Consider the following 69,491-nt stretch of genomic DNA (forward strand, 5'->3'; position numbering starts at 1 on the left):
ACTATCATCTCTGATCGTGGTAGCCAATTCACTGCTCGCTTTTGGGAACAATTGCATACCTGCTTAGGAACCCGGGTGATTCGCAGCTCTGCTTACCACCCTCAAACAGATGGCCAAACAGAGAGAATAAATCAAGTTTTGGAGGATATGCTCCGTGCTTGCGTCTTGACCTATCCACAGAAATGGGATCAATGTTTGCCATTAGCTGAATTTTCTTATAACAATAGTTATCAAGAGAGCATCAAAATGGCACCGTTTGAAGCACTATACGGTCGTCGATGCCGTACACCTCTCAATTGGTCTGAAACCGGAGAAAGAACTATCTTTGGACCCGACATGGTTCAAGAGGCCGAAGAACAAGTTCGTCTTATCCAAGCCAACTTGAAGATTGCACAGTCTCGGCAGAAGAGCTATGCGGATAAAAGAAGAGATCCACTCGTCTTTAAGGTCGATGACCACGTCTATTTAAAAGTATCACCTTGGAAAGGCGTGCAAAGATTTGGAATAAAAGGAAAGCTAGCTCCCCGTTACATCGGTCCATATCCAATTGTGGAACGATGCGGTCCTGTGGCTTATCGGTTGGATCTTCCGGCAAATCTTTCTGCAGTTCATAACATCTTCCATGTGTCACAACTCAGATTGTGCCTTAGAGTTCCGACGGAAGCTGTAGAAAGTGACTCGATTCAATTAGAGTCTGATCTCACCTATCCTGAGCATCCTATCAAGATTATTGATCGCAAGGATCGAGTTACTCGTCGCACAACCAACCGATTCTACAAAGTTCAATGGAGTAATCACTCCGAAGATGACGCTACTTGGGAGAAGGAGGAATTTCTGAAATCCAAGTATCCGCACTTTTTAAATACTCATCCAGGTACTACATCTTCGAACCTTTTCCGCTTGCTTATTTTTCTTCGTGCCTGAATCTCGGGACGAGATTCCTTTAAGGGGGGAAGGCTGTAACACCCCGGTGTTAATCGTCCTGCTAATCATGAGTTAATTCGCTAATCGCGGACTCGAGTTCGTCGTTAGCGTTAATCGGGTTCGCATAGAAACCTTTGTTTTAGCGATGTTCGATCTCGTTTTTGTCCTTGATCTGAGCTTCAAATCAACTTCCGCCCAAAACGAAAGTTGTAGATCTTTTAATCCTCTACAACTTTTATTTTGGCCAAATTTCAAGTTCCTATATCAAAATTTGAGTTCTAGAGGGTCAAACTTGAGTCAAATTTGTTTCAAATGAGTTCACTGTAGCGACAGCATTTCCACTGTGAAGCTCGCCGGCCATACCGGCGACTGTGCTCGTCGGCGGCGCCTTCACGCGTCGGCAATCGCGCCCGACCTCGGCGTCGGCGCCCTTATCCTCGCGAACGCCTCGAAGGTTCCTGTCCCGTCCCTTCTCCTTCCTCAGAGCAGCGAGCGGAAGCGAGCAGAGCTCGCCGTCGACGTTCCACTGGCCGAGCTTCGCCGCCCCCGATCGATTTCCTCGCGCTCTGAGTTGTGCGACCTCGCCCCGAAGCTCCTCCATCTCTCCACGATCGCTGCCGTGCCCTATCCCGGCCGAAGTCAAGCTCAGACCGCCGCCGCCATTACTGTCCGCCCCGAACTCCACCCCGCGCCGTCGAGCTCCCTCTCCGAGGTCTCCTCCGCCCCCAAATCAACCCACGGTGAGCTCAATCGCGGCCTCCTCCTACTCCCCGACCTATTCCCCACCCGAATCGGCGCCGCCGCCGTCGAATCGAAGCCGCGCCGCTGCGGAATGCGCCGCACGCCGCCCGCGTGCGCCGCCGGGCCTCCCTGTGCCCGCCCGCGGGCCAACACCGCGCGCCCCGCCGCCGCCTGACCTCCCTGGTGCTCGCCCCGCCCCGCCTTGCCGCCGGTTGGCCTTGCCGCCACCGGAATGCAGCCGTCGCCACCGCCTGTGGCCATGTGCCGCCGTGAGCTGCCGCGCAAGCCCACCCTGCGCCGCCGGCCGCCCTGCCCCCTGGCCGCCTGGGGCCTCGGCTCGGCCGCCGCAGCGCGGCCGGTCAGCCCGGCCGGCGGGGAGCGCCGCCGCGGGCTGCCAGCCAGCGCGCGCCGCCCTGCGACCGAAGCAGGGGAGCGGGAGCAGCTGGGCCGGCGCCCACTGTTTAGTGGGGCCCGGCTGTCAGCCCCCCTTTTATTGTTTTCCTTTCATTTAAATGGCTGAAACCTTCCAAAAAGTGTAGAAATTTGGAGAAAAATCCAAAAATTGCAAACCCAATTTTGTTAGGTTTCTAAAATCAGGATCTTCAGAGCAAAAATAGCTGTGCAGGTCTTTTGTCACTTTTGCTCTGCTGAAAATCCGGTTTGTGTTTAACCTAGTTTATTTTGTACCACTTGTTCTATAACTCTAAAAATTTTGGAAAATTCGCAGTGGCTTACTCATTTCATGTGTAGCCCACTGTAAAAGTTTCATGACCTGTTGCTATGCACTTTTGTGTAGATCTAATTGTGTTCCTTTTACCTTGCTAGGGTTATTTAAATGCTTCGTTAGTAGCAGTAAATATTGGAAAATTTGGGTGTCATGCCGTACTGCTTCCGCGTTGATCTGGTTAAATTTTGTTGCTAGGTCATGTATGCAAGTTAGGGTTTTGCTTATAGTTTGCCCTAACCATGCACTTTTCTTTATAGAAAGGTTGTTAGTTGTTGTTTTTGGAAGGAAACACTTCAGGCTAATTTGAGTTAATCTTTTTATCACATTAGGTTCTCATGCATTGCACTGTGTTCTAATCGGGCATGGCATATTTTTATTCGTGTAGACGCCGCGAACGAAGTCGCCCACGAGTTGATCGCTGAGCCGGTCCAGGAGCCACGAGCAGGAGAGTAGCAGGAGGTCGCCGTTGAGCACGCTCCAGCAGACTTAGTTAACCCCGCTGACCTGCAAGGCAAGCCCCGGAGCATAACCATAATTTAAATTATTCAATGTTTATTTAAGTATTGTGCATTTATGTTCTAGGAGTTGAATGGAACCATAGTATGCATGTTTTCCCTAGGTACCGTGGGCCTATACTAGTATGCAGGTGTCGATAGAAATGTTTTTCTAAATAGGATTTCGGTAGAAGTCGAGTGATTGCTGTCACTCGCGAGTTTAGGATCTTGATCCCTTAGCTTTGGCTTTGAAATGAATTGTTGAGTAAAGAGAAATGGAGACCGGGCGGAAATGAGTTGGAATAGATGAGAAAATGAACTTCCGCCTGTGTCGATTGAGGACCGTACCGTTGTTGGCCCTGATGACCGAGTTTGAACAGTACTAACCACATACCGGAAGTAGGAGGTAGTCGAAACCGGTGAGCTGTGTACCACTTTACAGCGGTGATTTGAATTCCGTCATGCTACACTGGGCGTGGGAGTTGGCGGGTGTTGGATAGGATGCCGCCTCCGGGTTCTCCAGGAGTTCACCGCGAGGGGCCCATCACCTGGGTTTTAGCAGGCGTAGTTCAGATGACGTGGTAATGATGGAAACAGTTGACGCGCGTGACCCGACGGGGTTTACATGCGTCATGTGAGTTAGGTCCACCTTGCAAGGTTAAATCGGATCGATTCGCCGTCTCTCTCGGTTAAGAGAACCTTGGTCACTGCGTCACATCGTAGTAAGAAGTGGAATAAACTTTGAAAAGTAACGACAGAATGTTGTATCTGTTGTTCTGAAGTTTAATCTGATCTACCATGTGTGCTCTAGATGATTAGGCGAATTTAGTTAATACTTGGTATACTAAATGAAGCTAAAATATTGAAAGTAAGGATTCACTTCTAGCAGCCTTTCAGCAAAAGAACTCCAGAGCCAAAAAGCCTTGCATGTCTAGGTAATGGGCTAAGTATACCCAGAGTCGGATAAGCCTTGCTGAGTATTAGTATACTCAGGGCTGTTGTTGTACCCCTTTTTAAACAGGTTGTGTCCCCGCTGACTTCGAGGAGATCTGCGCGTCCTGGATTGGACAGCCGCTTCCTCCGGGTTGGACCGTCGAGTGGGCCCCGTCTTCCCCGTGAAGGTTGGGCAGGTTGGCATCACATCGGTGGGCAGGATGTGGAGCTCACCTTTTATCGTCGTCGTAGTTATCGTAATGTATTTCGAACTCAGTTTTAAATTTCCGCTGTGTTTTAAACTCTGTCATTTGTATTCGAACCTTTTATGTAAAACCTGTGTTGTAAATTAATTTAAAGATTTTTGTATGCTGGTAACACCTGTGCTCGTCTTCGTATGGGTCTAAGTGCAATTGTGATCCTGGAGAACAGTAGTTTAATCGGGATTTTACCCGACAGCCTGTCAGGTTACACCGTTTTAAGTGCACAGTAACTTGATTAAGTATTAATATGATGGTTAGTGCATTTAAGCCGGTTTAATTTGGACAGTGCTGCTACACTCCCGACTTTGAGTTGGGTCTTCGGTTGCTTCCGCGGGTTCTTCACTCTTCAGGACGCGTCCACCCAACACCGTCTTGTGGTTCAACGTGCTCCACGTCCACACGTGGTACATCTAGCGTACCTAAATGAGATACACCAAGGTAGAGGTTTGAAAGCATGGAAGTGCAGTAGATGATACCGTAAAAAGGACAAGTAGGGCAGATACAAAGCCACGCTTGGATGGGTACGAACATGATGCACTGCAATGCGATACGATTAGGAATAAAGATATGACTGGGCAATCATTTATCGAGTAAGCACCGCATACACACTCAAAAGGCAACTGGGTTGGTGCTACAATACGAGAGTTCATTCAAGTATTTTAGCCTGAAGTGTTTCCTCCAACAACAGCTACTAAACTTGCTTCGGAGGATTAAACACAACCCTAGAGCAACATGGATTAAATCATGGACCTAACAGCAATTACTATCAAGCAAACCCAGACAAGGTACTTAAAACAACATCAACCTACTTAAAACAAACATCAACCTGGTCCTACAAGTTAGAAGGACTAAAACAGGAGCTTGTTTTGCGGAGAGTACACATGCAGGAAATAATTAACTAACAACAAATATAAGAGAAAGAGTAGCTAGGAGTCAAATAAAAGTAAGAACTTCACTTGCAGGTATGACCTAGCAACAAGAATTTATCACAAAAACATGATTTTGATAAAGCATGCCACATAAATTTTCCAACATTTATTGACGATCGAAAGTATTTATTTTAACCCTAGAAAAGGAATTAAACACTACAGATCCACACACATGCACATAGGATAAGCACCTAAAACTTTTTCAGTGGACTACACATGCAAGGAGTAAGCTACCATAAAATTTTCAGGATTTTTAGACAAACCAAACAACCGATACAAAATAATCTAGCTTAAACACAAACCATAAATTTAGCAGGGGTAAAAGTGAAATTTACCATGCACAAATATTTTTCTACTGAAGATCCTGATTTTATAAACCTAACAAAATTTAGTTTGCATTTTTAGGATTTTTCCTTCATTTAATATGCAATTACAAAGTTTCTGCTGAAATAAAATAAAAGGAAACTAAATCTACCCTAACCTCCCCCTTCTCCCTGACCGTGGGTCCCACCCGGTAGTGGAACAGAGAGGGAAAGGGGAAGCTCCCCTGCTCTGCCCGCGTGCCCGGCTGCTCACGCCGGCGGCTCGCCTGCGCGGCTGCGCGCGCGCACGACCGTTGGCCAGCCGGCCAGAGGGGTAGCGCGAGCGGTTTGCCACAGGGACCAGCGCACCCGCGGCCGCGCAGGAGTGCGTGTGGGGCAGGGCGGCGGCGCACGGGTGCGCGCGGGGCAGGGCGGCAGCACGCGGCGGCGGCGGCGTTCCGACCGTGGAGGGGCAAGGCGGCCGCAGGAGGGAGCGGCGCTGCATCCATGCGGCGTGCACGCGGCGACAGCGGGCGGGCATGGCGGCGCGGCGGCTTACCGGCGGCGGTGGTGGCGGATTCTGGTGGGAAAGAGGTCGAGGAGCACGAGTGACTCACCATGAACCCATTCTTGGGGTCGATTCGAGCGGAGTGTGGTCGGAGAAGCGGATCGACGCGAGGGAGGCGGAGCTCGGTTTGGCTCTAATGGCGGCCGGCGATAGGGTTAGGGATTGCAACCTACTCAGCCGGGGAGGAGCTCGGGTGAGGGGCGGGGATGGTGGAGGAGGTAGTGAGGGAGCTCGGGACGCAAGGAATCGAGAGAGGATCGAGCAGGGGCGGCGGATTTCGGCCGGCGAGAGCGAGTGGCGCGAGCTCGGTCGAGCTCTGCTCGAGGAGGAAGAAAGGGCCAAGTGAGGAAGCGAAGATGGACTTGGACGCCGGGGCAAGGATAAGATTGCGGTGCACGACGAGACGGCGGTGGCACGGACGCCTAGGATGGCCGGCACGTGGGCACAGCGTCGATCACGGCGTGCCACGCAGCGAACAGGGGAGGAGGTGGAGTGAGGGCGATTCTGTAAATAAAACGAAGTTTCAAAACTCCCGTTTATAAACTCAAATTTTCTCCCTATACTAAAGGTCAAATGAAAAACTTTTGAATACGAAAGTTGTTCAAAATTTTGAGATCTTCAAATTTTGTTTTAGGCACTTTTTCATTTGAACAAAGGTTTGAAAGATAAAATTTAAAACTTGAGTGCATTTGAAAATGTCCTATTCGAAGCAAAATTAAAGATTTTCTTTAAATTTCGTGCTGAAACTTGAATTTTGGTCAAAATGAAAGTTGCAGAGGAAGAAAAGTTCTACAATATTGATGTTGGGCAAAAGTTGATTTAGAGCTCGGATTAGGGAGAAAAACAAGATCGAACGTAGCTTAATCGAAAGTTACTATGCGAACTCAATTAGCGCTAATGACTATGATTAACCCTGATTAGAGATTAAACATGATATTAACGCCATAACTAACACTGGGGTGTTACAGTTTATTTGAGGGGCTATGGTACTTGTTGATGCCCCGTCTGTTTAGTGAAAATGTTAAGGCCGCAGTGTGTGGTAGTGGTGGTTATGCGTTTGAACGTACTAACCACATGCCGAGAAATATGATAATCGGTAAGCTTAAGTACCTGATCGGACCGGAGAGTGGACTTTTCCCTCACCCTCTTTGAACTTGTTCTCATGCATGCACGGGTACAGAGTCTGCGTACTCTGTAGTCGAGGATGGTGACCCTGATCCACGAGCCGAAAAGAAAGAGGAAATGTTGCATGGGTGACTCGGTTCCCATGTGTGTGTTTAGGTCTGCCTGGCCAGGTTAACAAATTCGGTTCCCATGGGTGACCCTGATCGTCCGTTTCTTGCGGTTATTGAGACTGCTTAATCCTTTTGCCACATAGAGTAAGAAGTGGAACAATGATGATGATGAATATGGTTGAATGATGAAAAATAATTATTTTCCACCATGTATGCTATTGGATAGATGCTCACTTAGAAGGGTTAATTGAACTAGAATTTTTGAAGCTAAAATTGAAAATTAAGGGTTTACTCTTAGTTGCTTTTCGGCGACCTCCAGCCAAAAGCCTTGCATGTCTAGGTAGTGGGCTAAGTATACCCATAGTCGGGTAAGCCTTGCTGAGTATTAGTATACTCAGCCTTGCTTGCGGCTCAACTTTGATTTCAGGTGATACATTTGAAGATCAGATAGCTAGCTTGACTTGGCCGTGTACTTTACCTCCTGGTTGGTCGGTGGAGTGGGATCCGACTCCAGCCAACGATGACAATGCCGAGTGATGTCATGTACGGGCTTCATCATGACATCTTGTACCGTCGTTTAGAACTCGCTTTATTTCCACTGCAGTTGAACTTTGAACTACTTTAAATTTGAATTTCAAGTACCTCCCTGAGATTTCAAACTTGGTTTGTAATATTTAAGTTAAGACTCTGTGATGTAAGAATTTGTGAAATGTTGTACTCTCTGGACTCACTTTCGTGTGAGTTGCATGTAAAGCTTTGGGTTTCGATCGCAGCTCAGGTGGTTTCATCGGGACTTTACCCGACTGGACTGTCGGATTACTCCGTTTGAAGTGCGTGTTAGCCGGAATTACCTTTAGGGTGATGGTTAGCGCACTTGAGCCGGATTAATTCGGGCGGTTCTGCCACAACTGACTTGAGGGATATCATCCATCCTATTATTGAGGCTGAAGTGGTTGTCCTCTGGTGGTCCAAACAGATCTTTATAGAACTTGGTGATATACTCTTTGAGGTTTTGTTGACCCTCTATTCCCCCCCTCATGTTCCAGGGAGAAGATGCGCTTCTTTCGATGTTTGCCATTAGCAATCATCTGGAAGTACCTAGTATTGTTATCCCCCAGAAGAACATCAGTTGCTTTGGCTCGTTGATAAAACATAAGTTTTTCTTCCCGTAGAAGTTTTATTAGGTCATCACGAGCAGTCTCCAACTGGTCTCTCTCTCTCCTTGAGATAGATTTCTTATCTCAGCTTGAGTGTCTAGGTTAGTCACAACCTTTTGTAGGTTTTCCTTTTGGGCTTTATACACCCCATGATGATGCGTGCCCATCCCCGCATGTGTTTTTTTAGTGCCCCCATTTTTCTATTCCAACGTTGAACCGAATTTTGCCCCACAACCGGTTGAATCTAGATTGCTTTGATTTTTTCTTTAAAGTCCTCATGAGACAACCAACTTAGTTCCATCTAGAACTATTTAGGATGTCCCGAAAAAGCTGGATCATCAGTCTCTAAAAGGAGCGGAGTATGATCTGATACCCCTCTGTCTAAAGCGTGTACCGTTACCAACGGATATTTAAGTTCCCATTCAGTTGTCATCAAAACTCTGTCGAGTTTTTCATAGGTAGGATCTGTTAGAGAGTTTGCCCAGGTGAATTGCCGACCCGTCAACTCCATCTCCCGAAGATCAAAACTATCTATGGCAGCATTGAATAGAAATGACCATCGGGGATTAAAGTTATCTTTATTTTTTTCCTTTGATGTGTCTCATGATATTAAAATCTCCCCCGATTAAGGTTGGCAATGTATTCTGTTGACAGGTGCGAACAAGCTCGGACAAAAAGGCTGATTTAAAATTCTCCTGTGCCAGGCCGTAGACTGCAATTAGAATCCATTTGAAATCATCTTGTTTATTGCGGAGATGGAATTTTATAAAAAATTCCCCTTCCACTATTAAAGATAAGTCAAGGATTAAGGAATTCACCCCAGAAGAATGCCACCCGAACGCCCTCTCGGCGGTAGACAATTCCAAACGAAATCCGCACCTCCCGAAAGTCGGTTAAGGTTGGCTCTAGACCTGTCTTGTTTCCCAGTCTCCATGACGGCGACAAAGTCAAGGTTTTGATCTCTGGTAGCTTCTGATATATACCGGTATTTAGCCAAGTCTGATAGACCTCTGCTATTCCAATAGAAGCCTTTTATGGAGAAGTTCCTTTTTTAGTTTTTTGGACTCAGTTTCTAGTCTTCTTCTTTTCCGATGATGATTTAGATTTGCGACCAGATGCTTTAAAGTCATATATTTTTGTGCAGCCTGCCGAAATGGCGCAGTTAGACCAGAAGTTCCGTCCAGTAGCCCAGTACATCCACCCCACCCCGCAGGCGCAGCACTTGCAAACAAAAGAGAGTCGAGGAACAAAACAACGAGGCTCCATTGATGGTGTTTTGGACGCGTGTGGCGGGAGGCTCGGCGGCACGCGCCGCTTCAACGGCTCGCGAGTCACATGATCGGCCGGATCGGGATTAGTGATCCCGATAATAAATGTCACTAGTAAATCCAAAGCACCCTCCATCCCGCGCTACCGCACGTAGCCCCGCCCCCTCGCCGGCGCGGCGGGGCTACTACCCCTAATGACCCGCCGGCGCGCGTGCGCCGCCCGCCGCCCGCGCTCGCTTTGGGCCCTCGGCGGTTAGGCCATTTGGAGCGGGCGGCCGGCAGAGGTCGCCGTCCCGTGAGACCCTTTTAAGACGGTGCCTGCATTAATGGACGTGCCGCCTCGCCCCGCCTCGGCTTGCCTTGCCTTGCCTCGCCGCGCGGGCGCGCGAGTCGCGGCACCGCGCGCGCGCGCGCGCCATGCATGGCATCCCTGTCTCCCTGAAGTCCTGAACGATCCGGACAAAATAATGCCCGGAGCGGAGTGGCCGTCGGGGATCCGGCCATCCGGCGCGGGGCCGGCGCCATGCGGATGCAGCTCTGCCGTGGCAGGCTGGTGGCGCCGGCGGCCGCCGATTCGCAGGCTAGCTAGCGCCCAAAAGCTTCACTGACCGTGTCAGGGTCACGAACTCCCGAGAGCGAGCCCCCACCCCGCGGCCTCCTGCGTCCTGCCGAAAGCCGGCCGCGCTTAGCTTCGCTAGTGGCTACTGCGGACAGCTCGGCGCTCATTCATTCGCGGCGGCCGCAGCGCGGGGCCGCGCCGCGCTGGTCGCCGCCCCTGCTCGCCTCGGGGTACAGACGCGCGAGGACGCCGACGAGGGTCGCTGGTCCCTCCCGTCCACCATTTTCACCCGCCCACCGCGCGCGGGTTTTACCGTGTGCCAACCGGAAATCCGCGGAGGGGACGAAGACGACGCTGCCTGTCCCCAGGTCGACGGGGCTTCCGAAATTCCCGGCGGTTGTTCCGTTCCGCCATGGCGGATCTCGGCTTCAGTAGCTCATCAGCGCCATGCTTGAACAAGAACCTTAACCTGCCCACGCCCACCAGTACAGCACTACTAAAGCGAGCGAAGCAATGCCGCTCGTACAGCACCAGGAGCAGTAAATCCGGTGCTCGTGCTGCCGCCGCCGCCGCCGCTGCAAAGGTTTTCCGAGCTCCACTGTTCCACCAACCGATCAATCGATCGCCCCCCTGCTCGCTTGAATTTGAAGCATGCGCTCGGCTGGCGGCCCCGATCTGTGAACGCGAGGCCGCGGCCATGAATACGAGCTGAGCAGATGCGCGGGCATGCTTGTCAGTGCAACTTCAAGTTCTACTGTCCCGCCATAAATCGGCGGCCGGGCCGAATAACCATCAATGGCTCCGTGCTGCTCATGCAAATGATGCAAGTGAGCGAACCTGTCCTCCTCCCCCTAACGAATGTCCTCCTCCCCCTAACGAATGAAGACGCAACAGAAACCAGCACCGTACTGATCGAATGGTGACCGCACCTCCTCATCGCAATAGCTAGTACGTGGAAACGTTTAAGATTGGACCAGCAAAAATTTAAGCCAATTACTAGCAGGCGAGACTGGGTGACTTTGTGGGCGGGCCTTGAGGCCAAGGCAATCAAGCCCACACAGTGCCGGCGCTGTGCCCAGATGGAGCCGTTGAATGCCATGGCCAGCGTTGAATCGCACGGACCAGAGCCCGGCTCAACCCGCCGGAGCAGTGCCAGTACAGCTGGCGCCTCAGCTCGCCGCGCCCCACCGGCCGGACGGCCGGCCGGCGGGAGCATCGAGCCATCAAGCAACGCTGCAGTAGCCCCACGGTGGAACAGTGCGGCGCAGAACGTCGCAGCTGGCAGCTGCTTTCGCACGCCAGGCCACACGGCCCACGTCATCACGGCCACACGGAAACGAAACGGGGAGATGGGGTACGTGGTAGGTGCCGTGGAATTGGAAAGGCTCCGGATGGAGCAACAGCGCCCGCGCGAACGAACGTACGTGAAAGGGGGAGGACAGGATCGCAGGACGGTGCTGGCAGTGGCCACACGAATCGCAACAAAAGCAGCAGCGTACTAAAGCTCCATCCGGTGTCAGTACGCAGAGTACACGGCACAGTAGGATCACACTCGAGGAGCACCAGAGTATCATGGCGCCACCCCAGACCCCCAGCCTCGGCGCCACACGCGCACATCATTACGTGGGTACACGGCATTGCAAACGAAATGGAATTACTGCGTTACACTGGTGAAAATTACAGCAGGCATCAACAGTTAATCGTGCAGAGCCTTCGTTCTCTCCTGCTCGTCAGCCTGATAAGCTCAGGTCCTTTGGCGCTCATGGCACCTATGCAAGATGCAGCTCGCCGGCCGGGACCTCGGTTAATAGTGTCCCCGTCACGCGCGAGCTGCGGCTGCGAGCTCCGTTAATGGCGGAACGATTTCTGAGCGGAGGTAGCTAGTAGTAGTGGTGGTAAGACGAAGACTAGAAGTAAGCTAGCTAGTGGTTAATACAGTGTGCAAGCGTAGTACGTGCATGGCGTGGCGTGGCGCGGCGCGGCGCGTTGGGCGGCGAGGTGGTTGGCTTGCTAGAAGCCTAGAACTGGCAGGGCGACGGCGGGCAGAAGAGGCCGTTGCGGGTCCAGAGGTCGGCGAAGGCGTGGAGGATGAGCGGGTGGTGGCGCGGCGAGTTGAGGGAGAGGAACTGGTGGAGGAGGTCGTTGAGGTCGTCCCACGCGTAGATCTCCTTCTCCACCACCATCTGCACCATGGACTCGCGGAAGTCCTCGTACGGCTCCGCCGAGTCCACCGCCACCGCCACGCTCTCGCGCGCCACCCGCCGCCCGTCGTCTTCCGCGCCGTGGCGCGCGGGGGCGGGGGCGGGGGCGGCCGCCGCGTGCCTGCGGCGCCGGCGGTGCTGCTGCTGCTGCCTCCGCCGCCGCCTTGCCTCCTGCTGCTCCCGCTCCTGCGGCGGCGGCGCCACGACCGCCGGCACCGGGTCGTCGTACAGCGAGTTGGTGGCGACGAACGACGCGGGGCCCCAGGAGGAGTCGGTGGAGGTGGCCGTGGTGCCGCTGCGCCCGCCCGCGGTGGTGGCCGTGAACGCCGTGGTGGTGGACGTGGAGGAGGCGTTCGGCGACTTGGGCTTGCCCCCGCCGCGGAACAGGGACGACGACGACAAGGAGAAGACGGAGAACAGCTTCGGGCACCGGCAGTTGCAGCCGACGTCCACCACCGGCGGCTGCCGCAGTGTGAAGCCGCCGCCGCTCCTCCCCCTCCTGGACGACCTGCCCGACATGCCGGCCGGAAGTGGAAGCGTACGCGCTCGCGCTTGCACACACGCGCACGCACACAGAGAGCGCACTGGCTAGCCGATGCTACGAGCTCGGGCACAGTGTACAGCGAGCTGTTGCGTTCTTGGAGCTCGGAGCTGGAGGAGCCGGCCTGGTGGTGTGGTGCTATATATTAATGGAGCGCCATGTGACAGCGTGGGGAAACGATTGAATGGCCGGAGTAAAGAGAACAACGTGAGCAGCCGGGTGAGAAGTGAGAAGCTAGAGCGGCATGTGAAGGGGATAATTGAAGCGGCAAGTGTGCACGCTGGTGAAATGAGCTGATCATGCACAGATAGAGACGAGACAGCAGCATACGAGAGCGAGAGGTCTTGGGCACAGCAGCACATACGTGTGGCCGTATGTGATGATGTGTGCAACATGTCCAGATTGGGCCCGGGAGGATCGTGTCAGAGGAGGCCTCTGCAGATGTAGGAGTAAGCATGCATGTATGGGTGGTGTGACTAGACACTAGACAGGGGGTTAAACCTTCGTGCAGTAAATTCCGGGCAGGGGCGTATGGGGAAGAGGATGGTTGGGGGAGTAAAGTTTTTTTCTTCTTTTTCTGGACGCAGCAAGAGTTGACTATCTGTTCATGTGAGGACAAGCTGGCCCAGCTCCCATATCTTCTCTGTTGAAGTGACTTGCTACTTGCTACCGCTCGCTCTGTTTAGATTAAACGCAAAAAAACTGTAAACGCATTAAAGTGAAATGAAATCTTGCTAATTTGAAGCACTAAATGAAGTCTATTTACAAAACTTTTTGCATGGATGGACTGTAAATCGCGAGACGAATCTAATGAGCCTACTTAAGCCATAATTTGCAATAGTGATGCTACAGTAACCATCCGCTAATTATTGATTAAATATAGATTAATTAGCATCATTAGATTCGTCTCGCGATTTACAACCCATCTATGCAAAAAGTTTTGCAAATAGACTTCATTTAATACTTCAAATGCCTTGTTTACATCTTTACAAGTTTTTGCAAAATGAACTAAACACACCCTAATTGCATGTTGCATGGTCCAGTGTGATAAGTTTATTACAGTTTTTTTTTCGTTTTACTATTCTAGAGCAATGGGCCTTAAATCAGATTCGTGATGATGATGATAGTAATTGTACTAACTAGGTGTATAGCCCGCGCATTTGCGCGGCTAGTATTGAAAATTCAAAAATTTGTATGTCGTTGTATTCTTATTTAAAAATTATATTATTTTTTACCATACATCATCCTGTTATCGTAAATTATGTCTTATTGTTAATTAAAATAATTCAACTATGATCTACCTATAATAACAATTTAATTTATTGAGCTTTAATAATATTATGCAGATAATTATTCTTATTTTCATTTTATTTTGATTGTTGTTGTTAGCTTTAGTTTTTATTACTGGTATTTCATATTAAATTTTTCATAATGGCATTGGTGGGTGATTTTTAATTAGACACCGGGGTATTTTAGGTTAATTTTTATCGTAATGGCTGTGGTGAGTAATTTTTATTTTTTTCTGATTAACGTGGAAATTTCTAGATCTTAAGAGCGAATGTGGAGGTTCTGTTTGTTGGCGAAATAATAAGATAATAGATTAACACGGATTGTCATAGCTACACTAATTTCAGTCTGATGTTGCGCCGTTGGTTTTCTTTATGATCACACTAGTACGGTAGTGCCCGACGGAACCAAACTAGGAGTACCTGTACCTCTGCTAGATTCTCACAGATGCGCAGTACGATCAGTAAATACTATCCCCGAGCGAAAACCCAGAGATCGTGCATGAACGTCGACGAAGGAAACGAGGAAGCAAAGTGCGCCCAAGATCCTCCGACCTCCCGACGGATACTCCTAGACCCCTTACTTGTACGCGCGGTGGTTAATTTCCGGCCAGATGATCCACGCGTTTGATGATCTGCAGGCAGGCTGCGGCAAACGCCACCACGGGCTGCTCTTCTGCTGCTGCACTCATGGCCCCTCATGAAGCCACCGCTTCAGTACTTGCCCTGTTCGTGGCTCTGTAGCTTTCAGCACCTCCCCCGCTCTCGCTTTCCCTCTCCTGTTTGGGAGCGTATCTTCAGAGAAAGCTGGAACAGTGCTCCAACGCCATCATCCATGGGGATCGACAAGGAAACCTGTTTCTTTTGCATCCATGCTTGTATGAAGCATCCGCCGACGCCGGCAGGTTACGGTCGAGCACGGCGTGTAAATGAGAGAAAGGAGACGAGATCCCCAGCACGATCTGCGTGTGACATCGATGGGGAGTGCACATCTCACGCGCGTGTGCACTTCGAGGGAAACAATAATGCGCCTTCGAACCGCACGCTCTTCTAGCTTGTATAGGCTTTCTCTGCGGGAGTGCGCGCGAGCTGCCTCTCTAGCCCGACTAGGCTTCGCGCTGCCTTGCCTGAAAAACGTATGCGCCGCGTGCTGCGTCTGCTGCTGCTAACGTTGAGGTCACCTTTTTTTTGCTCCTTTCCATGGGCGGCTCCGGCTCTGCTCCCCCTGAAAGAAACCATGAAAGCCTGGACGGGATCTTGGATACGGCTCGTAAGTCTCACCGACGCAGCAGGCAGCAGCAGATCCATCTCGGGCTGTTCGTACTCATGCGCTTTATTTCACTGTGCTGTTCGTGTTCCTTTTCCTCTTTCTTTTTCTTGTGAGGTTTGGTTTGGTACTCTGGTCACTGCAAAAATGTGTTGCACTCAGGCACACAGCACACACACACACGCGTATCAATAAGCTAATCATGATCACATGCGCTGAGATTCGGCCGCAACCGCAGCCGCTGTTGAAGTCTGAAGAGAATCGCTAATCATTCCCAGATCCAGAAGAATTTGCCAGCTACAAGTCCCGGTTATTTTTTAACCCCAAGTATCAGTACCACTGGTACAAGCAGTATCATAGCCGAGTCAGGACAGCAGCTACACAGCTAGTTAGGCTTGGATTAGCACTGATAGTTTAACCAGTTGCGCCATTTCAGAGAAGTCAAAGAGGATCCTCCCAATGCTTTGGTCAGACTGACAGAGGGCTGCGCGCGCGCATTGCTTGGGAAGGTTCACAGAAGGGAAGGGATTCGGGGGATAGAATAGAAGCCTCCATCTGCCAGTGCATCGTAATCGTAGTGGTAGTACGGTGCCTCGGCCACGCACACGGCACACCACCAGATCCATCCGCAACAGGTCGCTTAATCTCGAGCAAGTGGTTGGTTTATGGCGGTGTCGGTTGCGGAGCTCGATGCGCGGCTGCGTCGTCGTCGTCGCTCTTCGATCGGCTTCAAGGCCGGCCGCGCGGTCGGGGAGCACGGCGGATCTCGCCCATGCGTCCGTGAGAATCCGGCCCTGCGCTCCTCAGGTTTTAAGGCCGGTCTAATCGATCCCAATGCGGTCTGCCAGGGCCAGCGCAGAGGGTTCAATTACTCGCTGCTGCCACCCGCGATTTTAAAAACCGATCCTGATAGGCGATTTGATTTGAAAAATCGTGGATTAGTTAATCCATGCCGTATGGGAGTAGTACTAGTATATCCGACTGACTAATCTTTTCAAGCTGAATGCAAGCTGTAGTTTTTGAAGTGACAAGTGTGTGCCTGGCTTGTCTGCAGACTACAGAGGGAGCTCTCGATCAGCTCTCCTTCTGAGTGTCAGCTCGGCCGTGCACACGCACATGCACACTACAACGTGGATCAATTCAAGTAGCAGCATAGCATAGCAGGCCTGTTTCCGATCCGTGGGCAAGTCAAAACAGTGGTAAATCACAATTAAGGCAGCAATAATTACTAGCCTCCTCTCTTGCCGCGCTAGGCCTGAAACTCGTCAGTTGGTAGACGATCTATCAAGCACAAACGACGTCACGAAAGCACAAGTGTACTAGACTACTCCTTTTATCTTAACTAGTAGAGTGCACGTGCGTGACACGCACGTATTTAAATAAAAATATTAGGAGAAAAAAATCACCCTAAATTTTAGTTGCAACAGGAATTTTTAGAAACTATATATGATGAAAATAAACAACAAGGTCTCAAGTGAAAAACTATATATGTTTAACAAGACTGTCTGCACGGACGGCACAACATGGTCACGAGTTTAACGTGCAAAGAAAGAAATTATAAATCTTAGAAGAAGTGTAAATTATAAAAGAAACATATGTATTCAATATTGGTTTGAGTTAATAAATGAAAGCATGTATAGCCACGAGATAATAGATTGATTGATGGAAAGGCAAACCTCATACACATTTTTTTTAATTTTCTTAAAAAATACACATTTTTTATAGATAAGGAACTTTAACATATTGACTTATCGAATCAACAAGAGATCCTTGGCTAACTAACAATCCTGTCACCATAAACCAAGCGTGGCGCACAGCCTAAGAGCATCTTCGGCAATGACCCTCAAATCATAGCCTCCAAATAATATATATTTCAACCCCCATCCATCCAGCAGAGGCTGTTGAGTGGGGCCCATAAATGGAGGGCTCTCTAGAGACTTTCCCATATTCTGTTGCCTGAACAATTATAATAAACAAAAAAATGATTGAACCACATTAGGTGACTCAAATTAACCTTGATGTGTAGAGGAGTCAGTATGAACTCGCCAAGTGTGAAGCCATTGACACCACTCCCAGTGTTGCATGGACACGGATGGGGTGCAGGTGTTCCATTTGGCACGCCAAATACCACATTGAGTCCGATATGCATGAGGACTAAGGTGACACCAAATACCATTTGAAACCCGACATGTTCTTGTTTCCCAAAACCATCGTTACCACATTGTTGGAGGCATAAAGCATGCGAGCAGCTTCAGGTGGTAGCTGCAGATTTGCAACCCTTCTCCAAGAAATGTAGAGGGGCCTCCACGCGCCGCCACCCAACCCACGCCGTAGGCCGCCTCTAGTGGCCGCCGCCGTCGCCGGCGACCGTCCGGGCGGCGGCGGCGGCCCACGGCCGAGCTGAAGCTGGCTCGGTTCGCCCCTCCCTCTCCACTCCTCTCCCTTCCTTCACTTCTCCTCCCGCCGGCCTTCTTGCCTCGACATGCCGCCCCGCCGCCGGTCGCCGGATCCGGCCTCTCCCTCGCCGGATCCGGCGGTCCCGGGGCCGGATCTGGGCGCTGGGCCGGTGCCGCCGGCCCTCCGGTGCGCCGGGGTCTGTGGCCGCGACGGGGGTTCGGGGCCCATGGCTGCGCCACCGGGGGTTCGGGGCCCATGGCTGCGTCGCCGCCGCCGGGGGGCCGTCGCCGCGCCGTGCTCCGGTGGTTGGGGGGCCCCTGGCCACACCGCCGCTCGCTCGGGGCGGTCCTCCTCTCACGTCGCCGCCTCGTGGTGGCTGGGGGGGCGCGGCTGCGCCGCCGCTCGCCTTGGTGACCTCGTCTCGTGCCGTGGGGATGGGATGCCGGCGGCCGGCCTCCGTTTGGGGCGGTGGCCTCCTATCCCTCGTCCAATCGGTTTTAGGTTGGGATTGGGGTGTAGGCGAAAGCCTTGATTCGCTTTGCGGGCCGGTGACAGCGCCACCCGAGGGCGTCGCTTACCTTGTTGAAGACGTCACTCTATCCCCCATGCCCTCCTCCTTGGTCGGACGTCGGCGGCGCCTTTTGCGTCGCTCCCTCCCTCCCTGGTCGTGTGTCGGTCGTCGGCTCTGGGTTGGAAAGGGGTGGTGGCGAAAGCCTTGAATCCTCTTGCGGATCGATGACGACGACGCCCTCGGGCGCCATTTACCTTCTTGAAGGTGTCATCTTCCCGCCCTTTTCCTCCCTCTCCGGCTTGCCTTCCGGGTGAAAACCTTGACCATATGTTGGTCGGACGACGACGGCGTCTGTGGCGTCGTTTCTTCCTGGAGGCGTTGTCTTGGAAGCCTTGCTGGTGGCGGTCATCTCCTCTCCTCGGAGAGTTTCTACTTCTGCGCCTGCCTTCGCTTCATTCCATCTGCATCAACTGGGTTGCACTTGGTCGTCGGTTGCTCTTCGCTGGCGGATGCTTTGCCGCCAGTCGCTCTTCGCTGGCGGATGCTTTGCCGCCGTTCCAGACTGGTGGATGCTTTGCCGCAGTCGTCGCGTTGGTTCAAATTGCTTCGGACAGATGCTTTGCCGCCATAGTTGTTTGTTCGGATGGATGCTTTGCCACCTTTTTTAGGTCGTCAACCTTTGTGTCCTGGTCGTCGTTGTTTCTACTAGCAGGTTCAGTTGTAGGGTCTGGTTTGAAGAGTGGGTCGTATCCTGTGTCCTCCCCGTTTTGCTTTGCTGTTGTTCGTGTTGTCGTTCTGCTGTTGTTCGTATTGTCGTTGTGTTTTCTTGTTTGTGTGTACATTTTTTCAGCGTTTCTCTATTTTTAGTCCTTTGTGTTCTTGTGTTGGTCAAGCTCTGATTGGCCGCATCAAATTTGTGTCTATAATTGCTTCCTTCTTAATGAAAAACATGCTCAGGCACGGTCGCGAAAAAAAATAAAGGCATAAACAACATATAAGCATAGGCATGCAAACTCATCAAAAGGAAAGAAAAAGAAAAAGAAAAAAAACAAGGCATGTGCATATCATATTATCAATCTATCAACAGGACAGTTCCAAACTATACCTTTCTAAGAACAGGCACAGCTGCAGGTATAAAATGACTTTTCAAAATAGATAAAGCCCTACCAAGGTCACCGTGTGTAAAGCACTAAGAACCACCTCTTAGAAAAGTACCAGATAGCATAAAAGTAGTTTGAACTTGAACTGCACACTACCAAAAAAAACGTGGAAGCCAGCTTGGCAGCTTCATGCCCTATATCCCAAATTTTATCAGGTGCAACCTCCTCACGCTCCCTTAAGCTGCACAATTGCCCAACAGACTTTTAGATAACATGCAAAGGTGTATTTCAGTAAGGTTTCTTAGTGCTTAAGAGAAGGCTAGCAGAAAATGATATATGCCAGTCAAATTACTTCAGCCACGGCCCATGCTAATAATTCAGCCATCATTATGTGATATGAATCTATGAATCTACTGAAGAACGTAACCTCAAGAAAAGAAATGTTTCTGTAGCAAAGCTAGAGCACATGATCTGCTGTCATTGTTCCCTTCACTGTTCAGTATGTCTGCATCAAGCAAATGAAAAAATAAAGACATGGAAATATTAGACTGATCCTTGTACTGCCATTTGGTTTATGCTAAGGAAAACACATTAACTGTGGTTGATATATATATTACTATGTAGTTAAATGATTTAGATGAAAGAGACAAGTGCTTGGTGATATCTACAAACAAAAACAAAAACATGTTTTGTGAAAACATGTCGATCTGTCTCCAATCCCTCCCTTGCAGCCTTAGGTGCAAAAGATAGGGTCTGTTTGGATGCAGCCCTGGCTAAAGTTGCCTGGACTGGACCTTGCCTGTAGGTTGCCTGGATGTTGTTTGGTTGGAACCCTGGGATGTACTTGCCTGGCGCGGTTGCCGGGTGCCAGGCGTGGGAAATCGAACGCCTGGGAGGCCAGCTGACTTGCCTGGTATTAATGACTCTCGTAAACACCGATGGCTTATCCTCTCTCTCCTGACTTTTCCCCTTTCCTCTCCCCTCCCTCTCTCTCTCTCTGTGTTTCTTCAAAATCCCTGTGGGGAAATCAAAGATTGGACTCCATGGAGATGAAGGACCCTGCAGGGTGATCTTCTAGGTTGTAGATCCGGTGATTTGCTCTATTATTTTCCCTCTTCATTGACTTCAAGAAGTATTGATCTGAGATCTGGTTTAGAAAGGTGAGAAAAATCAACTCCTATTTTCTTCATCTGCTTGGTCTATCGTTATTGTTTATGTCCAAATGATGGCTGCAGTAACTTTGTATTTTAGAAAGGTGGAAGATTAGAAAGTGAGTGGCAAAATGTATTTCTATTAAAGTAGTAACTTTGTACAGGTTGCTTTACAAAATGACGATATGCAAGTACATCTAATCTGAACTACAAACTTGCTTGTTTCTTACTTTTCTCATGTGATGCTTAGATGGATAAAGACCACGTTTCTGAATATGTTGTCCAGCAAAGAGGTCGCATGTTAAGTGCCCTATCTGTTGTCCTTGCCGTTGTCAAATGGCGGCGACGTCGGCGTCTTCGCTCTAGAAGATTGCCAATAAAATATGGGCCCTTGGTGACTAGAGATTTGGTGAGGCAAGCAAGGCTAGATGAACTATATAATGCAACAAATAGAAACTGCATTCATCAACTTCGGATGAGGAAAGATGTGTTCTGGAAGCTTGCCTCTCATTTGCGTGATTCTGGTCTACTAAGGGATACTATACACGTCTCGGTTGAAGAACAATTGGCTATGTTTCTGCATACAGTTGGCCACAATTTGAGAAATTGTGTGGTTGCCTTCTATTTCAAGAGATCCGGCGAGACCGTAAGCCGGTATTTCAGTGAGGTCTTGATGGCTTTATGTTCCCTTGCCAAAGATATGATAAAACTTAGGTCTGTAGAGACCCATTCAAAGATAACCAGTAGCCTTGGGCGATTCTACCCTTATTTTAAGGTATACTACAAAATATATTTTCTTAATATTTTATTTTCAATAGCTAGTTTATCACAGTAATAAAAATTTTGTGCAATATAGGACTGTATTGGGGCACTTGATGGCACTCATATCCCTGCATTTGTCCCTGAAAATATAGTTAACAGGTTTAGAGGTCATAAAAATTACACAACTCAAAATGTGCTAGCAGCCGTGGACTTTGATTTGCGGTTTACATATGTGCTTGCTGGATGGGAGGGCTCAGCACATGACTCCGTAGTTCTTAAGGCTGCCCTTAAAAGATCAAATGGAATTCCATTGCCTGAAGGTTAGCATATTTCTCCAAATGATTTAAGGCATAGACTAAATTTTAATGAACCAATAAAGCAACTATCTATTTTTTATGTAGGAAAATATTACTTAGCTGATGCGGGGTATGCAGCGAGACCGGGTATATTACCACCTTATAGAGGTGTTCGCTATCACTTGAAGGAGTACGGGGGTGGGAAATATCCAGAAACACCACAAGAGTTGTTTAATTTTCGACATTCCTCTCTTCGTACAACGGTCGAGCGAGGCTTTGGGAGCTTAAAGAGCCGCTTTAAAGTTCTTGCAAACAAGCCATATTTTACCTTTCGCTTACAAGTGAAGATTGTAATAGCATGCTGTGTGTTACACAATTGGATCCTTGATAACGGTCCTGATGCCATCATATATGATGAAGAAATCTGGTATAATACTTTGCCCAAGTCAGCTGTGAGAGGGTGGGGGTAAAATTTTTAGTGAGAGTGACTTTCAATTTCTTTGGATCCTTATAGTATAGATAGAAATATAAGGTATTTTGTTTTGTTCTAAATCTAAGTAGTATAGATTTGATCAAATTTATAGAGAAGAATATTAACATCTAACACATCAAATAAGTAAATTATAAATTATATTTCATAACCAATGTAATCTAATTATTAACATTTGATATTTAAAATATTATTATACTCCCTCCGTATCGTAAAGGAAGTTGTTTCTGATATCAACGCGGTCTTCAAAAATAACTTTGACCACTAACTTTTTACTATAAAAATTTACAAAATATAGTCAACACATACTTTTATGAAACTATATTTCAAGATAAATCTGCTTATATCGCTTTTATATTTTCAAACTCAACCCAAAAAAATTAATTTATAGTTAAAGTTTAAAATGTTTGACTTAAGACAATCTCAAAACGACTTTATTTATAATATGAAGGGAGTATTTTTCTACCATTTGATCAAAATTAGAATAGTTTGACTTAAAACAAACTAAAATATCTTACATTTCAAAATGGAGTACAACACAAATTCACATGCCATTATGAAGATTACTTAAAATATCTCTCTAAACTTGCATCTAAATTGTCTATTATTTGAAAATAATATAAATTAAAATCTAAATTACCAGCATGTGTTATTATAAAAAACAAATCTCCCATACTAGTTAAGGAGTCAGGACCGACCTGTTTGAATCAACCTGAGCTAATCACGCAGGAAACTCGCTAGCGTGCCTGCGTCGCTGCTCTCAGCGTGGCCGTGGCGGTCGCGCGCGCTGGGATTTGCCGATTTAGAGCCTTCTACGGGCCATTATTTAATGGGCCGAAAGAACCCGTCCACGGGCTTTACTTATGAATCATGCAGACAATGTCTGTTTCTGTCCTTGCCAAATGCCAATCTTCTTCCTGAATCCTGACTTCCTTCCTGCTTTGACCTTTACTCAATCAGACTCCCCTGATTAGTCATGGAGTCTTCTCCAAACACATCCTACTCCTGAGTTAGGGCCTTGCATCACTTTATTATTTCATCCTCATTGCAACCTGCGAGGGTAATTGCAGGCCTGCCAAAAGTATAAGTTGTCCAGCTCCCGGCTTCCTTCATCAAAAGAACACGTGTAGGCCTACCTGGATTTTGATCTCTTGAGACACGAAGATCAGGATTAGTAGGCTCTCTGATCGCAGGACATCGTGGAAGCCAACTACCCCTCATTCAGTAACACGAAACTGCAGAACGACTGGCAGACCATTTGTCCATTTCTTAACCTCTGTCTCAAATGAATCTCTGATAGTCCGAGTGTGCTGGCTGCAATGAAACTCTTCTTGTTGCTGCCTAGGGGGCCAGTCATCACTCATCACAGCCCCGTTTGGTTCATGCTAGACTTCCTAGCGCACACAAGTCGAGAAAAAAATCTCGCATGTATGGAGTACTAAATAAAGTCTGTTTACAAAACCTTTTTAAGGATAAATGTAATTTTTCGCGACGAATCTAATGACGATAATTAATCGATGATTGGCTACAGCGATGCTACAGTAATTATCATCTAATCGCGCGGTCAATAGCCTCATTAGATTCTTCAGGGTTCCTAGCACAGGGATTGTGGAGTTAGTTTTGTAAACTATCTTCATTTAATATCTCTAATTAGCGGTTAAAGTTCCCTAGCACAACTTGTGCTACGAACCAAACAGGGCCAATGTCTGCTTCTTTAAACACGTGCAGACACTCAAATTTTTTGACCTCCCCTGTCTTCTTCCGTACTGCAATCCTGCCTTACATTATGCAGTAGACCCATAATAGTATAGTAAATGAAAGTGGCTAATTTTTTAATAAAAATCCCTTTTAACTCAATGGTAGAGTAATGTCATGGTAAGGCATAAGTCGTCCGATTTCAACCATAAAGGGCTTTTCACTTAGTGGTAGAGTATTGCTTTGGTAAGACAGAAGTCATTGGTTCGAATTCGAGAAGTAGTTTTCTATAAAATCCATTCATTTTTTTGAAAATGTTTTCGTGAATTTTATGACTTAGTTTAGTGCGAGATGCAGGCATTTTTTGTCTGAACACTAAACAAAGCACATAGTTTAAATTGCAAAAAAGAAATAAAATTGGACTGTTTTTCCTGTTAGAACAATCAAATAAATACATGCACTGAACTAATCTAGACTCCTTTTCATTAATCTATTCTTATTTAATACCCTTTAAACGAATTTCCTTAAAAAGTAGGGAATGATCTGCGAATTTACCTAACCCTCGACTAAAAGAAATCCTATGAAAGCATAACAGGAAACTAGTAAAGACTCTTTCCTTTTGATCTTTGCATCCCTTTTTATCATTTCCCCATGGTTGCAATCTGTGAGGGTGATTGTTGCAGGCATGTCAAGTGTTTCAGTAGTCCAGCTCGCAGCTCCCTTTTGATCAGAAGAATACGTGTATGCATACCTCGATTTTCATCTCACGAAACAAAAAGATAGTTATTCAGAGGATCAGTAGACTAGGCACTGGAGATGTACGTGGCGCTTGGCGGTGACGACTATAGATGAGCAAACGGACCGCCCGGCCCGGCCCGGGCCGGGCCCGGCTCGATCGTGCTGGGCCAAGTTTGGCCCGTCGTGCCACCTTGCTGGGCTGACCCGGGCTTTGTGTTTGGCCGACGGCCCAGGCCCGGCCCATGGGCCTATTTTCGTGCCGGGCCGGCCCAAATGGCCCGACCAAAATGGCGTGCTGGGCCGGCCCAAATAGCCCATAAACATATGAAGATATCAATTTCACAAATGTTTAAAGAATCGTAGAAGCTAAATATTATTTCTCAAATATTATTAAGTTCATAAATATTAAAAAAACACATAAGTTACACCTATAAGTTAATTTATTGACAAATGACAAGTTATAAGTTTATATATAAATATATAATTATAGTTATATATAAGCTAACGGGCTTCTACCGTGCCTTCCACTAATTGCGGGCCGTGCCGTGCCACCCGACGGGCCTGCCTAACGGCCCAAGCCCGGCCCGGGACCCGGGCCGTGTCTAGCCCGGGCCCAGTGTCTTCGGGCCGTGCCGTGCTTGGGCCGGGCTACCGGGCCTCGGGCCTTCTGCTCATCTATAGTGACGACTGACGAAGACCGACGTGGGAAATGGGATGGAGCGGCCGCCCCTCCAATCTCCATTCCTCGCCTTCACTTGCTGATAAAGCCTGCCTCCAATCGCCGCTTCACGCGGTGGCTCCCCGGGCATTCCCTTGAGCCCCTCCCACTCCTACTGGCTACTGGGTCTTGGCAGCCTCGCATCCACGCCGCCATGCTTGCATCGGCTAGAGGTGGTCTGCGTTCACGCGACCTCTCTCCATCAGGCCGAGGCTCGCAGGAGCGGCGTTCAGCGCCCGGCGCCCGCACGCAGGCCATTCCTTGACGCCCGTCGCCCGGCGCCCTCTCTTCCGTCGAGCAAGATCTCTCTTCCCTCACCGTCTGCTTGGTAGCTGTCGCTGCTGTGGAAGTTGCTCAGAAATTGTACTCGAATCCACAAATTGTAGGTTTGACTTGTACTAGACCAATCCGAGCTCGCCTCTCCCGGAACCTGCCGCAAACCAGCAAGAAGAAACGTTTCGCGGTCGACAATATTCCCGAGCAGAGATGTCCAGTACCCGACAAACGGCGTACGAATCAAAAGCGGCCGGGGGACTATCGCCGGCCGGTCAGGTCTCCGGAGATGCAAATAACCTGCCGTGTTCGCGGTCGCTGCCATCCTTTTGAAGTGGAACGACCGGCGAAGACTTGTCGACGCTGGTTGGAGTCTTGGAGAATACATGGCTCGCATAGGCGCACGCCGTGGGGGGCCTCCGCTTACTTGGAACAGTCGCGGGCAGGCTAAGATGAGGGAGGCGCTCGGCATCGCGTTCGCGGCCGCCCTGGCGTCCCTGTTCGTCGTCCTGCTCGGCCTCATCCTGTTCCGGCACTGGTGGCTGCGCCGCGGCGCCGTCCCCGCGTCCAACCGCGGCGGCTTCGTCCTGTTCGACGTCTGCCTCCCCGACGACAGGCATCTGCCACGCGCCGCGAGGACGCCGTCCGTGGAGCGGAGCCGGTGGCGGGAGCGCGGGGACAGCGGCGGCGAGGCCGCCGCGGCGGCGGACGAGGCGGCGGGGCCCGGCGAGGGCGAGATCGCGCGGTGGAAGAAGATCTTCGGGGGCCCCGCGAGGTGCCTGTCCACGATAGACGAGGGGACGGAGAAGGGCGGCACGACGGCGGCCACGACGCCCGCGTTTTGCACGCCGCCGGCGTCGCCCGACCGCCGGGAGGCCCGCGCCCGGCCTCTCGACATGGCTTCCGTCGCGGCGCAACTTAAGGCTTAAACACGAGACGGCTTAACACCATGGTACTTTTTTTTTCTCGGTAAAACACCATGGTACTTTTGGCTCCTTTCCTGCGTTGCTGGTTGCGGTACGATTCTTGAGCAGCAACAGTTACTTCATCGATCTATTGTATATGATTCTTGCACAAGATCATGCAAAACGTAGCAGTAAAGTATTTGTAGATGGATGAATTTGTCTAACAGAGCGTTCTTGAACAGAATCAGTACTACTACTACTACAATTTCCTGCAGGTTGCGATCTCCCCGTAGATCAGTGTTACCAGTCTACCAAAATCATTGACGTTTCCTCAACCACTGTCGGGGTCTAATTGCGCCGGGATTTTGAGGTAGTATTATTAATCCAAACGTGCAATATGTTTTCAGGAAAATGAACGCGCCATATCCATGATTGAACAGACCGAGCGTAGCTCGGTTGGCGGAGCCTCCCGTCAGCTCGCCCGCCCGGGCTCGAACCGGACGTGCGCAAAAAAAAAGCCTCGCTAGCAGTTCGGGTTTTTTTTCACGACCAGAAGTTGGTGTAACTTTCTCTTAATGAAATACGGTGGAACCGTCATATCCCCAGCCGTATTTTTTTATATCCATGATCGAGCAAATTTATCATCGGTTTTAATCGTGCTTGACTCCTGGGTCTTTAGGTGCGTGTATAATGTTTTGACAACAACTCAAGAATTCAGTGCGCTAGCCATCCAACCTTGACTGACGACGGGGAAGGCCGTAGGAAAGTAGAACCAGTACTGCGTTTCTTTTTTCTTTTTTGAAAGGAAAACAAGCACAGCGTTTGACATACACAATTCAGTTCAGGATTTTACGAGCACAAGTCTTGGTAGCTATTGTTGGCTGTTGCTGAACTAATCAAAGATGCTTCCGGAGAAGGATCAACTGGTTCGTTTTGATCAGATGCGTTGTTTTCTCTGTCTGAAAGTATGTTGATGTCTTCTATACAACATAGTATTTCCAGCTAAGCCTCAGATAACAAAAAAAAAAGAAAAGAAAAGGGATTAGAAGAATTCATCAGCTCATCATCGGCGATTCTGCGTAACGTCTGAACTTGTTGCTCTCGGTTCCTGTGCGGTGTCACGAGAAGTCGTCGACACGGTACTGCGCGGCGTAAACCCCTGCGCCACCGCCGTCGCGTTGCTCGGGTCGGGGACCCGGATGAAGCAGTCGACGTAGGGCCTGTACTCGACGCTGCTCACGACGATCACCTTAAGCCGCACCCTCGCGTGGAGCTTCACGCTGATGCCAAAGAACCCTCCTCCTCCTCCTCCTCCTCCTCCTCCTCCTCCCTGCGGAACAACGCCGCCGCTGCGCCAGAGACGATGGCCGGCCTCCCGGCCGTGGAAGCTCGGCCGTATCTCCACCGTGCTCTTGCGCGGCTGCCGCATCCGCGGGAGGTCCGCGTACCCGAACCACTCGCCGCCGTAGAGCGCGACGGCATCTCGGCGTGAGGTCGTCCGAGAAGAACTGGCATTTTAGTGAACGGGCGTTGACCGTCTGACCGCCGCCAATTCTATTTTGGACCCGCACATGCTGTTTCTACTTTGGGCCCTTATGGATTCTCAAGGAAACTTCTTAGCATTCGGCCCATGGTCCTCCTATCGATTAAACCGCAGCCGACGGGGCAACAAAACCTCTCGCCGCCTGCAGCACCTCCCTCGGCGGCGGCGTCCGTGCCGCTGCACGTCCATCCCCGACCGAGCGCAGGGTACCCGGTGCCCTCTTCTCCAGGTCAGTCCCCGTCGCGGCCGCCTTCCCTTCGATCCGCTCTCCAAGTTAGCCGTCATCGAGAGCCAAGGTAGATAAACCCTTGCCTGCCTCTCGGCTTGCCTATTTGCAACGTCAGGTGTTGTAGGTGGAAAAAGTCCTAGAATTTATATTGATTTATCATCGATCAATCGCACAGGAACACTGAACAAAAGAGGGGTGGCTCGGAATCGAAGATGAGCAAGTGGCGGAGGTACCTGTACCTGCTGCTGGATCATTCCAGCAAGGAAAACTACCCTCTGCACCGGATCGACGCGTCAACTCTCTTCTGCCCCGCAAATCAAAAGATCACTCCTACAGAAATCGAGGACGCTCGGCTGCCTGCACCGTTCATCTCTTTCACCGCTTCACCCACCGCCGAGTACGGCAGCCGGGTCCTGGACTTCTTCACCTTGTTTGGCCGCGGCGAGGGCGAGAAGAAGAGCCTCGTCGCCGGCGCCGACGAGAACGGCCTCACAGTCATGTACGACCTCGCCCGGCGAACCGTCCACTACCAGGTCGGCCTTAACGAGCCGAAGGACATCGACGCGGTCTCCCTCGCCGTCGGTGACTCCCTCTACGTCATCGAGAGGACTCCGCTCCTGCGCAGGCGCTGCGGCTTTGAAGCCCTCGTGTACGACGGCGAGCAATACAACGAGCACGACGAGAGCATTTGGGAATGGCGCTGGCGCCGTCTTGAGCCGCCGCCGTACTGTCAGGATCACTATACCTATTATGTCTCGTTTTGGGCTTAGGAACCGACGTTTCCTACCGGGCCTGCGTGCCTATTATTCATTGGGCTAAGCCCATGTAACCAGCTAGCTACTTATACCTAGAGAGCGAGGAGGAGAGACATCAATCAATCGTGTATGAACTAAACAGCTTCTTCCTCCTCAAGGCAACCGGATCTCATGCCGTTCCCGATCCATCTCTTTGATCCCCAATTCTTGCTGTTCTTCCTCGAATTTCCTTCTCCAATCCTTCCCCCGCTATCCTGCTGCTAACAATTGGTATCAGAGACACCGATCCCTGAATTTCTCCTCTATCCTCCTTCCTCTAATTCATCTGGATCTCGTGGACGACCACCACCTCCACCTGTCGGCGCCATGTCTCTCGACACCAAGCTCCTGCTAGATGAGATGCACAAGCTCGGCGACCGCTTCACGTCGACTTCCTGGAGTTTCTGCACGGGGAGGTCAAGTTTGAGCAAGGGAAACAACCGTCGGATGAGTGCCTCCAACCTGTTCGATGAAATGACTAGAAGCGATTTCGAAGAGTGGCGGTCACCAAGTTGCATCCTCGAGGTCACCATTCACAAGGTTTGCTACCCTATTACTGAATTTGTGCTTCTCCAAGTTTTTGGTTCATTTGGAGTGGTGGAGCAAGTACACGTGTTTGGGGGAACGGATGTTGTGATGGCTCGAGTTGTGTTTGAGTCCAAGGAGGTCGCAGCAGATGCTTTTGGGGAGTTGCATGGCCGAAACATCTATGATGATTGTTGTCGGATGGAGATCAAGTGGGGATTGTACCGAGAGTGCGCAGCAACTCCAGACACAAGCCGTGGTACCATGGAAAGCTGTTCTACCACGGATGTTCCTGTGTTGCATTCATCACCGACGGCTTTTAGTGCGTCTGAGACATCCTCATCGTCATCCTCGACTCCAATCCCAACACCAGCAGCTCGAGGTGTAGAGGAGAGGACTTCCACTGCCTCGCCCACCAGGTGTTCGAGTGAGTGCCTCTGCCACGACATCGACTTGTTGAAGCCCATCAGTGCTGCGGTAATTTCCACTCCCGCACCTGTTGCCCCTCCGAGTACAGAGGAGGAGACCCCTGCCATCTCGCCCACATGGTGTTCGTCAGATTACCTCCATGGCGACGCGCATGAGCTGGTTAAGCAGGGCATTCCCAACCAGGCCAAGCTCGTGCCAGTCATCAGGATGGCCATTTCAGCCAAGCTTTCATCCACTTTCATGGACGCTCAAGTGGTGTTTGAGGACATGCCACAAAGGTATATCACTACCTTAGCACCTGAACTTTTGTTGGGAGTTGTTCTGTTGGGTAGTGGCACCAAGAGTCATGAGTACCAGAAGGTGTTAAAGGGCATGACAGTTCTGAGTACAGTTATGTTAGGCCAATTATCTGCTCATGTGTTTGCCAAAGCACAATGGCCACCTCCTTTATTGGACTGCAACATTTTGCTTCCTGAAACCATTGAGCTATACTTCAGCTTTTGGCCACTAGTCAATTGTGATTGGGCTACTGTAGTTGGCAGAGAATCTTGGCCACCACCTATGCAACACTGCATCATTTGGCATTCTGAAAACTTCCAGATGTGCTTCAGTCTTTGGCAGCCAGTTAATAGTGATTTGGTTACTGTACAGCAAAAACCACCATGGCCTCCACCTATACAGCTAGAGATGCAATCTGATGGTGTCCAGTTCAGACCAACACCTTGGCCATCCTTTTGCTGTCAAATAGTTGTGGTGCATCAAGCTACTGTGTACTTGCAGACATCTCGGTCAATGTTAATGACTGATTCAATGATCAGGTGCCTGATGAGGTCTCTCAAATGTGAGCTTGTGCTTCAATGGTCAAATTCTGCATATGAGAGTGCTTTCACATATCTATTTATGACAAGAATCAGAATCCTTCTATCAAATCATGGTTTTCTATCTAGTGGCTATCTACCTCCTGATTCAATTAAGCTGATAGAATGTTGTGGTTGGGTTACTGTGCAGCACATGCTACCTTGGCCACCTGTGCAGTGTGAGTTGCAGATTGATGGGTTCATCTGGGAACTAGTGGTTAATATTTTTCAGTATCTTTCAGAATACATGAGATGTCTGGCATTTGTGGTGGGAGATAAACTTGTTCTGGTGTCTGTAAAAGGGAAGTTTTTGTCGTTTCAGTGCTACCCAAATGGAGTTAAATTTTTAATATTCAGTGGCTATCTGTTGTTTTCTACTAGCAAGAGCAAGAGGTATTGGAAGGATCAGAATTGGGATACGAAGTTTTGTGCCAAACTACAACTTTCCAGTAATCACATACTTCACAATTCAGATCAGACAGATGTGCTTCAATATTTGACATATCTGGTAAAGCCACGGCAGAAGCTAGATAATGGGCTCTTGGCTATCATAATAGAGGAGAAGCAAGTGATCCTTTGGGATCCTGGTGGTGATCAATATTTTCCTGATGGATGTAAATCTATTGATTACTTGGTCGACCATGTACCGCATCCTACCACAGCACCTGTTATTTTGGTTGGTGTCTCAGACATGTCTTGTGGTGGTTCTGCTGCAGTTCTTCTTTCATATCAAATTGATTTGGTCTGGGCCCTTGTTCACCCCTCAATTCAGTTTGCTTGGAGTACTCATGGTCAGCTTGGACCTCACATGTTCATGTTGATTGTTTCTAAATTATCATGCTCGTTTATTCTACTGCCTGAGGTACCAAGAGCTGTAGTCATCCAGATTCAAGATTATTATGCTGATGACAGCAAGGAAAAGTCTGATCTTGTGTTTCAACTACCTGCTCCTTGCAACAACAGCAAGGTCAGTAATTCATGGATGACAGTTGTGCTTATTCAGGAGCTTCTTTTTCTCAAGTGTTGCATGGTGGATCAGTACTGGGACAAATTATCACTATTTGGCAATATCACTATCAAGACAGATTCCTGCATGGTACTTGACATGCTTGAGAGGTCTAGAGCTACAAAAATTATGTTGGTTGAAGTAGGTGGAGATGACAAGTGGTATTTTATTCAGTCCATAGTACCAAAGTTTGATGTCAACGGCAATGGGAAATATGGCAGGGAGAGTTCAAGAATTGCTGGATGTGTTCGCAAGCCACTTTCCATACTTCACTTCTACAGCCTAGTGATCGAAGATCCATGACGGTCCCAATGTCAATGGACGGTCCTATTACATACATACTTATACAAGTAAAGTTGCAGCTTGGGGGCAAGCTGCTGCTTATGGAGGGAGGAATGTCAGGATCACTATACCTATTATGTCTCGTTTTGGGCTTAGGAACCGACGTTTCCTACCGGGCCTGCGTGCCTATTATTCATTGGGCTAAGCCCATGTAACCAGCTAGCTACTTATACCTAGAGAGCGAGGAGGAGAGACATCAATCAATCGTGTATGAACTAAACAGCTTCTTCCTCCTCAAGGCAACCGGATCTCATGCCGTTCCCGATCCATCTCTTTGATCCCCAATTCTTGCTGTTCTTCCTCGAATTTCCTTCTCCAATCCTTCCCCCGCTATCCTGCTGCTAACACGTACGTGCTCGCGCCTGGCTACAAACCCACCCCAATCAGCGCCTACACGGTGGTCGGTGGCTCGGACATCTGGATATCGACACCGGACATCGGCACCTACTCCTTCAGCACATCGGCCGGCACATGGAGCAGGGCCGGCAAGTGGGGTGCTCCCCTTCCGCGGCCGCGCTGACTACATCCCCGAGTGCAGCTCATGGCTTGGCTTCTCATCCAGAAGTGGCCTGCTCTGCTTGGTGGACCTCAGCACCGCCTCCGAGCGTGCCAAACCTAAGGTGTCCCGTGTCCGGCGTTCTGGAGGAGGTGATGCAAGAGTGTAAGGGATGGATCTTGAGTCGCTCGTACCTTGTGCGCCTGGGTTCGGCCAGATTCTGCGTCGCCAGATTCTTTGACAGGCAGTGCAATCATGTCACCAAGGAAGGCTATGTCTACCGGCAGCGCGAGACATCTGTCATCTTCACTGGATTTGTGATGGACTTGGATGGGCCTGGAGGATCGCTCCGGATGACGAAGCACAAGTCTCGCCGTTACATGATCCCGGACATAGGCATTATTGGCATTGGCTGGGTGTTTTGAGTTGCACGTGCAACCAAATTGCAGTGTCAAAACTGAACATACTATAATATCTATGTGCTTCAGTTGCCACCAGAGTTGTCCTCCAAGCTTTTGTATCTTTTTCAATGTATTACCATTTGAACCGCTGTAAGAATCTTTCTTATTCAGCTGTTTTCCATGCTGTATGTATTGTTAGTGCTGAGTTTTGGTTACCGCCAAAGGCTATTGTTCTGGTCGTTTGAACCAAAATAATCGTGCACATCTTGAGAGAATGGCTGGTTCGCTACAGCTTCTGGACATTTTGAGGTTTATTATCAGTATTAACGATCTCCACCAAGAGCAGGCTCTGAAGATATGATTACAAGATGAGATGAAGGAAAATACTAGGCCTCATGGGAAATTTGAGGCCACTAATAAGGCCACATCATGGAAGGCTGCCTCATGGGAAATGAAATACTTGCTGCTGGTTTTACGACAGGTAGCAGCCTCAGAATGTGTGCGTTCAAACTTTCAGCTTGTTTGTGTTTTCAGCCTCAGATATTAGATAACAGCCTCAAAGCGAATGCAATGAAACTCAATTCTGCAGCTCAGTCGACATAGACAGTGTTTGTATTTCTTCAGAGGCAGTATATAGATTTGTCTCCACCCATATAGTATAATCTCAAGAGCCAAAGTCCAGATTGGACTTCTAAAGAAATACATGGTTTTGCTCCAATGCTTCAATCACTAATTACAATCTCAGTATACTAGCAGGCACAGTTAACTTAAGGGGATGTGTTTTTAAGCTTTCGTAGGAAAACTGTATGCGTGACTGGCTGGATTTAGCAGGGTTTATGTAAACTCTAAAGCGTGGAGCTTGTACAGACTACAAACCTTAATAATCTGTGAAGATAACTACGGAACACAAAGTTCAAGTTTATTATGCATAAAAAAACAAAAGAATGATCACGCGCCCAAAAGACATTTACAAACAGCAGGTGAAACAAAGACACTGTCAAGTGTCAACGGCATTGTCCCCGACTCCCCGGCCGGCCAACAAAGATAAGCTGTCTAAGGACACACGCCTTTGGAGTTTGGACGATCGGGCAACTGGGCAAGGATCAGAAGTCGACGTCGCACCTCGTCCCCAGCATCGTCATCGCCGTGGCGTTCGCGTTGCCGCCGGCGGCGGGCACCGGCAGCCGCAGCACGCAGGTGATCTTGCTCTTGTAATCGTGCACGCGGAAGACCCTGACCTTGAAGCTCAGGTCCGAGTACACCCTCACCTTGATGTAGTAGAACCCCTCCCCGTTCTCCCTCCGGTACGTGCGCCGCACGTCGTCGTCGCCGTCCACCGCCGCCGAGCCGCTGAACGCGGCCGTGATCCGGGCGTCGCTCTTGCTGCCCACGTAGAACGGCTGCAGCGGGCTGAAGCCGAACCGCTCGCCGTCGTAGAGCGCCTGCGCCTCGGCGTACTCGTACCGGATCCAGAACCGGTTGGGGTTCCTCAGGCGGATGGTCACCGTGAGGTTGTACTGGAGGAGGTCCCCGCCGCCGCTGCCGGCGCCGGCGCCGAGGTCGAAGCGGGAGAGCGCGGCGGAGTCGGCGTACGCCTTGGGGGTGTCCGGGCGGAAGATGAGCCAGAGCACCAGGGTGGCCGCGCCGAGCACGATGACGGCCAGCGCCACGACCTTGAAGAGGAAGCACAGCAGGCAGCGCGGCCCGCCGCAGCCACGGTGCGGGCGGGACGGCGGCGGGTAGTACGCCGGCTGCGGCGGAGGGATCGGCGGGCCGTAGAACCCGGCGTTCAGCGGCGACTGCTGCTGCTTCTCGTAGGCCGCCATTTCGCTCGGTCGGAAATTACAAGCGCGCGGAGTGCAGAATTTGCTTGAGACCGCGATGGATTGGTGATGGATGGATACACGATCAATCTATCCGGTGATTATTTATACGCAGGGATTGAGATGGCAGACACGGTGAAACGGGAGACTTTGGAAGCGCGTCTCGTTTTTTCAGAGTTCGAGACGCGTCTGGTTTTTTCCGTTGGTACGACTCGTTGCTTTTCTTTAGTTTCGTGTAGCTAGATAGGTTTGAGCGGCAAACTTGTAGCTGCTGCTTACGTTTCGTGTGTGGAAAAACCGGGCTAAGGAACCAATAAAGGGAGCCAGAGATGTCGGCTTCGGCGAAAGTTCGTCGATCGACCGGCCGTGTTTTGGCTGAAATTTCGGCGATCTAGGTTGGGAGTTCGCCTGGAGTCTGAACATGGATATTAGCATGCAGCAGAGCGAGCGAGACCGGAGGCAGTTGATGACTTTTTTTTATTAAGCATACCTGTATTAGATTAGTAGGAAAACAAACAGCACAAGTACACGTGCACACACAGGCGTGCTCTGGAAGGATACAGAAGGACAGGTGTCCACCAACTTTGCACAAAAACCCCTATGACATAAGAGAAATACAAACAAAACTGAGAGGAGCTCTGTGCCTGCCACCAACAGCTTCCGCCATGGATCCTCGCAGCTGCAGCTAGCACTAGGAACCAGAGACGACGACAACCACCAGAAACCAGGAGGGCGCGCCAAATCGCCGAAGCTTTCGCAGGAGCCGCAAAAGAAGCCGCCCCAAAGGACGAGCAAAAACACGATGTAGTGCAGCGGCCGGGGAAGCACCCCATGCGCACCTGGTCCAGGGCCATGGCAAGCAGCCAAGACGCGCCGTGAAGAATCATGGACACACACCACCACGCCAACAAACCCAGCACCAGGCCTTCTCTTCCAACAAAAAAGGGCTCGGCCGCCGCCACAAGAAGCAGGAGCGGCACGCACCTATGGGCTCCAAAGCAGACCCTCCCACAGTAGTCGTAGAAGACAGAACTGGAGAGGTCGAGCCACCCGTACCTCAAGATGGCGCCGGAGCCAACGCCATCATGGCGAGAAGGATGGAGGCACTTATTCCTCTGCAGCGACGTCGATCTCGCCTCGACGTCGTCGCCTGGAAGACAAAGCTCCCTCCCATGTCGGATCGCCGTCATGGGAGGAGCAAGAACTAGCGTACCTAGTACAAGCCTATTAGCTAATATACACTCCGCGCGACGAACTCGAGGTTCCCCATCCCCTCCGGGGCCGACGAGGCCGCCGCAGAAGTGGGGGAGCCGCCGAAATCGCCGCCGGAAGCGAGCTCGCCCTGGATTCGCCCTTCTGTACTGTAGCAAGGGGGAAACGAGTCGAGAGAAATCGTGTGGCCTCGGCAGTTGATGACTTGATCGCGAAAACGGACCAGGGAAAATTCTGTGTGTTCACACTGCTCTCTTCTTCCTCGTTCAGCGTCTCCTTCCGATTCCTCAGTTTTTTTCCAGCCCACAGCCCATGACATGCATGCACATAATTATCCAGCCCACAGTCTAAATCTTAAGAAAAAAAAACTTGGGTCCTTTGGACCGACCCCCATGGGCCGACTGGAGACCTTCCCCTTCTTTCCCTTTTTACACAAGAACTTCCCAATCGATCAGAAGTCGATGACAATGCACTCGACCCAACCCGACGCCACCAACAGCTTCAGCGCCAGGTGGCACTTGACTGTCAGCGTGGTCGCCGTGGTGGTGGTCAGCTCGCCGAACTTGTACCGCACCACCCCTTCCACCCACAGGTCCACGGGGAACACCTCCGTCCTGTTGTCCTCGCCGAACGCATCGGCGTTCAGGTTCAGGCCCACCAGCGATATGCCCACGAGCAGCGCCGGCGCCGTGTCCGTGCGCCTCGTGCCCTGGAACGACAGCGGCAGCGCGGCGCGGCCGAAGCGCACGCCCTGGTACAGCCCCTCCGCCCGGAGCTGGTCGTCGTAGTAGATGGACACGCGCCGGTTGGGGTTCGTGACGGCCAGCGCCGCCGTGAGGTTGTACGAGAGCGCTGGGGTGGTCGACGCGGCGGTGCTGAGGTCGAAGCCGGAGAGCGTCGCGGTGGCGACGGCGACCTGGATCGTCCGGGGCCGGTAGATGAGCCAGATGAGGAGCGCGAGGGCGCCGATGAGAAAGCACACGCCGATGAAGGCTCTGACCAGGATGCGGAACAGGCTCAGGCGGCGGCGGAGGAGGAGGGTACGGGGGAGGGCCGGCGGTGGACACGTAGGTGAGCTCGCTGTAGCCATAGACAACTCCTTCCTGTGGATGGTTCATGGCTAGCTGGAGGGAGACGAGGTGACACCAGGGGCTCTGCCTTGTTCAATGCTGATGACGTGTGATATATAACAGTTCAAGACAACATCGACGATGCGTTCAAGAGGCTCTTCGGATCTTCCATGGAGCCCATCCATTGATGCCACTTAGAAGTAATAAAATTTTATCAATCCCTCAGTGTGCTCATTGAGTCCTAGCCAAGGGCGAGTGACGACATTACTCAAGATTTGTCGTCCTTGCTAGCATTAGCAGCGGCGGCAGCCAGCCAGCAACACAACAGAGAAAAGCCAAGAGGTGCACAAGAAAAACCAAGCGGGAACACCGGCCGCGGCCGGCGCAAATAGCAAAGCTGTTCGGAACAGATGGAGATGCAACTGTAACCGGGAAATAATGCTACAGCTTTCCTTTCAAAAAATAATGCTACAGTCTTAGAGATGTGAATGTGATAAAGAGAGAGTGGCAAGAGAACGAAGGATCTCAGGTCCCAACACCCAACGGAAGAGCATCCCTTATACGGCAACAGAAAAATACTTGTACGCATGTAGGATGACAGTTCTGCAGTAGAAGATGAAACATTACGGCTACATCATATAGCATGAAGCCCTACAAGGCTACATGGACAAAAACAGATGTGAATGTCTGGTGCAACAACCAGCTTATCAAATATGTAAACAGTGTAACCAAAATACATATACGGGATGATTTAGGAGTAGTTGACACACCGACAACAATTGCAAACACATCCTGTATTTTTCTCGGTAGAATTCAGGTAATCTCGGAGCACAACTTAGGAAAAAGAGATACGGCATCAAAGTAGTCTTTCCGTTAACTTGATCGTGTAAAATTTAACATTATCTCTGGCATACCTTATTTTTCTGTTTACAAGTTTGGCTATTTACAACATGTGCTGTAAAGAATGGCGAACTATCAAGACTGAAACGTGGGACTCACATTGTCAGACGAGGGATATGAACAAGACAACTATTGCTGATTCAGAGCGCACACAGAAAGTAACCGAGAAAAAAAAAGGGCAAAGTCTATGTGTATTCACGCTGAACTGCGGCTTGCTTCATCATTCATCAAGCCTTTGAAACTTTTAGCTAACCATATTGCCGTTTCTCGAGGGGACACCTTGGCCTTCCCGAATGGCTTGAGAACAATCGCAAGCTCCTCCAGCCTGCTGTGTTCTAGAAGCTCCGCAGAAAGCTCTAAGAGTCCTTCAAGAGCCTCAGCTCGCTGCCTGAAGGATGTAACATCTAGTGTTTCCTTAGGTGGAGCTGCTTCCTCCTTAAACCCGTTGTTGGTCACTGGTGTATTTCCTTCCGATATGGTGGACAATTTTATTAGGTCCGTACTGGCTGGTTTCTGAATGGTAGTATTAGCTTCTACAGCGCTTGGCTTCAGTGTAGCAGAATCAACAAGTCCTGAAGGTATCAGGTTTGGCTGGATGCTTCTTACATCTCTCTCTTCTCTTACCACGTTAAGAAGTTTTCCAACGTCAGTGCTCTGTGCTCCCGTTTCCCTTAATGCCTGCTCACCATTGACATGGGAACTGCTATAGCTTATGACATGTATAACATCCTCAACTGGAGGATTTAAATGGGGCGCTGGTGATTTCTTTGAAGACTGGAGAGGAAAAGATACTTTATCTGGAGTAATGCCCGTTGTTGTTCTTGGAACAAATGAAGCAACTTCTGGTACTGATGAAAGCAGTTCCTGCACTGTGAATTTGTCTTCATCACTTTGTACAGTAACTGTGTCACTATCCTGGCCCACCTTGCTAGAGGGCATGTCATCCTTGCAGATAAACTCTTGTTCATCAGAAGATGGCCCCATGGCTGAGATTGGACTAATATCACCATCACGAGTCATTTTCTTCTGAAAATTGGTTGTTTTGACCTCTGAACTTGGTTCAGTTGTTCCGCCATGCGCTTGTATAGTAGTGTCAGGGACCAAACATTTGCAGGATGGTACCAAGTAGGTTGGTGAGCCAGGTTCAGATGGTTCAGATCGGTTGGTGTTCTCAGGATAACCTACTGTTGAACTGGAGCAAGCTGTACTTTCTTCCTGGGTTGCTACAGCCCTAGGTGGAGCAGATTTCGCCCGTGAATTGCCTAGCTTTCTCTGAGTACCATCCAGCTGACTTGGAGGAACCATTGGAAAACCTGGAAGTTCCACAAGAGCACTGTTTGGAATATGGGGAGGTCGGCAAGGACTTTTTGCATGCTCGGCCATGACGACCTTATTGTGAGCTCGTTTTATCCCAGTATGTTGACGGCTTGGACTCGCTGCTCCTTGCCTCCGAGCAGGAATACTTGTGCATCTAACGAAACTCGGTGGTGTTTTGTTCTTAGCCTTCCCTGTAGCAGCAGCATCAACATTTCCCCCGAACTGCTTGGCAGGGTCTGGATGTAGCCGCTCATCTAATTTATTTTTAACTGTCGATGAATGCTCAACAATTGGTGACTACAAGATACAACCAGAAGAAAAGTTAGCAACACGGGAAACTGGGTTTAGAGCACACAAAAAAGAAAAACATTGATCCTTACCAAATGTTTCAAGGGAGGAGATGCTTGTCCCCGTTTCACAGATTCTTCAAAGCTTACCCTTGCCGATTCATGTGACATCACTTCACTAGACCTTGAACTGGAGGAAATATCAGTGTGCTTTGAGTCATCAGATGAGCGCTCCCTGTTGCCGGGTGAATTTAGCTTTACACGGCTAGCTCTCACTGGTGAACTGCTTTCCCTGAACTTGCTCTCCTCTCTTAGAGTTGTTAGTACCTTCTTAATGATTTTTGGTTGCTTATTCTCGTGTCTAAGATGCTGATTATTATGTATGGATTTAGATGAGTCTTGTCTCTCCAGTTCAGGACCAACAGTATCTTTATGGCTCCGAAGATCAGTACTTTCAGCACCTTCAGTATCAATGGTGTTGTTAGAACTTGAAGCTGGTCCTGATGTATTTCTTTCACTTGATTGTATACTGTCCATATCACTGGCAGAAATGCTACTGCACTGACTCCCAGACATACTTCTCTGGCTGCTCCGTGAACTGGTGATTGGTTTCTCTGGTGATCGACCGGGATGTAATATATCAGCAAATGGACGATATTGATTAACATAAGGTTGCAGGTATGGGCTTTTTAGAATCTCGGATGCCTGTTAACAAAGTGTGACAAATACTCTCAGAACCTTATAAAGATAGCAAACAAGCATCTGGGTTGTAGTAGAGGTATCTCTGTGTCTATAGTTGCTTACAGTAGGACGATGTTCAGGACTCTTCCTCAACATGCTTTTAATAAGTGTTTTCCTGCATTCAACAGCAAGATGGCACATTTAGCTAGCTATACACAGGTAAACTCATCATAATAGTTTCAAAACATTAGAAAAATATATATGCGGACTTGAAATCATTTTCAAACAACAAAGCTGGATACCCACAGAAAAACAAGCTGGATGGAAAATTTTCTATATATGAATTATTTTTTACCAAATGTATTTTGAAGAATAGTTATTCAGGTGTGCTTACATAGACGAAGAATAGCAAGTAGGCAAAGGACCAATGGAGGAGCGATTTATCTTACTTATCAGTCCAGCCATATCCTGAAAGAAATATAAAAGGATTTTTAAGCTCACCTGAACAGTTTTGAATGTAATAACACCATCACATGGTAAAGGCAGAGGGATATGAAGCTGAGGCATGGCAGCAATTTGATAATGTTCAGTTGCAAAGAACTGATGTTTACATCATTCAAAATTTCTGAAAGTCCGTGAGACAATATCTATATCGTTCACAGACCTCCAGAAGTGAATTTCCTGGATGGATCATGAAGAACTTTGATCCAATATGTTAGTGAACCTGAATAATAAACTTATCCTTCTCTTGTATAATGCTTGGTATAGCATGCTCATGAAATGTGAACTCTCATATACATCAAGAGGGGAAGGAAGTCGGGGGGGGGGGGGGGGGGGCTGTTCTCTGAAAGTCATTATTTTCATGATAATGACAAACATCTACCCAAGAGTCAGCCACAGTAAAGACCGAATAGATCAATATTTCTATGTTGTCTGGTCTTTTTTGTGATTAATTAAATGAAATTGATTGTTCGATGTAGATGCTAATGTCACAACCTCTTTATGGAAGATGCCCAGTCACTCTTCCTTGCTATGGCTAGCGTCTGAATTCTGTAAACCAAAATAGTTCACATATTGTGACAATTCAGAACAGCCACTGAAAAAGTGGATCTGATGTTCTAGGTATCTTTCATTTTCGATAGCAACACGCACAGCTAACAGCTCAATTTATATCAAAGGCTCTGGTTTAGTCTTGTCCTTCCAGTAGGCAGCTTAGGGGCATTCAGCATCAATTAGAGCATCTTATCTTTAATCAATCTGTAGCAACATGTCACAGATGGATGTGTTTCAACGTTAATTTATAATTTGCTCTCCGCATAGGGTGGGCAAACCACTGAGCATTGTTGGAAATAGGACCTGAACCCAAGTTGACAATGAAGGTGGCAGACAAATAGACTAAAACTAAACCATCTTTGAATAGAAACTAGTGTTAAATATGGTAGTGGATAGTGATGCAAGGAGTATACGCCAAATAAGAACTCACAAAAGCCTTGAAAGCAGGCCGATGAGCAGCCATCTCATACATGCAACATCCTGGATAGACATATATCAGTTAAAAAAGACGGCTAACATCAATTCATTTAAATATCTCTATATAAGAACGAAAACATTACCAAGAGACCATATGTCTGACTTGAAGCCATAAGGAATGTCTGCAAGCAACTCCGGGCACATGTAATTTGGTGTTCCCACAACCTAAGAAGCATCATTCTAGAACATAAGATTCTGATAACAGACAAGACAACTAACACAATAAATATAGAACATACAAGGATCAAATATGTGATTCCATTTTTATGCAGGGTCTCAGAACAGAAACAAACAGAAGATGAAGGAAATATTTTGTACCAATTAAAAAATAAGAGAAAAAGGATTACCGAAGAGGCTAAATCATCTGCCTTTAAAGTCTTGGCCAGGCCAAAATCTCCTGCAAGCAAAACAGAGATATTAAACCAAATAATATGGCGAAGCACAGTTGTGGTATTTGAATTAGAATATGAAGCTAACCAAGGCGAATATCCTGTTCTTTAGTGAGAAATATGTTTGAGCACTGCAAAAAAAAAGTTATACAACATTAAAACCTGCTGGATAAACTGATAGCATCACTATTCTCTGTCCCTTACCTTGAGATCTCGATGCAAAACAAAGTTTGAATGCAGGTAGTCAACAGCTAATGCCAATTGAGCAAACCATTTCAGCAGTTTCTATATGATATTCACAACAGTTAGCACAAATTTAAAATAAAAATAAAAATCAATGCGCTAACAAAGGGGGACAAAAAATAATAGCAACCTCCTCTGGGAAGTATGTCCCATTTGCTTTCTTCATCAATTCAGCCCTGTCAATAAATGAACATAATGAGATAAAAGAGTAATAAGATTACCAGTAGAAAAGCTGAACATAATGAGATAAAAGAGTAATAAGATTGCCAGTAGAAAATCTGCCTTGAGACAGCACACAACACTCACATATCACCACCTTCACAGTATCCCGTCACTATGCAAACATAGCATCCCTGTCAAAAACTCATGCGTTGAGCTGAAATAAAATGAAACCAAACGAAAAGTAGACATGGGTGCATGTTCCTAAAGAACAAACCTTCTCAACCCATGCCTCCTTGAACTCAACAATGTAAGGATGTTGCAAGCGTGCGATAAGAGCCATCTGCAGTTCCCACTTCCTCTATAAGTTCACTGAAAATAGTGCGAATTGACGACAGACAAATATAAAGGCGTAGGTACTATCTCTTTTGGCTGACCTCTTGATGGGCAGACTTGCGGCATCGCTCTGTTTGTCTTGCAAGGCGAATTTTCTTCAACACATACCTGCAGTTGCAAAGCAAGCACAAGCAGCTGTCAACTAGGCAAATTCAGGGAGGGGAGCAGACTCTGCTACTGGATTGAAGCAACTTTACACCATACTTCTTCTTCTCCGTCTTGTGGTTGACGAGGATGGCAGCACCAAAGGCGCCACGGCCAATCTGCTCCATAACCTCGTAGTGGTCCATCCGTGACTCCATGGCTCCCAACCGCTCAACACAACTGCTAATGCTCAAGAGCAGAAACACGGACTCGCCAAACTTCAGTCTCTAATATCAGAATCGCTGGCTTCGCCCGTATGCGTCGCAGCTCCAATCAACGCCGTGACCTCGGCGATTTCTGCAAAAGCCATCGAAACAGGCGTGAATCAAGCAGCTTCAGACCTTCAGTGCAGGCTCCGCAATTCAAATTCGAACGAAATATTTCCTGTTCCATCCAATCCAATCATAATCCTAACCACACCTACTAAACTCCGTCGCATAACAAGAGAACTGAAACAAGGAAACCATCAGAAACATTCGGCCACAAAAAACCCATGGCTGAAGTTCAGCCACCGTACCACGCACGCACGGCAAAAGCGTACCCCCCCCCCCATCCCTCACAGGAAAAGCTTGAGGTTCATCAACTGTGCCGCGCACAGTTCCCACCAACCGCCACCGCTCGGGACAGGGACCTTACCGCTGGCGGGCCTCTCTCTCTCTCTCCACCGACATTGGCGCCGCAGGTGCCGCGCACCGTCCGGGCCGCCGCTCCACGGCCGTGGCCTCCCACCGCTCCGGCCGAGCCCGTCTCCCGCCGCCGGCGACGGGGCGTGGGGTCGCGCCTCGGCCTCGCCGACGTCTCCGCGCCTGAGCAGCGGCTGCGCTCCGACGCTCTGCGCGGCCGCGCTGGGGGAGGATTCGGTGCGGCTTTTGATCTGGCGTCTCGTTTTTGTTGCGGTGTGTGCGCTGTTGGTGGGTTATTTAAAATCCGCATATGGGGAAGGAGGAGGCGCTTATATACGCCTCCCCCATCCTCCGCCATAACCGCGGGGTTAATGACGAGAGGGCACTAGTACTGCTTGACAGGCGACAGCGATGTGCGGGGCGATCATTTCTCCTCTCGCGATTAAAAATTAAAATTGAGGCTTGAGAGAGAGGGGGGAGTGGTGCTCACTGATTCGGAGGGATTAAAATTGAGGCTTCCTAGTAGAAACCGTTGCTGCTGCTGCGCGAATTCGGCACAAATTCATTTATTGGACCCTGATCCGATGACCAACGGACGTGAAACCTAGAATCTGAATAAATTTTAATTTTCGCGTGCTCTTTAAATAGTATAGATGAGATGTCCCCGTCACGATGCCCCGTGTGCCTGCCGGGTAGTCTCCTCTGTCATGTTTGCTATGTTGAGTCAAGAATATCTTGCTTTTCTACGTTATCTATTTGTTTATTATTCTTTTGGTATAAAAGCAATCACAATGTGCTCTCAAACCAGTCCATAGGACTAAATTATTCCTTATAGACTGCTGGATACAGTGTGAGAGAAGCAATAGAGGAGTTCATAACAATAGCCGGCGGGAGCCAACTAGCGGTGGGGGCTGGAGGGCTTTTTTTATTTTTGTGTGGCCCTCACTTTATGGGCTTGATATTGTGGAAGAAAAAAATAATAAAGGACTACTGATGGTGGGTCCCTTTTTATGAACTAATTTTGCCATATATATTGAGCATGCATTGGGGTTTATTTCAGATGTTTTTTATTTGGTTCGTGGGAACTGCGGCTGCAGGGGCGGAGCTAGAAATTTGTTTTTTTATTATTAGAGGGAGCCAACCATGCTAATTTATATAAAATTTTAATCAAAATTCAAATATTCCGTGTAAATTTGGGAATCATAGCCCCCCCCCCCCCCCCCCCGGGCGGCTGGTTTCAACCCTGGGTGAAGTTAAGGAGCAGCAGTAAGCCAGTAAACCAAATGGCAACTTTTGGGTACTGATGGAGCTAGCGGTTGAACCCTCCATCGAGCCAAGATGAGGTAGGTACGGTACGGTACTTTAGTGCTAAATGAGAATCAGTGGGGCTAATCTTATTCTAGTGCAACAGGAAAGAAAGCCTAATAATAATGGTAAAGGTTGTAAGTTGGTGAGGTGATGGATCAACGCCCCTTGGTGCCAATGACGAGCGCTTGGGGGGGTCCGCCCCTAGTGCCCTCCGATAGCCCGATCCTTGAGGATGAGCACGAAAGCGTATTCTCTATTTTGATAATTAAAGTTGTATCTTGGGGTCATGTCAGTGTGGTATTTTGATAATTAAAGTTGTATCTTGGCACAAAGAGCTAGCTGTACTAGTTTCTAGTTTGTCGGCAAAGCCAGATCCTCGTGTCTTCATTGGAGGGATTCAGCTCTGGTGAGGTCTACGGAGTAGGCACTGACTGTGACTCTAACCGTTACACAGTCAACCGTTCCATTAGAAAAAAAAAATCTGACGTAATGTAATCCGGTTACAGGTTCTGCTTTTTTTTCTCTCTCTCCATGCCTTCTAGCAACAGAGCTACCCGTCTCGAGCTGTCCAGCGACAATTAAACACGCGCGCCAATCATGAGCCATCCATGAAGACGGCTGCAGCGGCAGCCCGACCAGGCAATGTGATGGCCGCTGAGCAAGGCGCAGGCGCGCAGCAACCACACAGCATCTCGGACCAAGAACTCGGCTCACACTTCGACCCTGTCCTGTCCGAATCGAAAAAAATCAGGAGAAAACTCAACGTGGCGTCTAGATTATCGTCTGCTCAGCTTTCGCGTGCTGCCTGCCTTTCACAAGGCACGGCTGGTTTGTTTAATCGCGGCACCAAAGCCTCGTAATAATCCTGCTTTTCAGTTAGGTCGCAATCTTTTTTCAGAGGAATTTTTTATGGGTGTTTATCAGAGGAAATGGCTGAATGGATAGACAGAGAGGGAGGGACCGTTCCTCTTGATGGCAACTGCTGTGCCTGACTGCCTGTGCGCTCCCCGCAACAGTGACCACTCACCGGCGCCGCGCTGACTGACGCTACAGAGCAGAACAGCGTGGGGGAAAACGCAGTATGCAGCTTGGAGAACTGCAGGACGGACACTGTGTGATGAGTCTTGATACTGTTCTTGAGCACAGGCCGCAAAGATCCAGCAGGACTCCCCCAGTGGCCAGTGATGAACACTGCGGCGGATTGGCGGTGATCAAGATGCGAGGATTGTGCTGTTCAAGGTCAGGAGTCACTCAGGACCATGGGGTTGTGTTGTGTGCAGGGTTCACCAACCGGTGGCAACCGGTCCGGTTTGACCGGTTACTGGTCAAACCGGTCCGGTCCGGTTCTGGTTTGGACCGGTACCAAATCGGTTCAAATTCAAAATTCAAATTTAAATTTTAAAAATGAAAAATCTCAAAAAAATTCTAAAAATACTTTAATGTGGTGTCAAATTTTCTCAAAAATTCATTCATTTAGTATAGTTTGCGGGGATTTGAAGTTAAACAAAAAAGCGTGCATACAAAAGTATACAAATACAATGTAAAAGTAGTATAAAAAGGATTGGAGGGTTCATTTAGGCTAAAACATGTTATACAAACATTCATTTAGTATACTTTGCGGGCATTTGAATTTAAACCAAAAAAAGAAAAAAAAATTGAATTTGACCAGTTACCAGTCAAACTGGCCGGTAAACCGGTCAAACCGACCGGTATACCGGTACGAACCGTTTGCACAGAGAATTTTAAATTCAAATTTGACTTCGACCGGTTTGGATCGGTTTCCGGCCAAACCGGTCGGGTATACCGGTACCAGACCCCGCCGGTTTGGTCAGACCGGTCGGTAACTTAAACCGTGGTTGCGTGAGCTGACTGACCAGCGGCACGCACCCTCACACGTGAGACAGGCGGCGGAGCGGTTCCTTCACACGGACCGTATCCGACCTTGTAATTGCCCGGGGCCCAGATGCAGCGCTGATCTGAAGCACCCGGAGGGCGTCTCATAAAGAGTCGCACGGTCCAACTCTGACAGTCTGTCGATCGGATTAAGCTCGATGCCAAACGAGCAAAGCTTATCGTGAGGTGATTCTCGTACGGTACGGTGCTGCAGAGACTCATTGGCTCATTGCCACGTGCATACATTGTGCGTTCGCAGTCGCAGATCCGATTTATTTGCTAGCTTACCTTCTTCACTTGTTCATAGACAAGGGTTTGTCAAGAGTCTGAAAAGAGTGAAAGCATTGCCGCGTACTACGATCCATTGCTGAATGCTGATCTGATGAGTGATGACCGAACTCCACAACGACCTGCTGATCGATCGCATGATGTGAACCGTGCATGATAGATTAGGAATCATGGTACTAACCTAGCTAACCTGTAGCGCGACAAGCCTCCATCTCCAACGTAACATCACGTCCTCGACTACTCTGCTCTGCTGGCTGCAGCTGGTGGCTGGTGCTGATTTGTTGTGAGAGAAAATTACTGTTTGCTGGCTGGTGGCTGGTGCTGATTTAATGTGAGAAAAATACTATTTGGCTGGCTGGAGAAGCAGCCAGCAGAACAAAGTGGCGGCTCCCACATATTAGCTAGCCTGGTGAGGACCGTACCCAAGGACAAAGCTACAAGCAATAACTAAACAGTATCGCCATGATTGTTGTGCTAAGGTTCAGTAAGGATCGACGATGGAGCGGACACAATTATGGATTCAGCGAAGTTTGAACTCTCCTCAGCAGGTTCATGGATCCTCGATCATGGATACACAGACTGACAGACACCATGAGTTTAGTTGCGTTCCTTTTTGCCCCAATGCAAACCACCAAAAGCTGCAGATTTAATCGCAGCGCGTGCTGTACTTAGGCCTATGATATGATCACTGTTAGTACTCCATGCCATCTCCATCATGCTGCTGCATGCATGTCAATGCAGTGATCAGGACGGACCTCTCTGCTATTACCATGGATCGATCTCGGATAGTACAAGATTACCCCGATGGAGTTAAAGGCTACTACAGTACCAACAGAAAAAACTAACACCAACCTTTTAGCTTTTCCGTACCATCATGGATTATGATTAATGTAAGTTTTGTAACTCACATTTTATTTTTGTGAGATGAGAATCGTTTGGTACTATAGTTGATAGAATTGAATACTTGCACGGTCGAACAAACGCTGTCGAGAGGTTAGGTGCACCGTTGGCGTCAACAGAAAAGCAAGATGCTGAAGCGTTCTCCTCCCCACTTCCTCCTTTTTATTCTTGACCAAACTAAAGGTGATGCGTAAATCTTTTGTAGGTTGCTATTTTGATGTTTAAGAAATTCTTAACCCTCCTTTTCTTTTTAAAAAAAAACATGAGGTTGGAGAAGGATGGTTCAACCACCGGGAGAGCTATACATGTATCCACGTAAAAATTCAGACATATATGTTTGTGAAAAAAAAGTATAAGCACATGCCATATATGTGGAGTTTTCACCGTGTGCCACGCTATTATGTATTAAAAAGTTCGGCACTCCTAGCGCCTGAACATCCGATAAGAATTTTTTCATCGGGCAGTCCGTCACAACATTGATAAATAATATTTACAAAATCAAAAATAAATATTTGCTACATCAAAACAATATGTATACAAAAGACTCTGACATCTGGTTTGATGATGAAAAAATTCCCACCGCAAATAACATCATGTTTCATGCAACATCCACTATGGAACATAAAAAGACAATAGTTGCATTATCGGCGTAGCATTACCGTAAAAAGTTTGCAAAGGTACCAACTAGGAGCTGAAAATATACGTCCCAACTACTAAAGAAAAGGAGCCGAGAGAAAGCAATCACTAATTATCTGCAAAAGCGAGTGGCGGCCAATTTGGATGGTCCATCGGGATCAGCTCGCTCCTCCATGTAACACCATCGTCGTGACCTAAAAAATTGGCTGATGGAGAGCTCCGACAAGACTAGTTAGCTGAAAATGGTTGCTCCTAATTCATAAGTGGTAACCCATGTCAGCCGTGGCATCACCTTCCCTTGACTTCGTTTACTCTTGGTTGCATGCGCCAAGCGCATGGATTCAGTTGGCCGCTAGTGGCACACAGGCAGCGTCTAGATTCCATGGACTGAGGAGGCACGGATGGCGCACAAGCACTAGGCAGTAGCTGGCTAGGGGACATGGGCGCCTGGTCAAACCTTGTTGGTCCCAGGCTCCAGCACTCCAGCTGGCTTAGCTGAGCTGGACGGAGGAGCTGGGGCATCTCCCTCCTTCATGTGCCTGGAGGGAGGCCGAGTCGGACGCCAGCGGCTAGCGTGACAACTCGGAGCCAGCATACTACGCCGCAGCAGAAATTCATGGGCGCCAGGCTGGTCGTCGCGTGGGCGCCATGTGCCACGGCCGCATCCCCCCGGCGCCAGGATGGACGCCCCGGCCGGCAACGCCCTGCCTCGTCTCACAATCTCATAGGAGTATGCCATTGCCATGTGGTGATGTGGAATGTACTGTGACGTCCGGATTCACCCAAACGAAACGACGCCGCGAGCTCTCGTCGATGAGACCCACCGGCCTTCCTCCTGGGCCCGCCGACGCCGCCGCCGGCAGCTCTGCGAAACGGATGGCCGGGACGGGGATCGAGAAGCGAGGCGGCGGCGAGTGACGCCGCCGCATTGATGCCCGCCGGGATGACCAGCGACGAGTGCCGAGCGCGTCCGGCGTCTCCTGCCGTCTCGCCGCGCTCATGACTAGGGCAGTTGATAAGGAGCCGCCGATGATGACCATCGCGTGTGCCGGCAGGGAACGTGCGCGCGGACTCTGTGGTCCACGGCTCTGGGATTGGGAGTCTGGGAATCTGCTGGGTTGAGTAGGAGACGGGGAGTGGGCGTGTCGCTGGCCAAGTGTGAGTCCAGCGCTGTAGCATGTGGGGAAGCCGCAACGGCCGCGCGGCAGCAGCGGCCATGTTCCGCGTCTTTGTGCGCACGTGCTCTCGACCAAGCGGCGCTCGCAGAACGTGCGACGGCAGCTGCGCAGGTCGCAGGCGGATGGTTTCCATTGCGAGCCCAACACCAGAAGCGACAACGATCGATCAGGAGGAGAGGAGATCTAGTCGGTCTGAATAACTTGTCTTCCTCTCCGGGACCGTGAAAGAAGTGGTGGCTTCACAACAAAAAAGGGGGCCCAATGCTCCAGAGCCCAATGTACTCACGGCCCATGTCCTATGTTCCAAATCTCTAATCAAGTAACTCAAGTTTATGGGGAAAAAACAGACCAACATCTACAACATGAGACAATTTTTATTGAAATCACGATAAAATATACCTTGTTAGTGCATTTAGTTAGTACTGTAGATATAAGTGTATTTTTCTATAAACTCTTATAAAGTAAAAAAAAAATTTAGAACAAAACTAAATGAAGTACAATTTGAAATGGAGGCAGTATGTAATGATCCTTAACAAAGAAGAAAAAATGACCAAGCTTTTGGAGATGCCTAACAAGTTTCATATAAGGAAGCGATGTACAAATTTACAACTGTGGGACTTCACGAACTGGACGTCTACAGCTGAAAACATGCAACACAAGATTATTCACTTATTTACCCCTTTGCATAGGGGTTATGGCAGCCCCCCCCCCCCCCCCCCCCCCCCCTTTCTACAGCTTATCATACATTTTCGCCAGGGAGTGCTGGGGAAACGAAACAGGAGTTCCGCACCAGCATGGATCACCAGATTACAGCTTCGACATGGGACGGCTCAAAGTTGCTTCAATAGTTCCGTGCGGTTCATCCGTCGGCAAGTACACATCATCAGCAAACTGTCAAAAACAGATGCATGTTTCAGTTTAAGCAAATAAGATATGAAACTGAAGAACGCCCAACATAACAGCTTGCTGAAATATGTGTAATTCATAAACTGAAATATTTTGGCTCGTAATATCGTGGCACAAGCATTAATTTGACTGGCAGGAGTCTAAAAAGGGTTGTAGGATTACAGCAGCATAATCAATTTGGCAAAATTCCTACTGTTTAGCTCCATATTGTGTTTGGATGGGTTTTGAAATAGAGCAGAAGAATTCGTATGAACTGCAACTGGGATGGCACGTTCTACTCTGTAGAGTAATTCAATAGGCAGAGAGGATGCAATAAACAGTGATGCCTTATACAGTAGATGTCTGTCTTACCTTCATCAATGGATTTTCTTTGCTCCCCAAGTTGACAGGCAGAAAGTGAAGATTTGGCATTCTAAGCTGAATTGATGATATGTCTGGGAACCTTTAAAGTGCGCATGGATATTCAGTTCCACTCATCAAAAGAAAATCGTGTACATATTTAAGGGCTGAAAACAAGAGATAACCAAATGAGAGTTACATACCTCGTAAGAACTTCTTTGGCCATGAGGTATAGTGTATTCTGTACAGATGGGCTATACACACCAACATCAGGGGGACCAAAGAACGTCTCTGAAAGAACTTTCTTTACATCCTGGTATCTTTGTGTAAAGCAGAAAGGCTTTGATGGGAGCTGCGAAATATGTTCAAAAGGATACCTGGATACAAAAAATAAAAGCTGAACAGTGAACACCATGATAAATAACTGGATAAGCCCTGCCTCAGTCTTGATTTTTTGCAAAGGAGAAAATTATGAATTGTAGCATGAGATCCTATCAGCTTGGATTCCCAAAAGTAGGTAATGGCTACAATCTTAACAACAATAATTGCTTGACAAGGACATGGTGAGGATTGTTTGTCAACTGTATGTAGAGCCAACAATTTATAAATTTAAAGATGGTCTCAGAACTGACTATTTTATTTTTGTTTTTGAATATTCACAATTATTAATGAAGGAAAGAGAGGCACCTCCACCAAGCAGTTACGTCTGTTGCCACTATCCTTTCTCTTGTATCAGGCAGAAGTCTATAGCGATCCATCACAAACCCTTCAAAACCAGACTGAAAGAAATAGTAAAATTTTAGCATATACCACTTGCAATAAATTTCTGCTATACTGGAGAAAAGCTCTAGTTCATCTAACGTTTTTATCTGGTGAAACTTCAGTTATCGAAGTGCCAGCCCATGATAAAACTAATGAATCCCTGAAATCATCACATAGCTTACAACCTCCATCTTCTGAAGGAATTTTCACAACTCAACCAACAAAAGCCAAAAGGAAAAGGAGAAAAGAGAAAATGAAGAAACAATTATCAGGTAATACGAGTTCCTCTAGGTGACAATCCTGCCTAATTGATTATTCTCCCCTGGGCCCACCTAATGCCTGCTAGGTGCTTGGTGCTTGTCTCCGCTTGACTAGCACCTAGAGCCTGTGGGAACTTGTCTGTTATCGATCTATATCACAAGTTCAAAACCCGATTCATAACTTATGCAGACTAGAATGTACTACCACACTGGTTTATACAGAACTAGTCAAGCCTTCAAGCTCAACCAGAAAAGAAGAGCTGGGAGATAAATATGGTGTAGCATTTATATGTGAATGACAGCCCCAGATCACCAGTATCGCAAAAATACCTGAGTTGTCTTTAGCAGCGAGTACCCTTGGATTCCAGAATTTATAAGCAGGCTTCCAGATTTTTTCACAATGACTTCTGTGCTGTGCTTCTCGACGCCAACTTTGAACCCTATAAACAGTTAATGTAGCACTATCAGGTAACTCTAAGATTTATAAGCAGGCTTCTTGAAAGTTACTTTAACAGATGTTCGCAAGGACCGAAAAATTCCATTCAGCTATATAGTCAAATAAATTGATTCTTGGAGTAGATGAAACAGAACTGTCTGCATCACGCTTTATCCCCTTGTACAGAATCTAATGGATACAACTTGGGAGGAATCCAGGGATAGGTGGATCCTGGATTCCTGGTATGGACAACAGGCTAATAGTAAAAGGTTAGGTTTACCTAATTTGTAACACATATGGGAACTTAAAATTACTTCAAAAATCAAAATACTCTTATAGTTAGTATTAACAAGCAGCATTTAACAAAGAAAACTGTTTAAAAGAAGGGTTAATTGGATCTATGCCATTGTAACTTTGTTGGCTTTGAACCGCACCATTACTATTCGCAAAACTATGCAACAGCCATTACAATTCATCTGATGTTTGGAATACACCATTATGTACGTCTGACGCCGTGTGGAGCCCAGTTGCAGACGTACGAACGCATCTCCTCCCCTACCGTATTTCCGTATGGACCCTTTTGCCCCCCGGACTCCTCTGCCTCGCACGTCGGTCTGCAATCCTGCTCACCTCGCTGCCATGAAGGACGGCGGCGCCTTCGGGATGCTTCGGGACGGCGGCGGCGGCCGCTGCTTCTTGCACAGCGGCAGCGGTGAGAACAGGCGCCGCCGACTTCCTCCTCCGCGCGTTCGCCGCCGAGCTGCCCCCCGGCGCGCCGCTCCGGCGCCAGCTCTCCGCGCCAGCCCCTCCACCGGCGGCGGCGGCCCCCGCGCCGCCGTCCACGGCGCGCCAGAGCCTGGACTCCGTCACCGGCAAAGCCCCGCGCTGGATCGAGTTCTGGACCGACGCCGCGACGGCCGGGGACCGCTTCCTGGAGGTCCCCACGGGTGGCGCCCGGACCCGGAGCAGCGCCGCGGCGCCGGAGTGGCTGCTGGCGAGCCTTGAGAGGGCGGGCTCCGCGCTGGCGCGCGGCGGGTGGGGCGCCGGCGTGGTGGAGGAGATGACGGTGGGCGGTCCCGACGGCGGCGAGGTGCTGGCGCTGGCGCTGATGGTGGACCGGTGCTGCGGGGTGCTGTGGACGGGAGGGTGGCCCGCGGAGGAGGTGGTGGAGATGCTGGGTGCGGTGCTGGCGCCGCGGAAGGCCAGGCGGGCGGCGGCGCTGCCGCCGAACGTTGCCGCGCGGGTGGGGAGGCTCACCGAGGCGGTGTCGCGGGCGGTCGCCGGAGCTCGGAACCGGCGAGCAGGAGGAGAGCGTGGCGGCGAGAAGGGGGTGGGCAGCGGACGAGCAGGAGGATCGCGGCGGCGGACCGGCGTGCGAGCAGGAGGATGCTATGGAGGCAAACGAGGAGAGGAGAAGGAAGGGATGACATGTGGGGGCCACATGTCAGTGAGTGGAGAGAGGGGGCAGGGGCGTATGGGCACGCCTGCAAGTGGGCCCAACATGGTGTTAGACGTATATAATGGTGTATTTTCAACGGCAAGTGAATTGTAGTGGCACTGGCATAGTTTCTTGAGAAGTAATGGCGCGCTTCAAAAACGGTAAAGTTATAATGGCACATATCTAACTAACCCTTAAAAGAATGGAGATGGAACAAAACTGCAATTTATGTCTGCGACTACCGCCCATTGTGCATTAGTGGCTCTTTCAGATCTCTGCTACATGAATCTAGAGTGCCATATGATGTGTGCCAGTGTGCTAATTCTGCTCCTTGGAGAATCCAACATATTTGAGTAACTTAGACAGGGCATCACAATCAGAAAACATAGCATCTTCAGTGTAAATTGCCTACTGACCGGTGATCCCACTGTTGCAATTCATCTCACTCGCACATTTGGGGCCAATACTAGGCTGGTCCTCGGAACAGGAGTTATTGCAGACGGAAGTAATCAGTGACTCAGACTCTCAGAGTCAGAGATGCCAAATGACACCTGAAGATTTCGACAAGAGACACGAGGACGGGGAGCCAAGAAAGATTCATATCTGACTGTTTTTGTCAGGATAGTGTTCTACAGCAACTGTTTTTGTCAGGATAGAATTCAATTTCTAGGCAAAGTTGCTGAGTTGGGTTGGTCCCAGTAGCCTACTACCGTAGAAACACCACATTCATTATCCAGACGTTCACGGCTCTTCCTCATCTCGAATCACGACAGCAAGGATAAGTGGATAACCGATAATCTTGCTCACCGTGCGAATGAGGCTTTCCGTCGACAACCACACGCTCCCATGGGCGCTCCACGATGGTCACCGTAGCCTCTGAGACCTGCCCGAACACGGCAGCACGAAAAGTCCCATAAAAATCCCATCTTGGCCCCTTGAGCAGCAAATCCAGATACAAAAAGTCCCAAGTTTCTTTACCTGAGGGTACAAGGAGGTGAAATGCCTCCCAAGAATCACGGCGAATTCCTCCATGGACACCACTTCCGTGCACTCCTTCGCCTTGACATAAACCTGGCCGAACGGAGCCGCGCCGAATCATGAGCCGAGAAGCCGCTTCGGCGGCGGCGCAGGAGGAAAAATGGAAGTGAAGAGCGAGGGAGACGGAGAACGCACGGTGTTCTTGATGGAATCGGTGGCGACGATGGCGGAGTTGTCGCTGGAGGTGTAGGAGGGGAGGCAGTCGGAGACGACGCTGACGGCGACGCTCCACTCGACGATGACGTGGCCCCCCGCCGCGGCGGGGCGGCGCCAGACGCGGGAGACGCGGACGCCGGACTTGCCGTGCCGGCCCTGGAGCTCGAAGTTCCCGGCCATGGACGCCGCGGGGATCTGATCTGCGGATGCCGCGGAGGGGCGTGCGAGCGCCGTGCGAGTGCGACGCGATGCGATCGCTGTCGCTGGTCGACTGGTGGTGTGCTGTACTTGCGCGCTGTGCCGGAGGGGTGGAAGCCGTGCGGTGCGGGGCGGCGTGCGGGGGTGCCTTTTTGTAGCCGTGTGCGGGACCCGCCCGCGGCGGAGGGATGGGAAGTGACGTGCTCCGCGGCCGCTCTCGTGCTCGTGGTTCTGTTCGTTTGCTCGAGTCGTGCCTATCCACATATGAAACGGAACCTCGGCGCGGTGGGAATCTGACGCGGCAGTTGAGTCGATGACGGATGTGGCCCACATGTCCACTCTGGCTAGTAGTGTACCGGTGTGGCCGCTGTGTCAGTGACTGATGAGGTAATTGCCTTGCCGTACGCTTTTCCAACGGCTTCGTGTTCAGGGTTTGGCCGCGGCCTTTGCAGGGTTGGATCGAATTTCAACCATTTTGAGAATCAGCGTGGTTTTAATTTTACAATTATTTGTTTCGTTAGATGCCAAAACTTGAAATGCTCTGTGTTTTAAATTCATACAGTGTTGGTTCTTAAAAAAATTCACGTACAATTTCACTTTTCACGTGGAAGTAGCCTTGCACATCAATGGTCTCCAACATTTTACGAGGAGTCGAGGACAAGTGCTATAGCGCCCCGTTGCCTTTGTCCCTTGCAATGGCTATGTCAAAGACCGAAGCAAACGTGTACACTGGATAACGTTCCCAGCGCCGAGCTAGTAGTATTTCGTGCATCATGCTCCTTCGTACCCAGCAGAAAACCCACTGCTCGCACACAGTTTTCCCATCCTGTGCCCCCAGTTTTCAGAACCAGCAGAAGCCCACTGTTTGTGGTATTGTGCGTGCTTGTGTGTCGCGGGGTGGAGGATGATGACTGCTGCGAACTGCGAAGTTCGAACGCATAATAAAAATGCACTAGAGCTAGAGGCCAACACATGCTGAATCATCATCGGATGACCTTCGACCCTTGCTGAGCGCTACAAAATTCCAAACTATTGCCCTGCAAGACATTGAATTCTCCAAAATTTTGATTCTTTGTATGCTCCGGATGAAAACGGAAATGATAGTTTTTGATTTTCGACGATCATTTTCGAATTTTTGTCGACTTTTAAGACTAAACGAAAATGAAAATAATTAGGAAAAAACAAAAACGAAAATAATAAAATAACATGAAAGTGAAAACTAAAATGATTTGAGCGTCTTCCTATCGTTTTCGTATTTTTGCGGTATTCTACCGTATTTTAATGATAGAAATATAGTATTCGTGTATATTACCAGCACACCTTGGTATCTATATTTTTAGAATTTTATATTTATATTTTTAGAGAGTCATGACTCATTCATTCTAACTCTAAATCATAACCTAATGATCTGAATTCATTGGATTATGGATAGATTCATGGATGACGAGATTAATGTCTAAACTTTTAGTACTATAAAATGAGATACATGTCACGGATGGATGTGTAGTTGAATTAATATTTTAACAAACAGTACTTGCATATGAAATGTGTCAAGTCATATAGTTAGTATTGTGCTCTATGGTTTGACATATTTATCGTTTTTCAAAATATCGTTTCAATGAGTTTTTATCGTTATCGATCGTATATTTTTGTTTTTGAAATTACCGTAATACCGATGACATTTTCGTTTCGGATAATATCGCATCACTTTCGTTTCCGATAAAAAAATTGTGAAAGTGAAAGTGATGGAGGCTTTTGCCGATCGTTTCCGACCGTTTTCATCCGTAATGCTCCTCGACTATTCTATATGTAGTGCAAGAACCGCCATCGCCGATGCCCGATGGGAAGGGGAGATGGGAAGGGGAGAAGCCACTGCAGAAATCACGGAGGATCGCAGTGGGTTTATGAAAATAACAGCCGTCCAATGTGGAGTCCTTATGTAAATAGTTGGATTGCAATTTAGGTGGTTTCTGCAAATAGTTGGGTCTGATTGAGAAGGTTTATGCAAATAATCGGATAGTGATCCATAGTCGTGAACTCGCGATGCCATCTAGAGATTTTATGTTAATAGTTGGATTGCGATTAATCAGCACGATCTAAGTTATGAAGGTTTATAAAATAGTTTTATCAATTTAGGGGGGTTTCTGAAAAGTGTTGGATCGCGAACTCCGACGACTCCGAACCCATCCGTGCGCGCCGATTCGGCGCCGCCGCGGCGGTCATGAACTTCCGCGTCTCGGAGCTCCAGGTCATGGCCCCAGACGCTCTACTCGGTGCACGGGATCGACGACATCGGTACTAAACTTCGCTTATTGACGACGGGGAGCGGGGGAAATCGCGAAGGAGGCCGTCGTGGCCAACGCGATCAAAATTTACATTGCTGGAATGTGACATCCCGAAAATCTATCAAAATTAAATCACGCGCTAAAATATTCTTTTCAAAAACTTTTCATCGTTGAGCTCAAAATCAGCCTAAAACCCTGAACCCTAATCCCCGGAATCTTTCTCTGTTCCAAACATCCAATTTCCAACCCCCCGACCCCTTTCCCTGTGCCCTCGTCCGCGCGCGCACGCGACCGCTGAGTGTGGCCGACCGGCCCCGTGGTCGTCGCCGCAATCAGCGCCGGCGCGAGTCTCTCCTTCTCTCTTTCCCCCTTTTTTTCTTCTTCCTTTTTCTCCTTTTCTTCTTTTCCTTTTTCCATTTTTCTCCCTCCCTCTCTCTCCCCTTCCTCCCTCCCTTCGCTGCAGCGCGCCCCCGAACGCCGCTCAGCCGCCGCCGCCCTTGGCCCACGCGGACGCACGCGCGCCCGCCCAGTCCGGCCGCCTGCCCGCGCGTGCACACCTCCCCCTGGCCCGCACCCCACAGCGCCAAGCGCCCCGCGGCCTCCCTCTGCCCACGCCGCGCGCGCCGTTGCGCGCGCACGCGCTCGCCGCGCGAGCCGCGACATCGCTCACCCGCGCACACGCCGCACGCCCACCTCGCTGAGCCACCGTGCCGCTCGCCTGTCTCGACGCCCGCGCTCCCGTGTCCGCCAGCGAGCCGAGCCGCGTGTGAGCCCCGCCCACGCCGCCGGCCACCCCTGTACACGCCCACGAGCAGCACTGCTCGTCGCGCCGCCCGCCGTCAACCACAGTACCGCTGGCCTGCTCACCGCGCCTGCCCGAGCCGTCCCATCACCCCGTACCGGCCTCGCCGCCCGTGCGCCACTCCATGACGGCCGCAAGCGGCCGGAGCGCCATTAATGGCGCCCCGCGATGCTCGCTAGCCGGCCACCTACCCCGCACTACTCCACCGCCATTCCTTGGCTATAAATAGGCCCCTCCGCGCGCCTCCGCTCCTCCACGAACTCGCCCAGCCCCCGCGCGCCCCCTTCCTGGCCTTGCAGCGCCGCCGCCGCGGCCACCTCCGCCCACCACTGCCGGCCCTCGTCGCCCCACCTCCTCGCGCCGTCCCAGCCCGAGGTAGGGCCGGGAATCGAGTCCCCGTAGCCCCCTCCCTCTTTTCCCCCTCACCCCAGCCGCCGCCATGGCCCGGAGCACCGAGATCGATGCCGCCGGCGCCCCTATTTCCCCCTCCCCTGTTTCGGTCGGGAGGAAGGAGAAGACAGGGCAGTTTTGCTCAGAGGCCCCTAGCCTTTCTTTCTTTTATTTAAAAACCCTTCCACCCTTTTAGTCTTTTGCAAAAGAAACCCCCATGTTCTCTCTATTTAAAGAAAGACCCTCCCACTATATAGAACTAATTATAGATAGACCCCTACCCCTTTCCAGAATGTTCCGGATATTTTTAGAAATTCTATTCAAGTCCTGTCACTCCCAGAAATAATTACAAATAGGCCCTTGGACTCTGATTTAGCCCCTAAACCTTTATATAACCTATCATTTTATGTGCCAAACAACCTCCGATCGATCCGAAACTTTACGCCCAGAATTCCTTGGCACAGGGACAAAGCAGAAAGAGGTGAGGAATATCCTCAGGAACGGCACAAAGGGGGCACAGACCAGAATTATTAGCCCGGCGCTCGTGAAGGCGAGCATTAGTGTTCAGCTTGTGGTGGTGCACCAACCAAAGGAAAGAGCGACAACGAGAGGGAGCAGCATTATGCCAAATGTTCAGAGCAAAAGCATCATTGTCCAGGTGGGAGTAGAGGAGGGAGTAACTTGCGGCTGTGGAGAAAGGCGTGGAAGGAAGGCCTCGGATATGGCGGTGATCACAATAGTCCGGCGACAACTGAACGTTGGAAACCAAGGCAGATAGGGAGCTGAGATCATTAGTAGCAGTAGCGGTAAGACGAGGTCGGAGAGGCAGAAGGAAGGAACCGGAGTGGAAGGTTTTAGCAACAGAGATATTGGGCCGAAGGACATGGGAATAGAGGGCAGGGAAGGTCTGCATAAGGTTATCATCTCCCAGCCAATGGTCATGCCAAAAAGAAGTAAAAGCGTCTGTAAGGATCGATGGACCAAGAGGGGGGTGAATTGGGCCTTTTTCAAATTTCTAAGATAGTTAAAACAACCTTAACCTATGCAAAGCTAGTAAGGCTCAATTCACCAACCGGCTAAACAAAGCAAACTACACAAGCTAACTAAGAAAAGAAACTAAGCAAGGTAGAGCTAAGCTATGATCTCTAAGGTCAAGCACATGAAAGATTGCATGAAAGTAAGTGCTTGAAATGAGTGAGAGTGCAAGAGGCAACCGGATTTTTCCCGTGGTATCGATGTGTTGGCACACACCCCTAGTCCACGTTGTGACACTCACTAAGAGTCTTGTCACCTCCCATGTCACCGAGACTTGGGCGCTAACTAAGAGTCTCCGTTCACCATCCCGGCGTGGTGGAGCTCAAGCCACGTACAATCTTCTTCTCCGGGCTCCCACAATCCTTGGCAAGCTCCGTGAGAAACACCTCGATCACCAAGATCACCTAGGTGATGCCAATCACCAAGAGTAACAAGCTAAGGCCTTCACTTGAGCAAGAACCTATCACCAAGAACGGATGCACACAAGCTTCTCTCTACTCAAGTCCTTAATCTTGCTTCTTGATTGATTGAATGAACAAATATGTGAAGGATGAAGCTCAATGTGGCTCTTGACTATAGTATGAGTGTTTGGATGTTGCCTGGTGTCAAGAGTAGAAAAATTACCCATTGGAGGGGTATATATAGGCAGCTCACACGAATAGAGACGTTGGAGAAAAGCTGCCAGAAAACTGCGTAGCGCCGGTTAATCCGACGTACCTCCAATAGTCATCGTCGGTTTAACCGATGAATGTAAACTGCCCCTTCTGGAAACTAGCCGTTACAACTTGGGCAGATTAACCGACGTATCATCGGTTTAACCGGTGAGTGTAGTTGTCCACTGATCAACTGAAAAACCAAGTCTCTGGACAACTGCACCGACGTTAACTCAAGCCTATCGTCGGTTTAACCGATGAGTACAACTTCTGAGATCCTTGGAAAAACCATCTCACTGGTCAATTGCACCGACGTCTTGATTCAAACATCGTCGGTTAATCCGGTGTATAGAACTTGAATTGCCCTGGAAAAACCAACTCTGGACTAATGCACCGACGTTAAATTCAAAAATGTCGGTTTAACCGGTGTATTGACTTTTCCAGACTCTGCTGACTGCGTTTAACCGACGTATAGAAAATTGGCAGCGTCGGTTAAACCGATGTTTAAAGACTTTTCTGATTTTGCCTTTTCTGATTTGAGTCTTGAATGAAATCCAAATATTCTTGAGATATAACTTGAGAACCACTTATTTGAACTTCTAGAAACCTGAGTGACCATAGTGTGCATCCATTTTCAAATGACCATGTCCATGCTCAAGTTACTTAGCCTTAACCCCTCTTAATAGTGCGATCACTACAAAACTATAAAACCTATACTAGCCTAAGTGTCCTTCTCAACCTTATGACACTTAGGACTAGAAAGATGCTTAGTCTTGACATATATAAGAGTTGAATACCGAGATCGCTTTTTTGGATAACGAAATTAAGGGGCCTCTTTTGACATATGACCAAATGAGCGATAATGATCTATTAAGCTGCACAAACTCATTAGTCACAATAATGGTTGTCATTAATCACCGAAACATACCTTGAGGGCCTAGATGCTTACAATCTTCCCCTTTTTGGTGATTGATGACAACACAAACATAAAAAACGAGAGAGCGAGAAAGATAAAACAGGATAAACACAAGCAAACTCGAAAAAGAACCAAAGAGCTCAACGGCTCAAACGAAATCCATAGATATGTCTCAAAGCACGGCATACTCAAGTGACAAATGTACATATCCATGAACTAACACCAAATGTGATACAAAGAATCAAAGTCCTGATAACTACGAGCTCTCTCTAGCTCTACCCTCCCCCTAACACCTCTCCCCCTTTGGCATCAAAGCACCAAAAGGCGAGCTACGGGTCGTGCTGTCGTGGTACGGCGAGGAAGCGGTCCGGGTCGTTGTAACACCCCTGTGTTAATCGTCTCGCTAATCAAGAGTTAACTCGCTAATCGTGGACTCAAATTCGTCGTTAACGCTAATCGCGTTCGCATAGTAAACATCTACTTAGCTGTGTTCGATCTCGTTTTTGTCCTTGATCCGAGCTCCAAATCAACTTTCGCCCAAAACGAAAGTTGTAGATCTTCTTTTCCTCTACAACTTTTATTTTGGATAAATTTCATGTTCCCATATGAAAATTTGAGTTTCAACTGGTCAAACTCGGGCAAAAAAATCATTTAAACGAAGAAACAGTGTCTCCACTGTGTTCGTCACTGTGAAGCTCGCCGGCCATACCGGTGACTGTGCTTGTCGGCACCGCCTCCACGCGTCGGCAATCGCGCCCGACCTCGGCGTCAGCGTCCTTATCCTCGCGAACGCCTCGAAGGTTCCTGTCCCATTCCGTTTTCCCCTTCTCCTTCCTCGGAGCAGCGAGCGGAAGCGAGCAGAGTTCGCCGTCGACGTTCCACTAGCCGAGCTTCGCCGCCCCGCCTCGATTCATCGCACCCCGAGCTGCGCAGCCTCGCCGTCCACCCACTCCGACCACCCACGAGCGCGGCCGAGCCCCTACCCGGCCGAAATCGCGCATCAGACCACCGTCCACCATTGAAGCTCCGCCCAGAGCTTCGCCCCTCTCGTCGACGACCACCTTCCGGCCATCCTCCGCCCCAAATCGGACCACGGTGAGCTCAATCGCGGACTCCTCTACCTTTCCGACCTACTCCCCACCCGAATCGGCGCCGCCGCCGTCGAATCGAAGCCGCGCCGCCGCGGAACGCGCCGCCCGCCGCCCGCACACGCCGCCGGACCCCCCTGCGCCTCCCTACGCGCCGCTGCCGCGCGCCCTAGGGCCGCCTGGTAACCCTAGCCGCGCTGCCGCCCGCTCCCGCCGCCGCCGAGCCTCGCCGCGGCCGGAACGCCGCGCGCCGCCCGCGCCACCACCTCGCCGCCGCTGCTGCCCCCATGCGCCGCCGCCCTAGCGCATGCGCGCCCCTGTGCCCTAGCCCGCGCGCACCCCCGCACCCCCCGGCCGCAATGGGCCTCGCCTGCAGCCCCGCCGCGCCGCCGGTCAGCCCCGCCGGCGGGGAGCGCCGCCGCGGACTACCCGGCCACGCCCCGCGCGTGCGGGCGCGAAGCAGAGGAGGGGGGCGGGCCTGGCTCCCTGACTTGTGGGGCCCGGCTGTCAGCCCCCCCTCTTTTATGTTTTCCTGTTATTCTTTTTCAGCTGAAAGTTCAAAATTGTGTATTAAATCACAGAAAAATGCGAAAAATGCCAAACAAATTTTGTTAGATTTCTAAAATCATGATCTTCAGAGGAAAAATGCTTGAGCATGCACTTTGTCACTATTACCCCTATTAATATTTTGTTTTGTGCTTGAGCTAGTTTAATTATTACCGCTTTTTCTGTAGCTCTAAAAATTATGAAAAATTTGCAGTGGCTTAGTTCTTGCATGTGTAGTTCACTGAAAAAGTTTCAGGTGCTTGTTCTATGTGCAAGTGTGTGGATCTAATTGTTGTTTAATTGCTTTTCTAGGGTTAAGATAAATGCTTTCGATCGTCGTTAATTGTTGGAAAAATTCTATGGCATGCTTTACTGTCTTCACGTTACGCTGATTAATTGTGTTGCTAGATCATGTTTGCAAGTTAGGGTTTTGCTTATAGTTTGCCCTAACCATGCTCTTTTCTTGATTTAATTGTTGTTAGTTGTTTTAGAAAGGAAGCACTTCAGGCTAATTGCGTTGAACTTTCGAACCGCATTGCTTTGTCTCGTCTTGTAATGCACCTTTTCTTAAGCACTCATGCTTTGCACTGAGTTCTAATTTGTTGCATGGCATATTTTATTCGTGTAGACGCCACGAACGATGCTGTCCACGAGCTAGTCGCTGAGCCGGTCCAGGAGCCACGAGCAGGAGCGCAGCAGGAGGACGCCGTTGAGCACGCCCCCGGAGACCTAGTTAACCCCGCTGACCTGCAAGGCAAGCCCCGGAGCATAACCATAATTTAAATTATTCAATGTTTATTTAAGTATTGTGCATTTATGTTCTAGGAGTTGAATGGAACCATAGTATGCATGTTTTCCCTAGATACCGTGGGCCTATACTAGTATGCAGGTGTCGCTAGAAATGCTTTGCTAAATAGGATTTCGTTAGAAGTCGAGTGATTGCTGTCACTCGTGAGTTTAGGATCTTGATCCCTTAGCTTTGGCTTGGAAATACGTTGATGAGTAAAAAGAATTGGAGACCGGGCGGGAATGAGTTGGAATAGATGAGAAATGAACTTCCGCCTGTGTCGATTGAGGACCGTACCGTTGTTGGCCCTGATGACCGAGTTTGAACAGTACTAACCACATACCGGAAGTAGGAGGTAGTCGAAACCGGTAAGCTGTGTACCACGTTACAGCGGTGATTTGAATTCCGTCATGCTACGCTGGGCGTGGGAGTTGGCGGGTGTTGGATAGGATGCCGCCTCCGGGTTCTCCGGGAGTTCACCGTGAGGGGCCCATCACCTGGGTTTTAGCAGACGTAGTTCAGATGCCGTGGTAATGTGGAAACAGTTGACGCGCGTGGCCTGACGGGGCTTACATGTGTCGTGCGAGTTAGGTCCACCTTGCAAGGTTAAATCGGATCGATTCGCCGTCTCTCTCGGTTAAGAGAACCTTGGTCACTGCGTCACATCGTAGTAAGAAAGTGAATTGAAAATGGAATGGAAAAAGGTTGGTTTGTGCGTTCTGAAAGATAATCTGTTCCACCATGCGTGCTCTAGATGATTAGGCGAGTTTAGTTAATACTTGGTATACTAAATGGAGCTAAAATATTGAAAGTAAGGATTCACTTCTAGCAGCCTTTCAGCAAAAGAACTCAAGAACCAAAAAGCCTTGCATGTCTAGGTAATGGGCTAAGTATACCCAGAGTCGGGTAAGCCTTGCTGAGTATTATTATACTCAGGGTTGTTGTTGTAACCCTTCTGAGCAGGTTGTGTCCCTGCGGACTTCGAGGAGATCTGTGCGTCCTGGATTGGACAGCCGCTTCCTCCGGGTTGGACCGTCGAGTGGGCCCCGTCTTCCCCGTGAAGGTTGGGCAGGTTGGCGTCACATCGGTGGGCAGGATGTGGAGCTCACCTTTTATCGTCGTCGTAGTTATCGTATTATATTTCGAACTCAGTTTTAAACTTCTGCTGTGTTTTAAACTCTGTCGCTTGTATTAAGACCTTTTATGTAAAACTGGTGTTGTAAATTAATTTGAAGATTTCTGTATGCTGGTAACACCTGTGCTCGTCTTCGTACGGGTCTAAGTGCAATTGTGATCCTGGAGTACAGTAGTTTAATCGGGATTTTACCCGACAGCCTGTCAGGTTACACCGTTTTAAGTGCACAGTAACTTGATTAAGTATTAAGATGATGGTTGGTGCATTTAAGCCGGTTTAATTTGAACGGTGCTGCTACAGTCGTCGTCGTCGTCGGACGGAGAACCCTCACCCTCGGTGACAGACGGAAGCTGCTGGTCTGGGTCTGAGCTCACTGGGGGAGTGACTGTCATGGAGGCTCTCGTGCTGGCACTGCCTGGTAGAGGATCCGTAGAAGTCGTAACCGGGTCAGTAGAAGAAGTATCAACATCTGAAGAAGTGACCGCTGAGGCTGCCGGCTGCGTCGACTATGGAAGCAGGGACTCCTCTACTGCTCCTCCCCCTGAAGGTGCTGCCTGAAGTGAGGTAGGGAGGGCGACCGACTGAACTGCTGACGGTGAGTCCTGAAAGAGTGTGGTCGCTGGCAGTGGTGAAAAGAGCGGACGACCGGCAGATCCAAAGAGTGCGGACATCGAGAACGTGGTCTCCGGTGCCGCTGTAGTAGCTGGAGCTGCAGTAGGGGCTGGAGGAGGAGGAGCTGGTGTGACTGCAAGCTGAGGTGCTCCAACACCCTGAAGTCCGGGCTGCTGCTGCTGTGGGGCGAGTCCGGTGTGAGAGTAAAGCTGGGAGATTATCCCGAACATCGCCATCATGCCCTGCTGCATCTGCTGGAACTGAGCGTCTGTCCTCTGTGAAACTCTGTCAATGAGGCCGACAAAACGCTCCTCTGTCGCTGCACGCTCTCGGGCTGCCTCTCTCTGAATAGCCGCAATCTGAGCCTCATGGGCTCTCCTGGCCTCCTCCTGAGCAAGTCGGTCCTCCCTCTGCTGAGTCACGAGCTGCTGTAGTAGTGCAGTGAGCTCGGACGGCTGAGTCACCTGGGACTCAGAGACTGTAGCAGCTGCTGAAGTCGGAGGAGCTGGCTCTCCGGACCCTCCTGCCTCGTGGTCGTGACTGGCTGGGGCAGCTGGAGGAAAGTACTCTACGTCCTCGGAGGAGTCTGACTCAAGCTTAGACCAGTGAATCTCATCATCTCCCCCGGGAAGCTGTGCCTCCGCTGCCAGGAGTGCCTCATCCTCCTCTGCCACTTGTGCCTGTACCTCCGGTGACAGTCGTGCCATCGCAGCTCTATCTGCGTGTCTGCCCCTCCTCCTGTCCTGTGGAGCTGTGGGTCGGTAGACAGGGAACTTGGGAGCCTCGTCGTGACGGTAAGGGGCGCTGATGGGTGACTCTGCTGGCACTATCATAGAGCATATGTAACCGATCCAGTGCCCATAAGGAAACTGTCGCACCACACCCATCCCATCAGTGATCACATCCTCGATCTCAGCCAGAATAAAGTCAACTATGTCAAATGGCTCGTGAGTGAGGATGTGTAGGAGCAAGAGCTGCTGCAAACCTGTGAACCCCTCTGGGTAGCTACTCCTCAGTAACAGAGTCCTCCAGAGTGCCATGTGAACAGCGTATGCCTCTGGAGTCAGCAAGCTCGGCACTCTGGCGTAAGAGGCTGGGAATGGCTGGCGGAAGCACTGAGAGATCGCCTCGTGAGAAGGAGCAATCCCGCCAACCATCGCCCTGCAGGGTGGATCTGAGTCCCCGTAAACCCTCTCGTGCAGCGAGACATCGACCAGGTCAACTCCAAGTATACCAGCAATGGTCGCCCTCGACAATCCAAAGTCATGCCCTCCAAACATGAAGTGCACGGCTCTGCGCTCGGGTGCTATCCAAGCTGTGGTGTAGAACACTCTGACCCAGTCCTCGATATAACAGTTCTGCTCCATCTCTAGCAGCCTGGGCAGTCCTCTGAAGTGAGCGAAGTGTGCTCTCACGTCTGCTCCCCCTGCGGCTGTCCTCAGTGAGACCCAGTCAAGAACCCTGTGCGGGAAGATCCGGTGGCCCCTCCGCTGGTAAGTCTCGTAGAAGCTGGCCTGTAGCAGAGTCCAGAACCTCCTGTCGACTCTGCTGTCTCGGGTCACTGGGAACCAGACCTCCTCCTCAACACTCCACCTGATCCTCTTGACCTTGGCCGCATTGGCTCGGGTCAAGTTCTGGAGCATCACACCTGGCTCCAGACGCACAACAGTGTCCATACGGAACACTGCGCGCTCGGCCTCTAGGGCCTCGGCTCTGCAAGCTGCTGCTGCTGCTGCTGCGGACCTGCGGGTCTCCTGTGGCTGGTGTCCTCCCCGAGTCCTCGGTCCAGTGCGACGCTCTGTCGCTGGCGGGGAACCTCCCTCAGACGACTGCTGTGGAGAACTCTGCCCCTCTGACTGTGCTGCCTCTGAGTCAGAACCATCTGAATCTGTCGCTGCTGCTACTGCTGTCGCGGCTCTGGTGGCCCTGGCACCTCTGACTCTGCCCATACCCCTGCCTCTGCCTCTGCCTCTGCCTCTGCCTCTGGGGTCCTCCCTGATCTGGAACGGACGAGCACGGCCTGATGCCTGCTCCTCGGCGGCCTTGGCCACCATCTCGGCCCTCTCGGCCTCCTTCTCTGCACGAGTCCGCTTGCGAGCGGGCTTCTCGACCACAACTTCCTTTCCCTTCCTCTTCTCGCGACCCATCTCTATCAGGCAAAAACTCGAACACCTAGTGAGCGCTTGGCGAGAAGACGCTGCGGCTGCGGCTGCGGCATGGGGGTGAGTGAAGCAGCGTGGGATGGCTAGAGCTTTGCCTGGCGTGGAGCTGAGGTGGTGAGGATCTACAGTGGCGGCGTGTTTTCACGACGGTTGGCGACCGTGGCGGCGAGCAGCGGTGCAGGTGCGCACGGGCGGCGCTGGGCGAGCGCGAGGGCGCGCGGCGGCAGCTTGGAACGGCGGCGTGTGGCAGTAGTGGTGTGGCGGCGGCGTGGTGTGAAGCGGGGGTGGCGATGGAGAGGCGCGGATTGAGTCGGGATGAATCGGGGGAAACAGAGGAAGAAGGGAACCGGCGGCGGGCAAGAGAGATATATGACAGGTGGACCCCGCGGATTTCCTTAACGCCGGTCGATCCGACGCCTAGGGTTTGAGCGCCGGTTGATTGCGTCGGTGCAGTTCACCCGAGACTCCTGCAGAATTGAAACTGAACGCCGGTTGAACCGATGATATGCAATTTGTACTCGTCGGTTGATTGCTGCTAACACCGGTTGATTGACAGGTCAAAACTGTGTTACGTTCACCGGTTGATCCGATGCTGTCACTTTTGTATACGCCGGTTGAACGCCTGAAACTTGACTGAGCTGAGACACAACTTAGTAACGCCGGTTAAACCGATGGGTATTGATCCATTGAACGTCGGTTTAACCGGTGAAGCCAAAAACTCCTCACTCAGCTCACTCTTCTATGCTTAGTCCAATAAACTTATAAAACTCAAATAAACTCAAGTTAATGGACTTGCATAGGCGACTTTTCCCCTCAAAATAAATAGGATAGCACACTTGCTTAAATAAATTTCTTTTTAAACACAAGGAAAAGCCGCAAGAGAGACAAAACACCAAATAAAATGTATGAGCCATGTCATAGGAATATTGAAGATAGAAAGCTTCAAACTCATCATGACATTGCTCACTAGGCAATAACGCACCTAACACTTTGCTCTTTTCACTTTTCATGAATTAAGATCTTGTATATGAAACAAGTCTCATTTTCATCATGTGATCTCCTTTGTGACCCTTACGCATGCAATGATAATGCAAACTACAACCACATGCGAAAGTAAAATAAACATGAAGTGCACATCTATATGACAAGAAATGCATAACAAGAAATTAAGATCTACTTGTCAAGTTTGAACCCACGGGAAGCTTCTTCATGATGAGCCTTTCTACAAGCCTAGAGGAAAACAAGTGGACCACCACCTCTAGCTAAACCCTCGCTCATCACTATCTTACCACGGTTAGACAAGTGTCCTATATGTATGCATTTTCCTATATGACATGGCAACTTACATGATGTTTGCCGCATCTAACACATTAAGCTCATTTCTTAGCCTAACAAAAGTACTCTCGTCTAAAGGTTTTGTGAATATATCCGCCAATTGCTCCTCGGATCTCACACCTTGAAGAGATATGTCTCCTTTGGCTTCGTGATCACGCAAGAAGTGATGGCGAATATCAATA

The 69,491-nt window shown here is 49.6% G+C and overlaps 6 protein-coding genes and 1 long non-coding RNA gene across 10 annotated transcripts; 1 reads left to right on the forward strand and 6 right to left on the reverse strand.

Moving 5' to 3' along the window:
- Positions 1-11,730: 11,730 nt before the first annotated feature.
- On the reverse strand, positions 11,731-13,084 carry LOC120708766 (transcription repressor OFP8-like). The gene has a single exon (XM_039994165.1). It carries the CDS (start codon positions 12,818-12,820, stop codon positions 12,119-12,121), a length of 702 nt encoding a protein of 233 aa, XP_039850099.1. The 5' UTR covers positions 12,821-13,084; the 3' UTR covers positions 11,731-12,118.
- A 6,257-nt stretch (positions 13,085-19,341) lies between these two features.
- Positions 19,342-20,259, reverse strand: LOC120708767. Its single transcript, XR_005689476.1, has 2 exons — positions 20,103-20,259; positions 19,342-19,908 (listed from the first exon to the last, which is right to left on the reverse strand). It is a non-coding gene; the product is annotated as an uncharacterized LOC120708767 (long non-coding RNA).
- Positions 20,260-25,321: 5,062 nt separating this feature from the next.
- LOC120708769 lies at positions 25,322-27,085 on the forward strand. Its single transcript, XM_039994167.1, has 2 exons — positions 25,322-26,478; positions 26,839-27,085. The coding sequence occupies exon 1, from the start codon at positions 25,913-25,915 to the stop codon at positions 26,453-26,455; it is 543 nt and encodes a 180-aa protein (XP_039850101.1). The 5' UTR covers positions 25,322-25,912; the 3' UTR covers positions 26,456-26,478; positions 26,839-27,085.
- A 6,602-nt stretch (positions 27,086-33,687) lies between these two features.
- Positions 33,688-35,054, reverse strand: LOC120708768 (NDR1/HIN1-like protein 10). The gene has a single exon (XM_039994166.1). It carries the CDS (start codon positions 34,877-34,879, stop codon positions 34,157-34,159), a length of 723 nt encoding a protein of 240 aa, XP_039850100.1. The 5' UTR covers positions 34,880-35,054; the 3' UTR covers positions 33,688-34,156.
- Positions 35,055-36,539: 1,485 nt separating this feature from the next.
- On the reverse strand, positions 36,540-37,178 carry LOC120710269 (NDR1/HIN1-like protein 10). The gene has a single exon (XM_039995908.1). The coding sequence runs from the start codon at positions 37,176-37,178 to the stop codon at positions 36,540-36,542; it is 639 nt and encodes a 212-aa protein (XP_039851842.1).
- An 829-nt stretch (positions 37,179-38,007) lies between these two features.
- Positions 38,008-44,092, reverse strand: LOC120708770 (serine/threonine-protein kinase Nek5-like). Of its 4 annotated transcripts, none has more exons than XM_039994169.1 (15): positions 43,841-44,092; positions 43,265-43,501; positions 43,102-43,168; positions 42,942-43,007; positions 42,812-42,858; positions 42,636-42,681; positions 42,467-42,547; positions 42,351-42,393; positions 42,221-42,270; positions 41,957-42,038; positions 41,827-41,876; positions 40,738-40,811; positions 40,467-40,518; positions 39,756-40,367; positions 38,008-39,672 (listed from the first exon to the last, which is right to left on the reverse strand). In XM_039994169.1, exons 2-15 carry the CDS (start codon positions 43,360-43,362, stop codon positions 38,254-38,256), a joined length of 2,787 nt encoding a protein of 928 aa, XP_039850103.1. In that variant the 5' UTR covers positions 43,363-43,501; positions 43,841-44,092; the 3' UTR covers positions 38,008-38,253. The 4 variants fall into 4 exon arrangements, with proteins under 4 accessions (XP_039850103.1, XP_039850104.1, XP_039850102.1 ...); XM_039994170.1 differs by lacking the exon at positions 43,841-44,092 and adding an exon at positions 43,625-43,738; XM_039994168.1 differs by lacking the exon at positions 43,841-44,092 and having other exon boundaries at positions 43,265-43,758.
- A 6,494-nt stretch (positions 44,093-50,586) lies between these two features.
- Positions 50,587-55,691, reverse strand: LOC120708771 (uricase-2-like). Its single transcript, XM_039994173.1, has 8 exons — positions 55,345-55,691; positions 55,150-55,242; positions 54,979-55,054; positions 52,628-52,737; positions 51,963-52,054; positions 51,479-51,652; positions 51,288-51,378; positions 50,587-50,921 (listed from the first exon to the last, which is right to left on the reverse strand). Exons 1-8 carry the CDS (start codon positions 55,543-55,545, stop codon positions 50,838-50,840), a joined length of 921 nt encoding a protein of 306 aa, XP_039850107.1. The 5' UTR covers positions 55,546-55,691; the 3' UTR covers positions 50,587-50,837.
- Between the last annotated feature and the right edge of the window lie 13,800 nt (positions 55,692-69,491).

This window comes from Panicum virgatum, chromosome 5K (genome assembly GCF_016808335.1).
Source record: "Panicum virgatum strain AP13 chromosome 5K, P.virgatum_v5, whole genome shotgun sequence".
Lineage (NCBI taxonomy): Eukaryota > Viridiplantae > Streptophyta > Magnoliopsida > Poales > Poaceae > Panicum > Panicum virgatum.

Coding starts and splice junctions, on each gene's coding strand:
- LOC120708766 (XM_039994165.1), bottom strand. CDS start 12,820: ATGTCGGGCAGGTCGTCCAGGAGGGGGAGGAGCGGCGGCGGCTTCACA.
- LOC120708769 (XM_039994167.1), top strand. CDS start 25,913: ATGGCTCGCATAGGCGCACGCCGTGGGGGGCCTCCGCTTACTTGGAAC.
- LOC120708768 (XM_039994166.1), bottom strand. CDS start 34,879: ATGGCGGCCTACGAGAAGCAGCAGCAGTCGCCGCTGAACGCCGGGTTC.
- LOC120710269 (XM_039995908.1), bottom strand. CDS start 37,178: ATGGCTACAGCGAGCTCACCTACGTGTCCACCGCCGGCCCTCCCCCGT.
- LOC120708770 (XM_039994169.1), bottom strand. CDS start 43,362: ATGGAGTCACGGATGGACCACTACGAGGTTATGGAGCAGATTGGCCGT. Junction 42,548..42,635: donor GGACATACTTCCCAGAGGAG/GTTGCTATTATT, acceptor AATATCATATAG/AAACTGCTGAAATGGTTTGC. Junction 40,519..40,737: donor ACTTGCTATTCTTCGTCTAT/GTAAGCACACCT, acceptor TGTTGAATGCAG/GAAAACACTTATTAAAAGCA.
- LOC120708771 (XM_039994173.1), bottom strand. CDS start 55,545: ATGGCCGGGAACTTCGAGCTCCAGGGCCGGCACGGCAAGTCCGGCGTC. Junction 51,653..51,962: donor GACGTAACTGCTTGGTGGAG/GTGCCTCTCTTT, acceptor TTTTGTATCCAG/GTATCCTTTTGAACATATTT. Junction 51,379..51,478: donor GCCAAAGAAGTTCTTACGAG/GTATGTAACTCT, acceptor CGCACTTTAAAG/GTTCCCAGACATATCATCAA.